Here is a 72,089-nt window from a genome sequence, read left to right on the forward strand (position 1 = left end):
AGAGTTTGAGGCCTTCTTAGTTGGGTATGGTAGTGGATAAAAGGAGTGTGCATCAATGGTGAAAATAAGACGGTCCTAGACAGAAAACTTGAATATAATGAAGAGATTGCACCTTTCATTTTCCACCTGTGTGAACTCACTGGTGTGTCTGTAGGTCGGATGATCGAGTGAATTTCGTCCTACAATCCGAGCAGGTGAATAGCCTCTCCCCAGTGTGAACTCGCTGGTGAACCTTCAGATTAGATGACCAAGTAAATTCGTTCCCACAGACTGAGGAGGGAAATGGCTTCTCCCCAGTGTGAATTGACTGGTGTGCCACTACATCGGATCACCGAGTGAATTCCTTCCCACAATCAGAGCAGGTGAACAGCTTCTACCCAATGTAAACTGCCTGGTGTGCCAGTAGGTTAGATGACCGAATGAATCCCTTCCCGCAGTCTGAGCAGGTGAACAGCCTCTCCCCAGTCTGAACTTGTTGGTGGCTCCGTAGGTTGGATGACCGAGTGAATCCCTTCCCACAGTCTGAACAGGTGATGGCCTCTTTCCTGTGTGAACTGCCTGGTGTGCTAGTAGTTTTGATGACCGAGTGAAACTCTTCCCACAACGATAGCAGGTGACCTGACTGCTATTCTCCATTGTGACCTGACTGGTTTTCTGTAGGTTGAATGACTGATTGAATCCCTTCCCACAGTCTGAGCAGCTAAAACTTGCGGTTGTGTCTTTAGTGGGGATGAGTGAGTGATTGAATTACTTCCAATAGTTCTGTATCAATTCTCCATCAATTCAAATGCCAGACCTAGAGAATCCCTCGAACAATCAGTCTTGTTGAAGAACTGATCTTCCATGAATACATGCTGGTGTCTTCTCAGCACCTTGCTTCCCCTGGAGTTCACTGAATTAAAACAGAAAACTTCATTTCAGAGTCAAAGCACGATTCCGGCTGGGATGAAATACATCTTAGTCTCCAAAAATCAACAACTGTTATATTGGTGTCACAAAAGAAACATCTGGTCACTCATTAAACATCTGGACAGAGCGTCACTGTGTTTGAGATTGCTGGACACAAATGATTTTTGCTGTTTCTTGCCTGTAAAAATATTTACAAAAGGAAAGATTGAATTTTGGGATGCACGGTCATGAACTTTGGTGGAAGAAATAAAAGTGTAGACTATTTTCTAACTGAAGAGTCTTTTCAAAACTGTCAAAGAGACATCTGAATCCTCGTGCAGGTTAATTTGCAGGTTGGGTCGGGGATGAGGGAGACCAATTAGCATTCATTCACTTTGAAAGGACGAGAACATACAGCAAGGACGCATTGCTGAGACTTTACAAAGATCTGGCAAGGCTTCACTTAGAGCATTGGGAGCAGTTTTGAGCCCCATATCTAAGAAGGGATGTGCTGACATTGAAGAGGGCTCAGCGAAGGTTCACGAAAATGATTCCTGGAATGAAAGTTTTGTCATATGAGGAGCGAGCATTTGATGCTCTGGACCTCTACTCACTGTAATTCAGAATAATGAGGGGGATCTCATTGAAAACCATTCAAATGTTGAATTGTCTCGATAGAATGGATATTTCCTGTGGTGAGTGAGTCAAAGACCAGAGGACAGAGCCTCAGAATCGAGTAATGTCCTTTTAGAATGGAGGAGGAATTTCTTTATAGAGTAGCAAATCTGTGAAATTTGTTGTCTCAGGCAACTGTGAAGGCCAAGTGATTGAGCATATTTTAAAGATTGTTAGCTTCTTGTTAGTCAAGTCATGAAGGGATATTGGAGCTATGAGGGAAAATGGATCAGCCTTGATGAAATAGAGGAACAAACTCAATGAGCCAAATGACCCAGTTCTGCTCCTTTAATCTTATGGTCTTATTTCAGATGAATTAGCTTTCATCTCTCTCCTGGGCTCTGACATCACACTGTTACAGTGAGGTTTGAACTAACCTGGGTGAAGGAGTCATCCTCTAACTGGGCACAGTGCCAGCATCTGGGCTGACCATCAACCTCTCTGACAGGCTTCCTCTCTATAAAAATGGGACATTTCTGCCCGTCTGCAGCCTGTGACTTGGCTCAGTTTGATTCTCTCCATTGGTGATATTCACTGTTCTCTCTGAGCTGCGTGTGTGTATGGCTGCACAGTATCTGAAATACTCCCATGCATCGCATTTGGTGCTGCATTGATAGAAATTTCTTTCACACAGTGTTAATTGAAAGTGCCGTGAAAGTTTTAGACTGTGTAAAAATTTCCTGCTCAGATCAACGGTCATGTCCCACAGTGTGTCGAAGTGCCTGTGATATTACACAGCCGGTCCTGGAGACTTTCCAATTACTCTGACCCACCCACCCCAGATGATTGACGGTGGTGATCCCATCGATGGCAGTGCCAATGAATATGAGGAGGAGGGCACTAGTTTTTTACAATGGAGTGTCACGTTTTGTGATGTGAACTCTACAGGTCTCTTGTTACTCAGGACAATGGTGTTTGTAATTATTATGTTCCCAGAGAGAATGGTATAAAATATGTTCTCACGGGTAGAAATGTCTGGAACAGGAGGAGGTTCAACATAGGCGGTGTTCTCAAGAACTAAAGCTGATGAAAGGATTTTATGTTTCTTTCATACATCACTAATTGAAATTTTTACTGACTGGAATGTAAAGCCCAGCACATCTGTAGTTGTGAACTTCCCATGATTCAAGAAATTTACAAAGACGGGTGTGTAAAAAGGGTCCGCAGGATCATGGGGTACCTGAGTCACTCCAATCACAATATATTCCAGCTGGTACCATCGGGGCAATGCTGCTGCAGCATAAAAGCCAGGACCAACAGGCTCCGGGACAGCTTCTTCCACCAGGAATCAGACTGCTTAACTCACGCTGATTTGAGAGTATTTCTATGATACATTGACTGTTCTGTTTATTATAAATTACTATGATTGCACATTTAGACAGAGGCATATCGTAAACATTTTTACTCCACATGTATGTGAAGGATGTAAGAAATAAAGTCAATTATGTACATCTTTCTGCGACAGATCACAGTTCTATAGTCTCTGCAATATTGTTTCGTATATTATTTTAGCACATTGGTACAGTATTATTGTGTATATTATTATTCTCTATTTTTAGTAAAGCCTACACACTGCTAAGTGTGATTTTAAATATTGATGCTGTAACGAAAGAACTTCCCACTCGGGATCAATAAAGTATTTATTATTATTATTCTCCAGCCCTATATCTCTTTCACCAATCAACCACAGCTCGCCTTTACTTCGCCCCCATCACCTCATCTCTCCCCACATTCTTACTCCCTCCCTTCCTCCAGCATTTTGTGGGTGTTGCTTTGGATTTTCGCATCTGCAGGTTTTCGCCTGTTTAAACCAATGCGCATGTGTAGTCGGCGCGACCAATCCCGAATATCGCGCATGCGCTGAGTAGACGAGATGCTCACAACATTCCGGATGAAGGTAAGAGTGGACTGCGGACGGGGTCTTAATTACCGGCGTCTGAAACGCAACCGGAGGACAATTACTGTGATTTCCAGCCACAATGGTACTGAACCCTACGACAGTCCTGGTCCTCGCCCTCTCGCTCAGCCCCACGATCCGTACCCGGGCCCCCAGGCAGCTTTCGACTCACGGGAGTTGCCTGGCATCGCCTGTTTGACCGCGCATGCGCATTGCTGTGTCTTTCGATGGCGGGCAGGGAGGGTTCTCATCGTGAGGGCTTCTGGGTAAAGAGGTAGACATGGGCGTTAGTACCGCCGTTGTCCCGTACAGTCGATGGAAGTGCGAGCGGATGTATCTCCCAAACACTGCCGAGCTCCACTATGTAAATCCGAGGATTACGAAATCGGAACAAAAATATAGTTCCCAGTTAATCTCAGTTGAAGAGTTTACCTTACAGTCAGGAAATAAAACTTTCCGTCAGATTTAGTTCTCTCTGGGTTAATAACGATATGAACCACCTTTGTTTGGATGACACGTGATTTGTGGCTTTCCCGTCACCAAAGTACCGCACACCAATGAGAATAACCACTGCCCTCCTCTTTATATTCATTGGCATTGCCATCGATGGGATCATCACTGTCAATCAGCTGATGGGAGGCAAGCCAAGTAATTAGTAAATCTCCAGGATCGTACATGCAGTAACAAGTGCTGTTTCTGGTGTTGTGGAGCATGACCAGAACTTGAAATAATACCAAAGGACAGAGACAAATTGAGCCAAGTCATAGGTTGATTGAAGTCAGAAGTGGCCCATTCTCATACACACAGGAATAGTCAGAGAATTTGATGGTCAGTCAGAATGTCTGATCCGTACCTAGTTAGAAGATGAGTGCACATAGAAACATAGTGTTGTGCTATCCATGTAACCTATTCTAGAAACTGCCTTGGATTTCCCAACCGCATTGTACTCTGCTTTTCTAAGCTCCATGTACATATCTAAGAGTCTCCCAAAAGACTCTATGGTATCTGCCTCTACCATCATCGCTGGCAGTGCATTCCATGCACCTACTTCTCTCTGTGTGAAAAACCTACCTCTCACATCCCCTTTGACCTTACTTCCAAGCACCTTAAAACTATGCCCCTCGTGTTTGCCAGTTCAGCCGTAGGAAAAATCCTCTGGCTATGCACATGATCAATGCCTTTCATCACCTTATACACATCTGTCAAGTCACCTCTCATCTTCCGTCGCTCCAAAGTTCACTCAACCTATTCTCATAAGGCATGTTCTCCAATCCATGCAACATCCTTGTAAATCTCCTCTGCACTCTTTCTATTGTATCCACATCCTTCCAAAATAAGGTTTTATGTAGCTGTAACATTACCTCACCACTCTTGAACTCAGTTCCATGGTTGATGAAGGTTTTCTTAACAACGTGTCAATCAGTGCTGAAGCTTTGAGTGTAAAATTGATCCCAAGATCTCGCTGATCCTCCACACTGCCAAGAGTCCTAACATAATATTGTATTCTGTCTTCACGTGATGCACCAAAATAAACCACAACACACTTATCTGGGTTGAACTCCATCTGCCAGTTCTGCATCCTATCAATGTCCCGCTGCAACCTCTGATAACTGCCCAGATTATTCACAACACCCTCAACTTTTGTGTCATCAGCAAACTTACTAACCCACCCTTCTACTTCCTCTTCAAGATCATTTATAAAAATCACAGAAAGAAGGAGTCTCGGAACACATCCCTGTGGAACCCCACCGGTCACCTTACAAACCATCTACACCCACCTTTTTGCTTCTGTCGGCAAGCCAGTTCTGGATCCAGAAAGCGAGGTCTACTTGGATTCTTGCCTCATTAATTTCTGAATGAGCCTCGCATGAGGAATCTTATCAAAAGTCTTATTGAAAGCAAAGTACACTACATCCAATGCTCTACCTTCATCAGTGTGTTTTGTTGCATCCTCAAAAAATTCAATCAGGTTTGTAAGGCACAATCTGCCCTAGACAGAGCCGTGTTGACTGTCCCACATCAGATTATGCTTCTCCAAATGCTGTTAAATACTGCCTCTCAGGAGTTTCTCCAAAAACTTGCCCTCCACTGAAGTAAGAACCACTGGTCTGTAATTTCCTGGCTTATCTCTACTCCCTTTCTTGAAAAGGGAAAAAGATCTTCTAATCCTCTGGTACTCTTCCTCTCCGGATTGATGTACCAAGATCATCGCCAGAGGCTCAACAATTTCCTCCCTCACTTCTCACAGTAGCCTGGGGGTATATCTCAAGTTGAAGTCAAGTCAAGTCACTTTTATTGTCATTTCGACCATAACTGCTGGTACAGTACATAGTAAAAATGCGACAATGTTTTTCAGGACCATGGTGTTACACGACACAGTACAAAAACTAGACTGAACTACATAAAAAAACCAACACAGAGAAAGCTACACTAGACTACAGACCTCCACAGGACTGCGTAAAGTGCACAAAAACAGTGCAGGCATTACAATAAATAATAAATAGGGCAAGGTATCAGTCCAGGCTCTGGGTATTGAGGAGACTGATAGCTTGGGGGAAGAAACTGTTACATAATCTGGTCGTGAGAGCCCGAATGCTTCAGAGCCTTTTCCCAGACGGCAGGAGGGAGAAGAGATTGTATGAGGGGTGCATGGGGTCCTTCATAATGCTGTTTCCTTTGCGGATGCAGCGTGTAGTGTAAATGTCCGTGATGGCAGAAAGAAAATCTTCTCAGCTGACCTCACTATCCGCTGCAGGGTCTTACGATCCAAGATGGTGCAATTTCCGACTTGCAGCTGCTCAGGATGCTCTCAATACAACCCTTGTAGAATTTGATGAGGATGGGGGTGGGAGATGGACTTTCCTCAGCTTTCGCAGAAAGTAGAGACGCTACTGGGCTTTCTTTGCTATGGAGCTGGTGTTGAGGAACCAGGTGAGATTCTCCGTCAAGTGAACACCAAGAAATTTGCTGCTCTTTACGATCTCTACCAAGGAGCCATTGATGTTCAGCAGGGAGTGGATACCCCCAGCTTGAGTTGAAATTGGTAAAATTGTGATGCCAGAGCTCACATTCAGAGGAGATCATATAGAAACATGTAAAATTATGAAAAGAATAGATAAGATATAGGTAGGTAAGTTGTTTCCACTGGTAGATGAGACTAGAACTAGAGGACATTGCCTCAAGATTCAGGGGAAATTGGGAAGGAGATGAGGAGGAACTGCTTTTCCCAAAGGGTGGTGAATTTGTGGATTTCTCTGCCCAATGAAGGAGTGGAGGCTACCTCAGTAAATATATTTAAGACAAGGTTGGATAGATTTTGGCATAGTAGGGGAATTAAGGGTTATGGGGAAAAGGCCATGATCAGCCATGATCTTATTAAATGGCAGAGCAGGCTCGATGGGCTGGATGGCCTACTCCTGCTTCTATTTCATATGTTCATAAGTGCTCGCCACAGATTAAAATCTCTCCTGAAATATTGTCCTTCACCCATTGATGTCCTTTGCAAATATTTTTACAGGTTTGAAATGGCAGAACACTTGTGTACGGGAATCTCAAACACAACAACACATCAGTTTTGCTGACTCTGTCTGGATATTTAAGGAGTGACCAGATATTTTCTTTACAACACCAACATATCTGTTGTTGATCCTTGGAGATGAAGAATTATCTCATCCTGGCTGGTAATGTATTCTGTCTCTGAAATGAAGTTTTCTGTGAAATTCTCTGTAACCGAGAGCTGAGAACACACCAGCATTTGTTCACTGGAGATCAGTTCTTCAACTGCATTGATTGTACAAGGGATTCAAACGTCTGACTTTCTGAATTGCCAGAGAATTGATTGTAGTGAGAGATCATTCTCCTTCTCTCTGTGGGAAGGGATTCACTCACAGCCTACCCGCAGACACATCAGTGAGTTCACCGTGGGGAGTGGCCATTCACCCAACTCAGTGTGAGGGAGGGGAACTACTCAGTCATCCAGTCTGAAGATACATCAGCAAGTTCAGACCATAGTGAGATGCTCCACCTGTTCTGCAAGTAGGAAGCCAGTCTGTTCTTGATGCTAAAGGTATATCAGAAAATTCACCAGTGAGAGGACATTGACCTGCTCCGACAGTGGGAAGGCATTCACACCACACCACAGTGACACCAACGAGTTCACACCGGGGAGAAGCCATTCACCTGCTCCGAATGTGGGAAAGGGTTCACACAGTCGTCTCAACTGAATGAACACCAGCGAGTTCACACTGAAAAGATGTCGTTCAGCTGCTCAGACTGTGGGAAGGGATTCTCTCACTCTTCCAACCTACAGAGACACCAGCGAGTTCACACTGGGGAGAGGCCATTCACCTGCTCAGACTGTGGGAAGCGATTCATTCAGTCAAATCAGCTGCTACAACATCAGTTAGTTCACACTCAGGAGAGGCCATTCACATGTTCTGAATGTGGGAAAGGATTCACCAAGTCAGGTAATCTGAAGGAACATCGGCGAGTTCACACTGGGGAGAAGCCATTCACTTGCTCTGAATGTGGGAAGGGATTTGCTCAGTCATCTAAACTGAAGTTACATCAGCGAGTTCACACTGGGGAGAGGCCATTCACCTGCTCAGACTGTGGGAAAGGCTTTACCCAGTCAGGTAATCTGAAGTTACACCAGCGAGTTCATACTGGGGAGAAGCCGTTCACTTGCTCTGAATGTGGGAAAGGATTCACCCAGTCATCTGAACTCAAGTCGCATCAGCGAGTTCACACTGGGGAGAGGCCATTCACATGCTCAGACTGTGGGAAAAGATTTACCCAGTCAGGTAATCTGAAGTTACACCAGCGAGTTCACACTGGGGAGAAGCCGTTCACTTGCTCTGAATGTGGGAAGGGATTTGCTCGGTCATCTGAACTGAAGTTACATCAGCGAGTTCATGCTGGGGAGAGGCCGTTCACCTGCTCTGAATGTGGGAAAGGATTTATCCAGTCAAGCCACCTGCTACAACATCAGTTAGTTCACACTGGGGAGAGACCATTCACCTGCTCAGACTGTGGGAAGGGATTCATTCACTCGTCCAGTCTACAGAGTCACCAGCGAATTCACACCGGGGAGAAGCTGTTCACTTGCTCTGAATGTGGCAAAGGATTCACTTGGTCATCTCGCCTGAAGGAGCATCAGTTAGTTCACACTGGGGAGAGGCCATTCACATGCTCTGAATGTGGGAAAGGATTCACCAAGTCAGGTAATTTGAAGGAACATCAGCGAGTTCACACTGGGGAGAAGCCGTTCACTTGCTCTGAATGTGGGAAGGGATTTGCTCGGTCATCTGAACTGAAGTTACATCAGCAAGTTCACACTGGGGAGAAGCTGTTCATTTGCTCTGAATGTGGGAAGGGATTTGCTCGGTCATCTGAACTGAAGTTACATCAGCGAGTCCACACTGGGGAGAATATCGTTCACCTGCTCAGACTGTGGGAAGGGATTCACTCAATCGTCCAACCTACAGAGACATCAGTGAGTTCACACTGGGGAGAAGCTGTTCCACTGCTCTGAACGTGGGGAGGGATTCACCCAGTAATCTCAATTGAAGTCACATCAGCAAGTTCACCCTGGGGAGAGGCCATTCACCTGCTCAGACTGTGGGAATGGATTCACTCACTTGTCCAACCTACAGAGTCATCAGCGAGTTCACACTGGGGAGAATCCATTCATCTGCTCAGAACGTGGGAAGGGATTCACCTAGTCAGTTCATCTGAAAGAACATCAGTTTGTTCACACTGTGGAGAGGCCATTCACCTGCTCAGACTCATTCGGCATTCTCATCTACTGACACACCAGTTAGATGACACTGGGGTGAGGCCATTCACCTGCTCTGAATGTAGTAAGGGATTCACTGGGTCATTTCATCTGCAAGTACATCAGCAACATCACTGGGGAGAGGCCATTCACATGCCCTGAATGTAGGAAGGGATTCGCCCATTCAGCTTAACTAAGGGAACATCAGCGACTTCACACTGGGAAGAGGCCATTCATCTGCTCTGAATGTGGTAAGGGATTTACTCGGTCATCTACACTGAAGGTGAATCAGTGACTTCATACTAGAGAGAGGTCGTTCATCTGCCCTGAATGTGGTTCTCTGTTCTAAATGGATGTACTTCAATCCTGAAGTCATGCCCTCTTCTCCAAGTCTCCCGTACCATGGGAAATAACTTTCCCATATCTAATCTATTCAGAGCTTTTAACATTCATAGTGTGTCCATGAGATCACCATTCCCCCTCCCACATTCTCCTGAAATCCAGGGAATACAGCACAGGAGCTGCCAGACGCTTTTCGTACAGAAACCCTTTCATTCCTGGAATCATTCTAGTGAATCTTCTCTGAATATTCTCCAAAGTCAGTACATCCTTTCTAAAATACAGAGCCCAAAACTGCACACAATACTCCAAGTGTGGTCTCACGGGTCACGTATACAGCCTGAACATCACATCCCTGCTCTAATATTCTATACCTCTAGAAATGAATGACACCATTGCATTCACCTTCTTCACCACTGACTCAATCTAGAAGATAACTTTTCGGGTATCCTGTATAAGGACTCCCAAGTTCCTTTGCATCTCTGCATTTTGAATTCTCTCCCGATGTAAATAAGCATCTGCCTGTTTATTTCTCCCACCAAAGTGCAGGACCATACACTTTCCAACATCGTATTTCATTGGCTACTTCTTTACCCATTCCCCTAAACTATCTAAATCTCTCTGCAGGCTCTCTGTTTCCTCAGCACTACCCACTCCTCCACCTATCTTTGTATCATCAGCAGATTTAGCCACAAATCTATTTATCATGTAGTTGAAATCACTGACATGCAGCGTAAAAAGCGCTGGTCCAAACATGACCACTGTGGAACTCCAGTGGTAACCGGCAGCCAGCCAGAATAGGATCCCACTAATCCCACTCTATTTTCTGTTGATCAGCCAATGCTCCACCCATGCTAGTAACTTCCCTCAGATTCCATGGGCTCTTATCATGCTAACAGCCTCATGTGCAGCACGTCGTCAAAGGCCACTGAAAATCCAAGTACAGCATATCTACTGCATATCCTTTGTCTACTCTGCTTGTAATTTCGTGAAAGAATTGCAGTTGGTTAATCAGGCAGGATTTTTCTTTCAGGAAGCCATGCTGGCATAATCTCGTCCCTATCAATCGATTCCAACAACTTCCCAACCACTGAAGTCAGGCTAACAGGCCTATAGTTTCCTATCTGCTGCCTCCCACCTTTCTTACATAGCAGTGTAACATTTGTAATTTTTCAGACATCCAGAACAACACCAGAATCTATCGATACTAGAAAGATCATTGTTAATGCCTCGGCAATCACTCCAGCTATTTCCTTCAGAACCCAAGGGTGCATTCCATCAGGTCCAGGAGATTTATCCACCCTCAGACTATTAAGCTTCCTGAGCACCTTCTCAGTCGTAATTTTCACTGCACGTACTTCACTTCCCTGACACTTTTGAATGTCCGGTATACTGCAGATGTCTTCCATTGTGAAGACTGATGCAAGATATGCATTCCGTTCCTCTGCCATCTCTGTGTCTCTTATTACAATACCTCCAGCATCATTTTCTATTGGTCCTATATCTGCCCTTAACTCTCGTTTACCCCTTATACACTTAAAAAAGTATCTTCTTTGATATTAGACACCAGCTTCCTTTCATAATTCATCTTTATCTTCCCAATGACCTTCTTAGTTTCCTTCAAGTTTTTAAAGCTTCCCAATCTATCTTCCCACTAGCTTTGGCTTCCTTCTTTTGCATTTACTTTGGCTCTGACTTCACTTGTCAGCCACGGTAGTGTCTGTCTTCCATTCAAAAATTCCTTCTTGTTTAGAATATATCTGTCTTGTACTTCCCACATTTTTCATAGGAAGTCAAGCTATTGCCGCTCTGCTGTCCTTCCTGCTATTGTCCCTTTCCAGTCAACTTATTCCTCTCTCATGCCATTGTAATTTCCTTTATTTCACTGAAATACCAAGTGTTGGAATTTAGTTTCTCCTTCAGAAATTTCAAAATGAACTCAAACATATTGTGATCACTGTTCCCCAAGGGTTCCTTAACCTTAAGCTCTCTTATCACCTCTGGATCATTGCACAACAGCCAATCCAGTACAGCTAATCCGCCAGTGGGCTCTGCAACAAGCTGTTCTAAAAAGCCATCCCTTAGACATTTTACAAACCCACTGTCTTGACATCCAGTACTGACCTGTTTTCCACAATCCACTTTCATTTTAAAATCCCCAACGATTAACATGACATTGCCCTTCCGACACGCAATTTCTGTCTCCTGTGGTAATTAGTAATCCACATCCTGACTGTCATTTCTTACCTCCAACCATAGAGACGCTACACTTTCCAATCCTATATCATTGCTTTCTGATGATTTAATACTATTTCTTACACACAGAAACACACCATCCCCTCTGCCTGCTAAACTATCTTTCTGATGCACTGTATATCCTTGGACATTCAGCTCCCAATGGCAGCCATCCTTTAGCCAAGTTTCAGAGATATCCACAACGTCATACTTGCCAATCTGCAGCTGAATTTCAAGATCATCCATTGTAATTTTTTTGCTGCGTGCATTCAGATATATCACTTTCAGTCCAGTACTGAACGAACTTCAGCGAGTAAACACTGGGGACAAACTGTACAACTGCTCAGACTGCGGGAAGGAATTCAGTCATCGCAACTGAATGAACATCACCGAGTTCACACTGAGTAGAAGCTGTTCATCTGTTCCGACTGGGAACGAATTCACACTTCCATCACCTACACACCAGACTGTTTTCAGAGGTGAGAGGACGTTGACCTGCTCAGACTGTGGGAAGGCATTCACTTATCCACGCTGCAGAGACAGTGGTGGGCTCACACTGTGGTGAGGGCGGTAACCTGCTCTGAATGTGGGATGGGTTTCCATCAGTCATTCATCGTTGTGTCGCCCTACCGAGCTTTGACCCATCACTAATCGGAGAGATCAGAAGCTTGAGAGAACGTAATTCACTCAGGTTTGCAAATCGAGTATTAACGGCGGTTCAGGGCAGGCTATTTTTGAACTTTCAGCAGTGGCCAATCAGCATTCAGGATTGATTATCAAGAAGATCTGAAAGTTGGGCAGGAGCAAGTGGAGCGGCCAGTGTCAGAGTGGACAGAGTCAGAGCGGAGACTTTAAGGCTTTTCCTCTTTGAGGTTTCAGTAAAGAGAGCCTTCACTCAGAGGAAGCAGAATTATGCTGGAGATGGAATTTTGCCACCTTCTTTGCATTTGCTCAGTTAGGACAGTGGAGATGCTGGGCAGGATAGTGGAAAGTTCCTCTTGCGGGATGTGGGAAGGCAGGGGACCCTCCTGTGTCCCTGATAATTACACCTGTGAGAAGGGCATCCAGCAGCAGTTCCGAATAATCCACGTTCAGGAGGTGCAGCTGAAATCTGATGAGCTCCAGATTATTCGGGAGGCTGAAGGGGTGATAGGTAGGGCATATAGAGAGGTAGTTGCACCCAAGGTGCACGGCACAGGAAACTGGATGACAGTGAGGAAGGGGAAATGGGGAAACAGCGAGAGCCGTGTAGCCCCGTCCATCCCCCTGAACACATATATCACTTTTGATACTGTTGGGGACGGTAGGATGACCTGGCAAAGGAAAGTCACAGCAGTAGGGTCTCTGGTGCTTAGTCTGGCTCTGAGACTGAGAAGGGAAGTGTGGAGAAGAGGCGAGCTGTGGTCATAGGTGATGACACTGATTGGATATTCTGTGTTTGAGAATGAGATTCCAGGATGTTATGTCATCTGGGACATCTCCGGTCGATCGCTCAGCATTCCTAAAGAGGGCGAACAGTAAATATCGTGGTCCATGTGGGGACCAATGAGATGGGCTGGTAGAGTAATGAGGTTCTGCAAATGCAGTGCAGGGAGTGGGGTGCTAATTTAAAGGGCAGCTCGTCCAGGCCTGTGATCTCAGGACTGCCACCTGTGCCACGTGTCTGGAATAGGAAGAATATACAGTTTAGCACATGACTAAAGAGTTGGTGCTAGAGGGAGGGCATAAGACTTTTGGATCATTTGAGACCACGAGGATTGCTGTGTGCCCAGGAGTGTGAGTGCATTGGGGAAGAGGGGACATCGTTGATGGAGGCTGAAGTGGGCTGACATGCCTCTCTCTCTCTCCCTCACATACACAAACACATGCAATGGAGTGTGAGGGAGGGGACTGAGAAGAGAAAAGGTGAATGAGGAAGATGGAGGTAGGGCTCCTTCATAAAGTCTCAGACTCACCCAACCCTCCCCCTCTAGAATTGATCACATTCCCTTCACCAGGTTGGGGGTGGGTATTGAGTTACATTGCCAACATTTTTATTAATTGTTTGATAGCATCTGGTTAACACACTTTGATAATGAACTTACGTTGAACTTGAACTTTGAAATGTATTGTTTGTAAAACATGTACTGATGAGAAATGGTCTCAGTGAAGGTCCGAGAGTGGAAAATGAACCGGTGTTCAGCTCCACTTCTCCGTGCCAGACAAGAACGGAGTCTGAGTCTGAGTCTGAGTCTGTCCCATCTGTCTGTGCTTGACACGTCTCACTCTAAAGTTTCCACTTTCTGTCCCTGTCCCAGTGTCTTTTCTTTCTCAACCCCATTCCCCTGCCTTTACCCCGTAACCTTTGACACCTTTACTAAACTAGCACCAATCAACCTCTGTTTTAAATAAACCTGATGACTTGGCCTCTGAGCCATGGCAATGAATTCTACAGGTCCCTCATCTCTCCAAATGCATGCTGTCTGGTGTTAGACATTGTGACCCGGAAGGTTAAAAATGGCAGCTATCTACTCTCTCTATATCTCATAATCTGATCAAGCTCTTTCAGGTCACCCTGATCCTCCTCCACTCGACAGAAAACAGTCCAAATTTGTCCGAACTCTCGTTACACAGTAGCTCATGCCTCTATTCCAGACAACATCCTGGTGAACCTCTTCGTTGCTGCCCTAAACACCAGCGGCGTAACGGGCTTTAAGTAAGTAAATGGTGCGTTGTTGATTAATGAGGGTGTCAAAAGTAATGGGTGGAAAGCAACAGTGTGGATTTTAGAGGGAAAATCGAATGGTGGAGAGTACTCAATGGACGGAATGAGTATTTCAGTTCCTATGACGAGCAGTATAGCGGTGAGATGCCGAAGCGATGTGAAGATAGCTGCAGGTGCAGGTAAGAGTGGGTGTCCAGGTAGGAGATAGTGTTAAGCACCTTTTCACTACGTCTTCCAACCAACAACAATTAACTCAGAGTGGATCAATCATAAGTGCTTATATTTTTACTTGCAGATGGGATGATTAGCAGTGCACAAGAGCTGGTATTAGCTTTATCCAAAAACTAAACACAGACAGTACAGTCACTCCGATCAACAAAAGTTCTAGGACAGGGTACATTCTGTTGTCTGCTGAATCAGTGTATTTGGCATTCTGTCAGTAACACAGCTGCGGGTCTGCATTCAAGAGCTCAGGTACCATCAGCATCATGTTGCACCAACATTATTAGCAAAGCACTCTGATAGAATACGGATTCCAGCTTGTTACAGACAAAAATGCCATTTTGGTACGAGAAGTGAAGTACATTTCCACAGTGGTGGAGAAGCATTCCTACACCCCTCGCCCACTGTGAAAACAGGCGAAAATCTGCAGATGCTGGAAATCCATGCAACACACAAAATATCTTTTCAACGATTTTTACTATAGATACCCAGTGCACGTACACATCCTTCTCCCACCAGGAAAGTCACAGAGCTCTGCACTTCCATCTGAACATCAAAACCAACGAGTTTCCCTCCACTACCACTCTCCTGCTCTTTGTTTCGCTTGTCTTCTTTGTTTGAGCTGAGCTCTACTGTCACTTCTTTCTGTCATCTTGCAGTGAACTGGTGTTGGTCAAGTGTGTGAATGATTTGATGGAGAACGTAGGTCAAACAGTTAGTGAATTTGTGGATGTCACCAAAACCGGTGTGTGGTGGAAGTGAGGGTTGTCTGAGGGAAGTGGAATGGAGACCAGCTGAGGAAGTCAGCATAGCATAGCAGGCAGAACTTTACTCTTACTCAAAAGCAGGTCTTCAGGAGGTCAAAATAAGACCATTATTCAGATGAAGATACAGCTTCCCTCGGGGCTCAGGATTCAAATAGACAAGACTGGTACACTACAGTTCAGCTCACCAGGTTGGAGGGAACCGAGACAGAATATAAGGTGTTGCTGCTCCATCCTGAGCGTGACGTCATCAATTAGGGGAACAATTCGTCGACCAGGTTCACACCATCCGCCACAAGCAGAACTTCACAGTGCCAGACATTTCAATACTGATTCCTATTCCCATTCTGACCTGTCGATCCACGGCCTCCTCCTGTGTGGTGATGAGACCCCCATCAGGGTGGAGGTGCAGCACCTTATATTCGGTCCGAGTACTCCAACCTGATGGCATGAATATTGATCTCACCTTCTGATAGACCATCCCCACCCCGACCCTGCCATCCTCTATTCCGCACTCTGACCTTTTACTTCTCACCTGCCTATTACTCCCCCCGGGTCCCCCCCTCCTCCTCTGTCTCTTCTCTGGTCCATTCTCCTCTCCTATCAAATTCTTTCTTCTCCAACCCTTGACCTTTCCCACCCATCTGTCACCTTCCAGCTTGCCTCTTTCCCCTCCCCATTTTTAAATTCTGGTTTCTTCTGATTACATCCAGCGCCCAGGGCATGCCCTTTTCTTACTGTTACTATCAGGTAGGAGGTACAGAAGCCTGAAGGCACATACTAGGCGATTCAGGAACAGCTTCTTCCCCTCTGCCATCCGATTCCTAAATGGACATTGTACCCTTGGACACTAACTCACTTTTGTAATATACTCTATTTCTGTTTTTTGCATGTTTTAAAAATCTCTTCAATATACTTATACCGTAATTGATTTACTTATTCATGACTATTATTTTTATTTCATTTATTATCATTTTCTATATTATATATTGCATTGAACTGCTGCTTCTAAATTTAAAAATGTTAACATCACATGCTGGTGATAATAAACTTCCTTCTTATTCTGATTCCTCCTTCCTTCTCAGCCCTGCAGAAGGGTCTTGGGCCAAGACGCCGACAGTTTATTCTTTCTTATGGATGCTGCCTGAGCTGCTGAGCTCGTCCAGCATTTTGTAATCAAAAGGTTAGGTTCTCCCAATCCATGCCAGGAGACCGAGTCCTTATAAGGAATTTGATGCTAACTGGAAAGCATAAGTTGGCTGACTGCAGGGCCTGTGTTGTGGAGAGTCAGATGTCAAACGTACCAGTTTTCCAGGTGAAACCAGAGGATGAGAAGTAGCCTGTTAAGATTCTCCATCAGAACCACCATCGGCCTCTGGGACAAGAGTTGCGGGTTGACCCAGAGCCCGACCTGGAACCTACACCTAGTAAGGGGATTCTGTGGCGACGCGGAGCGACTGAAGGAGAGATTATACTGGCCCCCATCCCTGAATGGGATACTATTTCGGTGGATGAGGAAATGAGGGTGTGGTATGTGCTGCCTTTTGCTAACTCCCCACTGCTTGAGGAAGGGATTCCCAACACTTCTCACGGTGAGTGGTGAGTTCAATTAAACCAGAGGGGAGGGGGAGTGGCTATATGTAGACAGACTGAATTTCAGCGGGACGTTGGAAAGGGATGAAGCGGGGCTCAGCAAAGTGGCAGAGGGGTCTGAGTTTCAGGAGGGCATGAGTGACAGACTGGGAGAGGCTTCGCCATGTAGACCCAAAGTATCACAAGGAGTTTCTGAACCTGAAGAAGTAGATGATGGAGCAAGGAGGTCTCAAAGAATCAGGAGACTATGAGATAGGCTGGCCTATGTAGCACTGGGGGAACAGAGTGTGGCACCTATTGCCTTGGTGAGCTGTGTCACCGCCATTTACACCATTGGTGGACTTTGTGGTTTCCATGAAGGGGTGGCAAATTATGAGGACATGATTAATTTTGGTGGGGGGGAGACAGTGTAACACCCTCAAAGGTTTCAGTGCTAACACAATGTTCTTTCTGTAGAAGGAGTGTTTGGGTTATTGTTAGACATAATGGGTGCATTGGAATGTGAGCTGTCCAATGAAGGGAGTATATTCCGCGCCATGTGCCTGACACCAGAGTGATCTAAGTCTTTGTTCAGTGGGAGACAAAGGGAGAGGATGCCGGAGTGGAGAGGTTGTAGTACTCGACCTGGAGCGGTGCCATGATCCGACGAAGGCCGGGGTGATCGAAGGGGAAACCATGAACTCCTACTTGTGCACATGAGACTGTGTCATTAAAATGGGCCCTTTTTCTTTGCTTTCTCTTTACTAACCCTTTAGTCAAATTAAGATTTATAAAGTTAAATAATTTAATTTTGTATGGTGTACTGTCCATTATTTTGTGGTACTGATTTGTAACAGGGTTAAAAATCAGGCAGCATCCACCCAAACAGAGGGTCTCGAGTCAGCTTACATCTCAATCTCATACGTTTGGCCGGGCCAGAGATGGTTTTCCCCAGACTTGCGCAGCCAACAGAGCCTGAGTGTTTCACCGTCATCTCCCTGTTGGAGCGAGCTCACTCCAACTGCATGCTGGTTGATGCTGGTGGCATTGTGGAAGCACATTTTTTTATTTCTCTAGTGCATTCAATACAATCCAGCCACGTCTCCTGAGCAAGAAGCTGCAAAGGATGGACGCAGACAAATCTACTATCTCCTGGATCACCGCCTTCCTGACAAACAGACCCCAGTTTGTACCACTGGGTGGTTCTCTGCCTGAGGTGGAGGTGAGTGGTACTGGAGCCCCACAAGGGACTGTCCTGTCTCTGTTTCTGATCACACTGTACACTTAACACTTTCAGTACGACTCTGAGTCTGGCCACTTACAGAAGTTCTCTGATGACTCTGTGGTAGTTGGGTGCATCAGAGATGGGCAGGAGTCAGAGTACAGAGGACTGGTGGACAGGATTGTGGCATAGTGAGGGAGGAATCACCTGCGCCTGAATATGGCCAAAACCAGGGAAAGAGTGATTGATTTCAGGAGGAAGAAGCCTGTGATGAGCCCTATATACATTCTGTGAGAAGAGGTTACTGTGGTGGAGGAGTATAAATACTTGGGGATTCACCTCGGCAATAGACATGTATGGAAAACGAACACCAAGACTGTTTTCAAGAAGGGGATGAATGGACTCTATTTAAGGAAGCCGAGATCCTTGAATGTGTGAGGCAGGTTGGTGCAGATCTTTGTTTTACCAATTTGTTGTTGCGAGTGCTGACTTCTTTGCTGTTTTCTGCTGAGGGAGTAGCATCGTTGCTGGAGGTGCAAAAAGACAAAATAAACTCATCAAAAAGGCTGAATCCATGCTTTGCCACAACCCAGACTCTTTCGAGTTAGTGGTGGAGTGAGGTCACTAAACAAACTGTCAATGATTATGAACAATCTGCCACATCCTCTCCATGACCTACTGAATAGGCAGCAGAGCACCCGACCCCTTTCGAACAGACTCACTCAGCTCCGCTCTCACCAGGATCATAACAGAAAATCTTTCTTACCAAATGCAACAGTTCATCTTTCTGTGACAGGTGAACACACGTCATAGTTCAATCGTCTCTGCTTTATTATCTCATATATTATTATTGCACATTGGTACAGTATTATTGTCTATATTATTATGCTCTATATTTTAGTAAAGTCCGCACACTGTTAAAGTGTGTTTTTAGATGTTGCTGCTGAAACGAATGAATTTCCCATTCGAGATCAATAGAATATTTATTGTTATTATGATTATTATTATCATCCAGCCCTTTATCTCTCTCACCAATCAACTTTCCATCTCTTTACTTCACTCCTCCTCCTCTCCTGGTTTACCCCATCACCTCACCTCCGCCATATTCTTACTCTATCCTTTCCTTTCCAGTCCTGAAGAAGGACCTTGGTCCGAAACGCCGACTGTTCACTCCTCTCCATGGTTGCTGCCTGCCCCCCTGAGTTCCTCCAGTATTTTCCGTATGTTGCTTTTGATTTTCGCATCTGCAGATTTTCTCCAGTTTGCTCACATGCGCATGCGCAGAGGTCTCAGGTCATCCCAAATATCACGCACGCGCTCAATAGACGAGAGGCTCACTAGTTTCGGCCACAGGTAGGAGGTGTCTCCAGGCGGGAATTGGTCAGCGGCGTCTGAAGCGCGATTGAAGGGTTGTTACTATGAGTTCCTGCCGCACTGGTCCTGCACCCCAGGACAGCTCCGGTCCGTTCTCTCTTTCTCAGCCCCACGATCCGTACCCGGGCCCGCGGGACTTTCGGCTGGTGAGCGCTGGAGTCTCCGCCATTTCTGCGGCGCATGCGTATCGCTGGGATCTTTCGGTGGCGGGCAGATATGTTTTTCGTTCGTTGGGCCTTCTGGGTAAAGAGGCAGCCATGTGTGACTACCAGCGTTGTCTCCGTACAGTCGGAGGAAATGGGAGCGGATGTATCTCCGAAACACTGCCGAGCTCCAGCTATGTAAATACAAAGATTAGTAACTCGGAACAAAAATATATTTCCCAGTTAATCTCGGATGAAGAGTTTACCTTCGAGTCAGTAAAAATGTAAATTAGTGCTGTATTGCAAAAAGAAATGCTTCCGCCATTTTTAGTTCTATCTGGGTAAACATCACAGAAGTGCCATACTCCAATGAGAATAACTACTTTCATGTCATTGGCATTGCCATCAATGGGTTCATCACTGTTAATCAGGTGGGGGAGGGGATCTGAGTGATTAGAAAATCTCCAGGATCAGACATGTAGTAAAAAATTCTCTTTGTCGTGTTGTGGAACATGACCAGAACTTGAAATAATACCAAAGGACAGGACAAATTGAGCCAAGTCACGGGTTGATTGAAGGCAGAAATAGCCCATTCTCATGCAGACAGGAATACAGCCAGAGAATTTGATGGTCACTCTGAGTGCCTGATCCTTGCCTTGTCAGACAATGAGGAGTTCATATAGAAACATACAAATCTACAGTACATTACACGCCCTTCGGTCCAGAATGTTGTGCCAACCGTGCAACCTAACTGAGAAACTGCCTGGAATTTCCCTACCACAGAGCCTCTACTTTTCCTAGCTCCATGTATCTATCTGAGAGTCTCTTAAAATACCCTCTTGTATCCACCTCTCCCACGCTTGCAGTGTATTCCACGCACCCACCACTCTCTGTGTGAAAAACTTAGCTCTGACATCCCCCTTGTACCGACTTCCAAGCACCTTAAAACTGTGCCCCCTCATGTGAGCCATTTCAGTCTTGGGGAAAAAAGCCTCTGCCCTTATAATCTTATTCACCTTTCTGAATTGCGAGACAATTGATCACAATGAGATATCATTCTCCATCTCTCACTGTGGGAAGGGATTCACTCACACCCTACCCGCAGACACATCAGTGAGTTCACCGTGGGGAGTGGCCATTCACCCACTCAGTGTGAGGGAGGGGAACCACTCAGTCATCCAGTCTGAAGATATATCAGCAAGTTCACACCATAGTGAGATGCTCCACCTGTTCTGACTGTGGGAAGCAATTCATCCTGTCATTGATGCTAAAGATACCCTGGTGAGAGCGTACATGGAACACTGTGCACAGGTCTGATCTCCCTCCCCGAGTCAGCCTTCGGGATGAAGGGAATGAAGAGAAGGTTTCCCAGATTGACTGATGGGGTGGGGATTGTTGTGTCCTCGGAGATATTGCACAGGCTGGGACTGTCTCAAAATTAGAGAAATAAGAGGTGGTCTGACTGAGGCAGACACAGTCTCACGGGATGGAGATGAGAAGAAATTTCCTCACCCAGAGTGCAGTGAATTTTCTCCACAAGGTTTCTAAATTCAGAAGGTAAATTTTGAGCTACAGTGGTGATGGAAACGCTGCGGAAAAGTGCCGCTGAGGTCAAAGATTGGGCATGTTTTGAATGAAGGACAGAAAAGGTGCGAGGGGCTGAATGGTCACACCCATTCATGTTTATTTTCTAAAGCACAATTACCTGTGCACTTTTTTCCTTTCGGCTTCAGCCTGTCGGATTGCACAGAGAAGCGGTGAGGGTTCCGGAGATCCATCGGCAGCCACTGCAGGGCATCTCCCATCTCCCAGCAACAGGGGACGGGTCTGGGAGGCAGCTTCAGACAACAGGCTCCAATCCACGGCGGGGAAAGGCTGGGTACCCTCCGATTTGCTGAAACGTCTCACGGAATCTCGGCCAGTCTCTTCACCTTTGCCATCTGAAGGAATTAAGACCCCAGCCTGTGTTGCAGACTTTACCCAAAGTTCTGCTCCCAGTCTCCAACTTCTCACCGGATCCAGTCGCTTCTGGTTCTAAAGTTCGGTCCATTCTGAGCGCACAGCGTCCTGCCCACTGGCATGCTCCGCCAATGAGAGCATGTTTGTTCCAGCGGTGGACTCTGATTGACTGTGATTGTGTCAGTGGACGGGCTGCAGCTGAGAGCCAGAGATGTCAATCTCAGTTTGTTCTCAGAATCAAAGGAAGTTCCCCGAAGCTCAAAGTACAAAGTAAATGTGATTATCAGAGTACAAATAAATCAGTGTGGCCAATTGGTAAAGGAGTTCAACTGGCGATCTGAAGGTTGTGAGTTTGAGCCCCAGCCGAGGCAGCATGTTGTGTCCTTGAGTAAGGCACTTAAACACATTGCTCCAGTCCAACCAGTTGAAAATGGGTACCGGCAAAACTGCTGGGGGTTGCGACAGACTGGTGTCCTATCTGGGAGGGTAGGGGGGAGTCGCAGAAACCGGCATAAGCACCGGCCTGATGAGCCTGGAGGCTCAGGACAGACTTTAACTTTAACAAATAAAACATTGCGTACAACACCAGGATTCATTTTCCTGTGCACATACTAAAAATAATTCTGTGGAGTAACTATAACAGCATCAGTGAAAGATCAACCAGAGTGCAGAAGACAACAAACTGTGCAAATGCAAATATAAATAAGTAGCAATAAATAACGAGAACATGAAATAACCGCAGCGGCTGCCGATGGATCTCTGGAGCTCTCACCCTGTGCAATCCGACAGGCTGAAGGCCAAGGGAGAACAAGACGCAAAGATAAACTCCTGTTTGAGAAAATAAGAAGCAGGCGCAGACTGATTCCGCCCTTCACTCAGAGCATGCCTGATCTTTTACCTGAGTGCTATTTTCCTGCAACATTCCCATCATCGCTGAGCCCCTAAATATGTCTTTTTCATTTAGAAATCTTGCGCAGAAAATTGCAATGATTCACTGCACTCAGGGTGAGGACATTTCCCTTCATCTCCGTCGTGCTGAGGAGACATCGGAGTTTGAGTGTGTAGTGCTTGGCTACACACTCCAGCCGGAGGAAACATCATTCCTGGCCCAGCCCTGCGAGATTGTGTCTGTCTCTCATTTATCTCATTCTGAGACAGGCCTAGTATGATCATTCATTGTGGGAGCATCTCAATGCATGGGCAAGTCAGCATAGTTTTCTGCGATTTTTTCAAGAGCCTGATGGTTGAGGTGTATTAACTGTTTCTGAACCTGGTGGTGCGAGTCCTGAGGCTCTTGTACCATCTACCCGATTTCAGCAGTGAGAAAAGAGCCTGGCCTGGGTGGTGAGCATCTCTGATGATGGATGCTGATTTGCTACTAGAGAGTTTCATGGAGATGTGCTCGATGTTTGGGAGGGCTCCACCCCGCGATGTACTGGACCGAATCCAATACCTTGTGATGTGGAATGTCCAGTCCTGTGCTTTTTCCTGCAGCCACAGGTCGGTCATCATCACTGCATCTGTCTCCTGACAGCACAATATCCTCCACATCCCCAGTTTCGTGGCATGAACTAATTTAATAATCATTTTAAATATTTACTGAACCACAGTGTTACACCCCAGCCTGACTCTCCTTATACCTCGAGAAAAGTAAAAGCGAGCTGCTGGAGTTACACAGCTCATCAGGCAGCATCTGTGGAGGGAAATGGACAAGCAACATTTTGGGTTGAGACAGTCCAGATGAAGGATCTCGACCCGGAAAGTCGATTTTACATTTCTCTCCACAGTTGCTACCTGACCCACTCTCTTCCTCCAGCATCATGTTTCTGACTCGGGATTCCAGCATCTGAATCTCTAGTGGCTCTCTTTTCAGAACTTGCCCCTTTCATTCCTGCCTCAGACTGAACCAGGCTCTTCTCTCTGGCCTCATTTCTGTTCTGCTTCTTCTTTAGCCCATCATGCCTACTAGGGCACAGTCCGCCAACAGCAGCTCATCAGAGTCCCCTGTCCAGGGCGAAGGTTGATCAGCCCTGTGGCTTCTCCTTTCACCACCTGACTTCAATCGTCTTCCAGGGGAAGGTTCTTCCAATCCCAGGTTTGAGGATTTTAGTGATTCAGTTGATGTTTCTGTCGGACTGCGTTGCTAACCTCCTCGTTTTGCAGCCGGGCTTGGGCAGTCTGTGGCCAAGTTTTCATTCTGTTCTGACCTGTTTAATCTGTTTCTGAATCCTCACTGATCTGGAAATTACGATAATTCCTTTTCACAGACAACAACATACAGTCGGCCCTCCTTATCCACGAGGGATTGGTTCCAGGACCCCTCGCGGATACCAAAATTCGCGGATGCTCAAGTCCCTTATTCAACCTGTCTCAATGTGGTGGTCCTTAGGACCCAGCGGAACCCAGACCTTATTTAACCTGTCTCAGTGTGGTGGACATTAGGACCCGGCAGCGGAGTTCTGAATACGCAGTGTTTCAGTTCATGAAAATAATCACGATTGAAAATAAAGTGGAAATAATAAAGCGATCGGAAAGAGGTGAAACGCCATCGGTCATTGGAAAACCATTAGGCTACAATTGGTCAACAATCGGAACAATTTTAAAGGATAACGTGAGAAAGGCTCTGCCTCGATGAAAACTACAATTATTACTAAGCAACGCAGTGGTAATTGTTGGGTTTTGGGGTTTGAGTTTTTGATCCTCCATATCAACTGGCCACGGATGGAGAGTGCACTCGAAAGCGGTCTGTCACTGGCTCACACTCGGGAACGGTTCCTGACCCCGGCGCTGAAACACATGTTCTTAAGTGTTTTATAGGCATAGAAAGATAAAATATATACTATATACTAAGACAAACGTTTGACTAACTGACACTTAATAATACCTGATGTACCTGTTCCAACTTACTTAGTAAGAGAACTTCCGAGTTTTTTCGATCCCGATCCACAATAACCCACACACATCCTCCCGTATACCTTAAGTCATCTATAGATAACTTATAATACCTAACACAATGTAAATGCTATGTAAAATAGTTGTTATACTGCATTGTTTAGGGAATAATGACAAGAAAAAAGTCTGTACATGCTCAAACAACAGGTGCTGGAAGAGCACTTCTGGGTTTTCACCATTCGCGGTTGGTTAAATTCACGGATAAGGAGGGCCGACTGTAGTTTTAATTGCCTGAGTCTGCAGCACATGTAGTGGACGATTGCGGTACTGCAGGGGATCACAGCTCCCTGAAAGTGAAAGCATTTTGAATCAGGAAGTGCCATGAGTTAACATGGCTTCGAAAAGAAAGGCCGGGAATTTGAGCAAGGAGGAAATTTGTTCCATCTGCCTAGATTTCTTCACCGATCCGGTTACACTGGAGTGTGGACACAACTTCTGGTGCTCTTGTATCGCAAGGTGTTGGGAAAGGGAGGAGAGAAACTCCTGCCCGGAATGTAGAGAGGTGTTTGCTGACCCCACCCTCAGGGTCAATCGGGCCTTAGGAAATCTGGCTGAAAAAGCTCGAAATATAAACCTGAATCCAAAAGGGAAGGAGAGTAAACTTCACTGCGAGGAACATGAGGAAGAACTGAAGCTGTTTTGTGAAACAGACAGGACACTGATCTGTGTGGTCTGCAGAGAGGCCGAGGAACACAGAGAGCACCGCTTCATGCCGATGAAAGAAGCTGTTAAAATCTACAAGGTAAAACAAGCTCTAATTCGATACACCATCCTCCACTGTTGTACATACCACCACAGGAGCCTCCACGATCAACAACTTTCACCATCTCCAATGGGATTCTACTACCAAACACATCTTTCCCTCCAACAGCCCACCCCTACATCTCTCCACTCTCCGAAGGGATCGCTGTCTACTTAACTCCCCTATCCACTCGCTCCTCCCCTCTGGTCTCCCTCCTGGCGCTTCTATCTGCAAGTGGTCCTCATTCAACCGAGTCCTACACCTCCTCCCTCACCCCAAAGTCTCAGTCCCTCCCCTTTACCCAATGGTCTGTTGTCCTTCTATATTACATTCTTTTATCTTCGGCTCTTTGCCTCTTCCACCTGTCCCCTCTCTTACTTCATCTCCCTCCCCCACGTTCCCCTTCACGTTTTCTCACCCAACACCTGTCAGCTGGTTCTCATCCCCAACCTTTTTATTCTGGTTTCTGTTCCATTCCTTCCCAGTCCTGATGAAGGATCTCATCCCGGACCACCGACTGTTTATTTCCTCTGCATAGATGCTGCCTGACTCACTGAGTTCCTGTAACATTTTGTGCGCATTAATTGATTCTGATTGTCTGGTTCTTTGGTTTCATCCTTTTTTCAATTTTCTTCGCACCCTGACTTTCAGGATCAGTTAAAATTTTCCTTGGACTCTCTCACAAAAAAAAAACAATCAGAATTCCAGAAAAAGGAGCAGCAACAGAAAGAGATGATTTCCAGAGTTCGGGTGAGTGGAATTTCTGATATTACTGTATAGTTTTGCTCCCTTTAATGAAGAATAGCAGAGTATCGCAGCTGCAGTCACTTGGCTTGGATCCTGATCTCTGATGCTGTCTGTGTGGAGTTTTCATGTTCTCCCTTTGACCAAAACAGTTTCAGACACATCCCTAGGACATGCTGGATGAATGGTTAATTAAAATCAATCCTTTGAAGGAGGGGAAGAGTATGATAATCAGCTAGGAATTAATGGGTCAATGAGGGAGAATCTGTTTCAGAGCAGCGTCAGAGAATGGGGTTGATGGGAGTGCTCACAGAACAAGCATGGACTCTAATCGACCAAACTAACATCGACTTTAATGGTCACAATAATGTCATAACGAAATACTATGCAACAATACAGTCAATTAATTTTCACCTTTCATTCGACAGGCACAGTCAGACAGTGTTCAGACCCACATCGCATCCCAGTTTGATGAACTGCGCCAGATTATCACTGAGAAAGAGCAGAGCTTACTCAGGGATCTTAGGGGAGAAGAGGAGAGGATTTTAAATCCAATGGAGATAAATCTTCGAGAGATTCAAAAGAATATAAAGACTATTCAGGAGGAAGTCTCAATGTTAAAGCAACAGATGGATCAAAAAGACAGTGTGATATTTCTCAAGGTGAGGGATTATATTTCAATTTGTTCCTGTCAAAGGGCACTGAATGAACAGTGATACCACTGTTTATTTGAAATAAACACAGCACAGCGGCCAATTCTACCAAATCATTTGCCACTGCTGGCGACCTCGCACAGATTGTTATATTTGTGTGATGCGCCCTGTGATCGCTTCAACAATCATATTCCAAAATGTCCACAATATGTATTCAGTCCTTTATTAGCAACATACAATCTGCAATCGATGAAAATTCATCATAATTAATTGGAACTTAAGCTGCAATGCAGCGTTCAGCAAAAGATATAACATCCATCTGTCCCCAGCTCAAACTTGTCCAGAACAAAGCACGAATGCGTAACCTATTCCCTTCGCTTTTACTACGCTCCCCCACTCACGTGACTAGTTACCATAACAAGCATGCAACACAGAATGCAATGCAGACAGAAAACAGATGTGTTGCTCCCACACACAGCATTTACAAATAGCAGTAAACTGTTTCTCACCAGAAAATTGATGCAACTATTCAGGGTTGTTGTTGTCCCAAAAATGGAATTCCACAACTTTTGTACATCCTAGGATAGAATGCAATCTTCTCTGAACTGATTTACTCTGCTGTTGATTGTGTCCTCAACTACCACATTAAATATCCTCTAAAACTCCCATTAACACCCAGTTCCAGTTACGAGCTGTGAGTGTGACTGGTGCGGTGGGTGTGAGGGTCTCTCTGTCAATCACTGACAGCAAAGAACGTGACCCACACATCAGACATATCCTCCATATCCGGATTCCATTAGGGAAACTTTCACCGTCTCTTTACTTTTTCAGATAAGTTTTACATGGGATTGTGTCCAATTCTCCATCATAAACAGGCCATTCAGTCCATCTTCTATCAATTTTCCTGCTGCACAATCTTCCTCCCACCTACTCACCACACCCAGAAACAGTGCCCTGAACTCCATGGTTCCTCATGTGTTTATCCAGATTCCCCATTACATTCAATCTCTGCTATTCCACTTCAAACCTCCTGTGGCAGTGAGTTCCATCCATATTTCTTCAAAAAAATTTCTTGTGGGATTTAAAAACTACCTGGAATTTTATCTTTGACCTAATGTCTCACGATAAATAGAAATACTTTCTCCACCCGCTCCCAATCAAATGCATTACTAATCTCAAATTGAATCATTTTATTGTCCTGACGTCCGATCCAGATTAAAAAAAACACAACCTGTCCTCTCTTTCCTGTAAGCTTCATTCTCTCAGTAATGGTCTAACTTTCAAAAACATCCTCTGTAATTTACCCCACAGTTCTGTATTGTCTGTGTGTGTCAGTGACTGCAGGAGCAGGAATTTTCAACACTTGTAAAGATTTGTGTTTTTATTTATTTCAGGAGGAAACTCATTAGAACAGGAGGTAGGACATGCTTTTTACCAAAACCCTGTATCGATTTGTAAAACAGTTCAAAATTGCAGGTTATAACCAGTAGTTTAATATTTACAGGATTAATGACGATGTCCAGGAATTGTCAGTGACAGATGAGGCTCTTCCCATTGAAAAATTCATTCAACCCTATTTTTTGAACACATAGCTGAGAGAAACACTTGATGCCATTAATTGAAGCAAAACTTACACAAAATCATTTCTCCTTGTTTATGAGATTACAATTGAGATATAATCTGAAGCAGAGATTGGTTGTAATAATGGACTGAAGCGTAACTGAAGTTTATTTCACATCAACTCCACCAACTAAGAGGCATAACTGTCACACGGTCTGCTGGAGATGTCAGATCCCCGAACACACGAGGAGAGGGCCATAGTAATACCCGGGACTGTTAGATAAACCACTGCGTCTTGATCCCAGGCACACAGAATAAGCACTCCAAGACCACAGTGGCTGGGAAAATAATTCTAATTTCATGATATTGTAGAGAATAAAACGGGTATCTGGGTGGTGACCGGAATTGCCAGAAAATACATGAGTCCTTTATGCACCGCTCACTCAGTCTGACCTGTCTGTGAATGCAGACTCGGATTGACCCAGGTCTGCTCCCTGCTGGACTCGCGAGTCTCACTGTTGTTATCAAACCACCACTTTGAAGCATTGTGAGAGACACACTAACTAGCATTGACCTCGGTCAAGATTTCATCTCAGAAGCACACACCATACTCGGCCTGGCAAAACACCCCCACACACATACACAAGAAGGACTGGCAGGTTGTAGTCAGAGCCTCAGCAATGTACGTTGTTTTTTCCATAAGTGACCTGGAAACCATGCTGTTCAAGCATAGGAATTTATTTATTTCAACAACTCACACACATCGCACATTGACAACACACACCAGACATGTAATGACACACTTTAATACACAAATACTTCAATGTGCACTCTCTCCTTCAGTGTGTACACAGACCCACTGATAATTGTGCGCGTGCGCACACACACCCCCCCCCCCCCCCCCCATCAGAGTGTGACACACGGTCAAATAGATAGGCACAAATTCCCATTTAGGATTGAAATCTGCCGTCCTTACCCAGTCTGTCTGTTCTGTGACACTGAGCTGCCCTCTGACGTGATGTCATATCAACAGTTCACAGACAGACTCCAGGGTGAGATTCCTCAGGAGGATGATCTCGGAAGGTTTTGACGGATGTTGAACCCACGGACCACTTTGTGCATCTGCAAGACTAAGATGTCTTCTTGAGCATGTCCATTAGTGTGTGCTTGTCCTATATCCATCTAACCATTTCCTATCTGTGTACCTGTCTAAATTTATTTTAAAATATTTAAATTATATCTGTTTCTACAGCATCTGCTGACAGCAAACTCCATCTGCCACCTCCCTCTCTGTGAGAATGTTGCCCTACAGATCCCCTCATCTTAAATCTATGCCCTCTTGTTCCATACTCCCATTTTCTAGGAAAAAGACACTTACCTTAACAAAGTCCCTTATGATTTTATATACCTCGATAAGGGGTCATTCTTCCAGATCCTACATTCCAGCAAAATAGTCTCAGCTCATCCACTCTGTCCTTTTAACCCAAGCCTTCTAGTCCTGGTAACATACTCCTGAAGCTTCCTGTCCGGTGTAATCACATCCTTCCCAGAACTGGGGCAGCAGAAATGCACATAATACCCGCCTGTAGTCTTTCATCGACATCAAACACCTTGGTTAAGTTCATCTAGACAGTGTTGAATAGGCTGACGAATACAGGACTGAAGGTGTTATATTTGAATGCACCAGTATTTGGAATATGGTAGATGATGTTGTAATACAGGTAGAGATTGGCAGGTACAACGTTGTTGGCATCACTGAGTTGTGGTGGAAAGGAGATCCTGGCTTGAAGCTCAGATACACCTGCGGAGGCTTTGTTGTTAATTTAAAAAATGAAATCAAATCCCGAGAGGGATGTGACATTGAATTGGAAGGTGCAGAATCTTTGTGGGTAGCGTTCAGAAACTGCAAGGGTATTAAGACCCTGACTGGAGTTATATACAGGCCTTCAAATAGTAGTCAGGATATGGGATACAAATTACAACAGGACATAGAAAAGGCATTTAAAAAGGGCAAGGTGTCAGTAGGAATGGGGGATTTCAACATGCAGACAGATTAGGAAAATCATGTTGGTGCTACATCCCAGGAAGGGGAATTTGTAGAATGGATCAGAGATAGCTTTTTAGAACAGCTTCTGGTTGAGCCCAATGGGAGAGAGGCAATTCTGGACTGGGATTTGTGTAATGAACCTGGTATGATTAGGGAGCTTAAGGTAAAAGAATCCTGAGGAAGCAGTGATCATAAAATAATAAAAATTACCCCACTGTTCGAGAGGGAGATAAAGTCAGATGTTTCAGAGGAGTAAAGTTAATTACAGAGGCATGAGGGAGGAGCAGACCAATGTAGATAGGAAAGGGACACGAGCCGGGATGATTGCAGAGCAACAAAGACTCGAGTTTCTGGGGGCAATTCAGAAGGCACAGGATAGATAGAACCCAAATATGAAGAAGTATTCTAAATGGAGGATGAGGTAACCATGTTTGACAAGAGAGGCAAAAAAGAGGGCATAAAATGTGGCAAGAATTAGCATGACGTTGAAGGATGGAGAGGGTTGTGATAACCAACAGAAAGCAACTAAAAAGCCATAAGGAGAGAAAAGATGAAAAATGAGGGAATGCTAGCCAACAATACACAAGAGGATTCAAAATTTTTTTCTCAACTATAGTAAGAGTAAATAAGAGGCCAGAGTGGATATTAGAACTCTGGAAAATAACGCTGACGAGGAGAAATGGAAGACAAAGTCATGGCAGAGATACTTATTAAGTATTTTGTGTCCATTCTCACTGTGTAAGATATGAGCTGTTTGCCAGAAATGTGAGATTGTTAGGGGACAAAAACAATTTTATAAACAGGGAGAAAATTCAAAAATCAGAGATGCAAAAAGACTTGCGGTATCCTTGTGCAGGATTTCCTGCAGGTTAACTTGAAGATTGAGACAGTGGTACGATCAGCAAACTCAATGTTAGCATTCATTTCGAGAGGATTAGAATACAAGAGCAAGGATGTAATGCTGAGGTTCTGTAAGGCATTGCTCAAACCACACTTGGAGTATTGTGAGCAGTTTTGGGTCCCTTATAGGAAGGCATGTGCTGGCATTGGAGAGGGTCCAGAGGAGGTTCACGAGAATAATTCAGAGAATGAAAGGGTTAACATATGAGGAGCGATTGATTGTTCTGGGCCTGTACTCACTGGAGTTTAGAAGAATGGCTGATTTACTATTCCTCTCAACACCATTCTCCGACCTCCTCCACGTAACCTTTGACACCCTGAGTCAACAAGAACCTATCAATTTCTGCTTGTAAGTATCAAACACAAGAAAATCTGCAGATTCTGGTAATACAAGCAACAGGTCCTGATGAAGTTCTCGCCTGATCTCTCTGAAACCTATCTGGAGAGAGTTGATGTCAATAGACAATAGACAGTAGGTGCAGGAGTAGGCCATTCGGCCCTTCTAGCCAGCACTGCCATTCACTGGGATCATGGCTGATCATACACAATCAGTACCCCGTTCCTGCCCTCTCCCCATATCCCTTGACCCCCGCGATCTATAAGAGCTCTATCTAACGCTCTCTTGAATGCATCCAGAGACTTGGCCTCCACTGCCTTCTGGGGCAGAGCATTCCACATATCCTCCACTCTCTGGGTGAAAAAGTTTTTCCTCATCTCTGTTCTAAATGGCCTACCCCTTATTCTTAAACTGTGGCCTCTAGTTCTGGACTCACCCATCAGCAGGAACATGCTTCCTGCCTCCAGCGTGTCCAATCCCTTAATAATCTTATATGTTTAAATCAGATCCCCTCTCATCCTTCTAAATTCCAGTGTATACAAGCCCAGTCGCTCCAATCTTTCAACATATAACAGTCCCGCCATTCCGGGAATTAACCTTGTGAACCTACGCTGCACTCCCTCAATAGCAAGAATGTCCTTCCTCAAATTTGGAGACCAAAACTGCACAGAATACTCCAGGTGGGGTCTCACCAGGGCCCTGTACAGCTGCAGAAGGACCTCTTTACTCCTATACTCAATTCCTGTTGTTATAAAAGCCAGCAAGCCATTAGCTTTCTTCACTGCCTGCTGTACCTGCATGTTTGCTTTCATTGAATGATGTACAAGAACACCTAGATCTCGTTGTACTTCCCCTTTTCCTAGCTTGACTCCATTTAGATAGTAATCTGCCTTCCTGTTCTTGCCACCAAAGTGGATAACCTCACATTTATCCACATTAAACTGCATCTGCCATACATTTGCCCACTCACCCAACCTGTCCAAGTCACCCTGCATTCTCATAACATCCTCCTGACATTTCACACTGCCACCCAGCTTTGTGTCATCAGCAAATTTGCTAATGTTACTTTTAATCCCTTCATCTAAATCATTAATGTATATTGCAAACAGCTGCGGTCCCAGCACCGAACCTTGCGGTACCCCACTGGTCACAGCCTGCCATTCCGAAAGGGACCCGTTAATCACTGCTCTTTGTTTCCTGTCAGCCAGCCAATTTTCAATCCATGTCAGTACTCTGCCCCCAATACCATGTGCCCTAATTTTGCCCACTAATCTCCTATGTGGGACTTTATCAAAAGATTTCTGGAAGTCCAGGTACACTACATCCACTGGCTCTCACTTGTCCATTTTCATAGTTATATCCTCAAAAAACTCCAGAAGATTAGTCAAGCATGAATTTCCCTTCATAAATCCATGCTGACTCAGACTGATCCTTCTACTGCTATCCAAATGTGTCGTAATTTCCTCTTTTATAATTGACTCCAGCATCTTACCCACCACTGACGTCAGGCTAACCAGTCTATAATTCCCTGTTTTCTCTCTCCCTCCTTTCTTGAAAAGTGGGACAACATTAGCCACCCTCCAATCAGCAGGAACTGTTCCTGAATCTATAGAACATTGGAACATGATTACCAATGCGTCCACGATTTCTAGAGCCACCTCTTTAAGTACCCTGGGATGCAGACCATCAGGTCCCGGGGACTTATCAGCCTTCAGACTCAACAGTCTATCCAACACCATTTCTTGCCTAATATAAATTTCCTTCAGTTCATCCTTTACCCTAGTTCCTTTGGCCACTATTACATCTGGGAGATTGTTTCTGTCTTCCCTAGTGAAGACAGATCCAAAGTACCTGTTCAACTCATCTGCCATTTCCTTGTTCCCCATAATAAATTCACCTGTTTCTGTCTTCAATGGCCCAATTTTGGTCTCAACTATTTTTTTTGCTATTCACATACCTAAAGAAGCTTTTACTATCCTCCTTTATATTCTTGGCTAGTTTACCTTCGTACCTCATTTTTTCTTGGCGTATTGCCTTTTTTGTTATCTTCTGTTGCTTCCCAGTCTTCCCAGTCTTCCGGTTTCCCGCTCATCTTTGCTATGTTATACTTCTTCACTTTTATTTTTATACTGCCCTTTACTTCCCTCGTCAGCCACGGCCGCCCCTTACTCCCCTTAGGATCTTTCTTCCTCTTTGGAATGAACTGATCCTGCACCTTCTGCATTATTCCCAGAAATAACTGCCATTTTTATTCCACTGTCTTCCCTGCTAGGGTATTGTTCCATTGAACTTTGGCCAGCTCCTCCCTCATAGCTCCATAGTTCCCTTTGTTCAACTGTAGTACTGACACATCCGATTTTCCCTTCTCCTTCTCAAATTGTAGATTAAAACATATCATATTATGGTCACTACCTCCTAATGGTTCCTTTACCTCGAGGTCCCTGATCAAATCCGGTTCATTGCACAACACTAAATCTAGAATTGCCTTCTCCCTGGTAGGCTCCAGTACAAGCTGTTCTAAGAATCCATCTCGGAGGCACTCCACAAACTCCCTTTCTTGGGGTCCAGTACCATTCTGATTCTCCCAGTCTACCTGCATGTTGAAATCCCCCATGACAACTGTATCATTACCTTTGCGACATGCCAATTTTAACTCTTCATTCAACTTACACCCTACATCCAGACTGCTGTTTGGGGGCCTGTAGATAACTCCCATTAGGGTCTTTCTACCCTTAGAATTTCTCAGTTCTATCCATACTGACTCTATATCCCCAGATTCTATGTCCCCCCTCGCAAGGGACTGAATATCATTCCTCACCAACACAGCCAACCCACCCCCTCTGCCAGTCAGTCTGTCCTTTCGATAAGATGTATACCTTGAATATTCATTTCCCAGGCCTTGTCCATTTGAAGCCATGTCTCACCCACAACATCGTACTTGCCAATTTCCAACTGAGCCTCAAGCTCATCTACTTTATTCCTTATACTTCGTGCATCCATATATAATACTTTTAATTCGGTACTCCCCTCTCCTTTCATATCAATTCCTATTTCACTTGGCCATACTGTATGATCTCTTCTTGAGCTTTCTACTCCATTGATTCTGTTGTCCTTTTTGACTTTTCTTATTTTCACTTTCCCTTTAACTCCATCCTTATATTTCCAGGGAGGATGTTTCTTATACTGGGTGGGTCCAGGACAGAATGCATAGCCTCAAACTAGAGCATGTCCATTTAGAACAGAAGTAAGGAGGAATTCCTTTAGCCATAGGATAGTGAATCTGCCACAGGCAGGTGTGGAGGCAACTAATTGAGTATATTTCATGCGGAGCAACACACACAAAATGCTGGATGAACTCAGCAGGCCAGGAAGCATCTATGGAAAATAGTAAACTGTCGACGGCTCGGGCTGAAACCCTTCATCAGGGCCTGTGTTTCTTCAGGATCCTTACAAATTCACCCCCTATCCCAAAGAACGACTGTGGGCGATGGGGTTGTGGGTAAGGGACAAACAGACCCCATCTCCATCTTTGCCTCCGCCACCTTCTCGTTACATCTACACACACAGTTCACCCACAGGCTTTCACCTCTCCCCCAACTGGTTCTGGTTCAATCTGCCGTTCACCTCTCCCCTGCTGGTTCCCATTATCACCTCCTTTACTGTCTTGAATCTTCAAACTCCCCCACCTCACACTTCACACTTACAAATGAATGTTAACATTGAATGAAGGGCCGGTTTCTGTGCTGTACTGTCCTATATTCTCTGTTCCTTGTTTAGAAGTATGGGAGCAGATCTCAGGGAAACACAAAATTCTTTCAGGGCTGAACAGGCAGGATGCAGGGAGGATGTTTCCCTGTCTCAGAAGTCAACTGACAAGGGTCATTGTCTCTTTGGAATTCTCTGCAAAACAGTGGCGGGTGGGGTAGTCTCAATCACTCAGTTCATTTAAAGTCACAGAGCCACTCGCTGTACAGCATATAAATGTGCCCTTCGACCCATCACCTCTGTACTGTCCCATTTACCCATCTACATTCATCCCATTGGCCGGTATTAGGTCAGTCTCCTTCTGTGCCTTGCTATTGAAGTGTCTGTTATACACAGAGGACTGGAGGCCTGTGACTTGCAGAGGTCGGTGCTGGGGCCGGGGTTGTTTATCATTCATATTAATGATTTGGATAATAATGTAGGTGACATAGTTAGGTTTGTGGATTCATGGTATGGTGAACAGCGAAGAGGGTTATCTAAGTTTACAACAGGCCTTTGATCAACTGTAGAGATGCGGACAGTGACAATGTTTTAAAATACATCTTGGTAGGTACGTGGATAAGAAATGCGGAAAGAAATAGTAGGTAAGTGGGTCTAGCTCATTAAAGCAAGTTGTTCGGCACGAACAAGTTGACCCGAAAAGCCTTTGTGACCTCCTGTTTAAATCTATCCAATATTCACTCACACCCTGTCAGCCGAATCCAACCCTTCCCCACACCTGTTTCTATCGGTTATCTCCCTTATTTCTTTTTTGTTTATTCTTGAGGGACGATGTCGACCTGATACGCAGACTGTCCATCTCTCTCCACACATGCTAGCTGGCCCACTGAGTTCCTCCAGTGTTCTGTGTGTGCTGAACGGGAAAACTCCACTGTCCTTCCCGGAGGAAAATCCCTGGGCAGATACTGGTTGTCCACCTGCTGTAGTTGGGTCACACACCCAAAACGTTTCCTGCCAGCAACCCACCTATGGCTGAGGCCCAACGGCCTCTCTCCCAGTTCCGTGGACTCATTCCATTCCCCGGTGTCTCTCTAATTCTCTGTTTCTTCCCCTAGTCTCTATCACCCTAGATGTGAAATCAGCGAATCTGTGGCTCGAGGTGTCTGAGGATCGGAAGAGTGTGAGATGAACCAGGTCCTGGAAGAATCTCCCTGACACCAGGAAGATGTTCACATACTGGCCTTGTGTGCTGGGATTGGAAGGATTCACATTGGGGAGACATTACTGGCAGTTGGAGGTGGTGGGACATTGGAGCTGGTTTCTTGGAGTCGCCGCGGAGTCTGTGGAGAGGAAGAGATGGGTCAGACTGAGTCCAGAGACTGGATTTTGGATCATCAGGCGAATTGATGACGAGATCAGTGTTCCCACCTCCCCTGTATCCTGTCTTCCTGCCCACCCCATCCCCGGGAGGGTGGGAGTTTATCTCAGTTACGAGTCTGGGACAGTTTCATTTTACAATGCAGAGACAAAATCCCATCATAGCTGATCGCGAATCCTACTCAACCCCATGAACCTGACTTCTCGCCATATCCTTTGATGCCCCATCCAATCAGGAAACTATCAACTTCCGCTTTAAATATATCCACGGACTTGGCGTCCATTGCAGTCTGTAGAAGAACATTCCTCAGATTCATTACTCTATGGCTCAAAAATTCTTCTTTACTTCTGTTCTTAAAGTTCGATGCTCAGTCTTGCGTCTGTGGCTTCTAGTTCTGATACTCCCACCATCATCTGCACATACACCCTATCTAGTCCTACCAACAGTCGCTAGGTTTCAATGAGATCTCCCACATTCTTCTAAACTTCTGTGAGTACCCCCACAGCTGCTAAATCCTCCTCATGTGTTATCTCTTTCATTGCAGAATTATCCTCCAGAACCACATCTGGACTCTCTCCAGTGTCTCTTTCTGAGTGTTCTGTTTCAAAACTGTAGGCAATACTTCAAGTGTGGCCTGACTAGTGTCTTATAAATCCTCAGCATTATCTGTTTGGCTCTATACTCTATTCCCTTTGAAATAGATGCCTACATGGCATTTGCCTTCTGAAAATCTAAGTTAATGACATTGACTGCCTCTCCTTTTGTTACTACTATCCTGCTTGTTACTACCTTGAAGAACTCTTGACAGATTTGTCAGCCGAGATTTCACTTTACAGAAACCAAGTTGATAGTGACTTATTTTATCATTAGTATCCAAGTACCTCAAAATTTCATCCTTAGTAATAGACTCCCAACATTTTCCCACCACTGAGGTTAGGCTGATTAGCCGAGAATTCTTTTTCCTTCCTGTATTCTTAAACAGTAGTGTGATATTCACAATTTTCCAGTCCTCCAGGACCTTTCCAGTATCAAGTGATTCTTGAAAGGTCATGACCAATGCCCCCGTCATCTCTTCAGCACCCTCTCTTATGACTCTGGGATGTAGTCCATCTGGCCCAGGTGACTTATCCACCTGAAGAGCTTCGAATTTACCTAGCATTTTTTTCCTTTATAATTTCAATGGCACTCACTCATACTCCCCGAGACTTTTAAGTTTGACCATATAATTTCAAGTGCAGGTCTATTATTCTGTCTGTAAAACATATAACTTCTGTTTCAGCAACTAAAAGCTCACATACTCATCTATTTGCCCACCGTTTGACCTTACTCATTGTAAATTGTGTCCTATGTACAACTGAATAGATTGAAATTGAAATTTCTACCTCTAACCCATAAAGCCATCTCACCTGTATATAGTGTTTTACACATGCCGGTACCTATCAGAAAAATATCATTAATCATAATATTTAATCCTAAATGACTACAAGTACTGCCTTGTGGCCTCACATTCTCTGTCTCATAGAAACACAAATATAATGTGCCTGCCCTTTCCCACACAGACCATCGAAATAAAAAAAGCTCTGATAAAATGTACAATTGCCTCCTTATTCCTAATTTCCATAACTAAATCAAAAATCCTTCCTTCCATAATACCAGATCCCTTTTCAATAACAAAATATACAGCTATTACAACATCTATATTTAACTGTGCTTTTCTAATATCATCTTCCAAACATAAAACTGAATCCGGTGTCTTTCTACCGTTCTGAAATCGACTCTGATGAAACGTTCTATCACTGCTCTTATCCAACGTATAATTCAAACGCTCAATTACCATACGTTCCATAACTTTACAACAATGAGACATTAACAATATAGGATCATATCTAAAAAGGATCAGACAGGCAGTTCTCAGGATTTAGGATAAGCACTTTCTTTTTTTTTGCCATTTGATTCCTAATTTATTTGGTTCAACACAACATGTACATATATTTTGGATATATACCTCAAGAATGGTTGAAAAGAGATAAATATTTAATGAGTATACTGTTGGTGGCTGGTAAAAGACTCTTACTAGGAAATGGTTATCACAGGAGAGCCCAACTTTAAATACATGGATGGAAATTACAATGGACATTTACAAAATGGAGAAGATAACAGGCTCTGTTAATCATAAGCTGGAACAATTTGATTCATACGGGGAAAAATGATTTAACTACATAATGCCTCATAGGCCTGATTTATTCTCACAAATCAATGAATCTGTTGTTAAAAAAAGGATCACTCCCTACTTGTACATAGTTCTTTACTTTTGCTTGTTTTTTCTTTCCACTCTTCTATAAGTGTATACCTCAGATAAATACTTTGTGGAGATTTGTGATTTATATGATATATATGTACTATGTCTGAAGTACATCTTATGGAAATGTTCGTTTGATGATGAACTTCAATAAAAAAATTAATTACAAAAAAGAACAGTATAGCACAGAAACAGGCCTGTTGCTCTACATGAGGAAAGGAAGATGGCCTAACTTCCAAACATGATTCAAAAATGTTAATATTTTCTCAGGAGAGTTATCAATCCTATGCCTAATCATACAATAACATATATCGTCCTTTAATGATGGGGGGGGGGGAGCGGAGAAAAGTCAAGATGGCGCTAAACTGCGACTCCTTTGCTTGTATATTTGGAAGCAGTATCTTTGATATCTCTATTTTTTTCTTTTTCAAGGTTGTTTTGAAGACCCTGACTTGGAGTTACACTGACTTCATTTCCTTGCGGGAATAGGACCCACTCTCAGGGCTTAGCCACTGGCCGCTTATAGATATTTTATGGATGCGGCCTGGAAGACTAACACGACTTCAGGGTGCCGGATTATGGTGGCTCTGGAGACAAGCTGATTCAAGGCCAGTGTCTCTGACTGAGGTGCCGCTGGAGAGCACGGAACACTGGGAGCTGTGTGTCCAGAGCCCTGAGTGTTTCCAATTCTCTTGGCACAGAGCTCGGAAAAAGCGACGCAGCAGATATTTAACATCATAAGTCAGTGAATTGTGTTATGTATCCCCTCTCGCTGTGAAACCTCATTTCCTAACATCTGTAGTCAGGAAAATGTTTGAAGCTCTCATTAAGGAAGAAACAGTGAAACACTTAGAAAGGAGTGGTTCCATTAGACAGACGCAGCATCGATTCAGAAAGGGCAGGTCCTGTTTACAAACTTACTGGAGTTCTTAGAGGACATAGTGAGTGCAGTGGATGGAGGGGAACGGTTAGATGTCGCATACTTGAATTTCCAGAAGGCGTTCAATAAGGTGCCGCACAAGAGACTTATAAATAAGATACAGATGCATGAAGTCGGAGGAAGTATATCGGCATGGATAGTGGATTGGTTAACCAATAGAAGGCAGAGAATTGCTATAAATGGATGTTTCTTCATTTGGCAGTCAGTGGTGAGTGGGGTGCTACAGGGGTCGGTGCTGGGCCTGCAGCTGTTTACCATGTACGTTGCTCATTTGGAAGAGGGGACTGAGTGTAGCATAGCAAAATTTGCTGATGACACTAAACTGAGTGGAAAAGCAAATTATACAGAGGATGTGGAGAGTCTGCAGAGAGATATAGATAGGTTAAGTGAGTGGGCCAAGGTCTGGCAGATGGAATACAGCATTGGTAAATGCAAGATCATCCACTTTGGAAAGAATAATAGAAGAGCAGATTATTATTTAAATGGTGAAAGATTGCAGCATGCTGTTGTGCAGAGGGACTTGGGAGTGCTGCTTTGTGAATCACAAAAAGTTAGCTTGCAGGTACAACAGGTTATTGAGAAGGAAAATGGAATGTTAGCCTTCATTCCTAAAGGGATTGAATTCAAGAGCAGGGGGGTCATGCTGCAACTATACAGGATACTGGTGAAGCTGCACCTGAAGTACTGGGTGCAGTTCTGGTCTCCATACTGGAGGAAGGATATACTGGCTTTGGAGGTAGTGCAGAGGAGTTTCACCAGGTTGGTTCCAGAGATGAAGGGGTTAACCTATGAGGAGAGATTGAGATCCCTGGAACTATACTTTCTGGAATTCAGAAGAATGAGAGGGGATCTTACAGAAACATACAAAATTTTGAAAGGGATAGATAAGGTAGAAGTAGGAAAGTTGTTTCCATTGATAGGTGAGACTAGAACTAGGGGACATTGCCTCAAGATTCAGGGGAGAAGATTTAGGACGGAGATGAACAGAAACTGTTTTTCTGAGAGAGTGGTGAATCTGCGGATTCTCTGTCCCCAGGGAAGCAGTTGAGGCTTTTTCACTAAATATATTTAAGATACAGTTAGATAGATTTTTACATAGTAAGGAAATTATGGGTTATGGGGAAAAGGCAGGTAGATGGAGCTGAGTTGACGGACTGATCAGCCATGATCTTATTGAATGGCGGGGCAGGCTCATTGGGCTGGATGGCGGACTCCTGCTCCTGTTTCTTATGTTTTTCTGTTCCCTTGACAGAGAAAGCCTGGTGCATTTGAATTATTGGGTGAACAACCAGTTCTTGGGGTACTTCAAGTCTTCATCTTTATTGCTGCTTTGATGCATGGTAGAGTGCTCGGCGGAAGGTGCCGACACTATTTTGTAGGTGGGGAGGGAGTGGGATGGTTGTATTGCTGCTGCTTGTGCGTGGGAGCGGGTTGCTGGGGGCAGCTGTGGAGTTCTAAAGTTTAACTGCCATTCAGTTTTTGGGCTACTGTTTTCGGTAATGTTTGCGAAGAAAAAGAATTTCAGGATGTATATTGTATACATTTCTCTGGCAATAAATGTACCTATTGAACCCATTGAACCTTTCCCAGGGTTGACTGATCTGCATTAGTAATAGCCTTCTTAAATTCACAGAAAGAAAATTCGACGACAGTGATACTGTCATTGCTACAGCTGACTTCCAACACATCAGGGTCTTCACTTAGAAACATATCCCCACATTTTTCAACTTCACTTAAATTGTCTTGATTATAAATCACAGCAAATGACCCAGCCAGTTACACAAACTGTTTCAGTAGCAATATTGGAATATAACGATCCCTGCAAATTTTCTTCATCATTCCCTAAATACTTCCAATTTTAAAACCCCTTCCAATATTATCACATATGACCTGCAGTAAACCTTTTTCACAATTTTCACCACGGCCTGTACCCTTTATTCTTAATAAGGTCAGTTGGAGCCTGATACTTCTTACTTTCCTAAACACCTAATGTTCGCCGAAGGGCCTGAATTGTGCTGTAGGTTTTCTGTGTTTCTAATTGCCTCTGCACAGTCCTCAGTCCACCATGGTACAGCCTTTCTTCTATTAATGTCTGTTTTAACAGGAATCACTACCAAGGCAGTTTATTGAATAATGTGACATAACCTTTAATTACAAACATGCACATCATTCACAAAATTCAGACATAACAGACGTTCATCAAGTAAAACCTCAAACCACATTAATACCTGTTGAATCAAATATCAAAAATTATAAAACACTAACTCCTTTACCAACTAACTTATCAGGCCTTGTAACATCAAAATCCTGCACAGAAAAATGCAACTGTGTGAACAACCAGGTATCATGAATATATTTAACATCGGGAGGATTTGGCAAATCAGAAATAACTTTTTTAACGTTTTCACCATTAGAAACCAGGCTTCTCGCATTCCACTACAGTATTTTAATCGCATTAGATACCTTCACAAGTCGACTGGGATACAAACACCACACCCATCAGAGCCTTATTTACAACTTCCCATATGGCACCAATAGTACAGATAACGTTCTGCAGTTTTTACAATAATTTGTATTTCCTCAATACCACTAGATGTCTGAGCAGTGAAATTCACCACATTCCTCAAAAACATCACCAACTTCTTTTTATCCACCGGGAAAGTATTCTTATTAACTGAACATTCGCATCGATGTAAATCCACTAACTTCACAGTCTGTTAACCCTTTATCAAGTTTACCAGTCAGGCACTGGTTTAAATTTTTGCAGCTGCCTCTATTTTCATGAAGCAACGTGGACACTGTTTTTTCACATTGCCAGCTCTCTCCATGATTGGCATTCATATTAACCAATCATCGTGCAAGTTCTGATTTGACCTACGCGGTACTCACCAAGTGATAGTATGGGACAGAGGAGGGTCTGAGCAACGATAGGCCGGGTGGAAATCTGCCGCATGCTCAGCCTCTCCTATTCTGCTCCATCGCCACGGCGGCGTTCAGCGGGTTACTGCTATCGGTGGTTGTGCCGGCCTCGGCGTCCATCAGGACAGGTGCGGTTCTTCTTTGATGCCTCGGTGATTCCGTTTCGGAGGACGGAGGCGAGACATTTGAACTACAACTCCCAGATGGACCCGCAGTTCCGCATGTTGGGCACCTGCCGCCGATTGAGCGCGGTGCCAGACAGCGGTTGCAGTTGCGATGTAAAGCGGGTGTTTGTGAATTACGTACAGCAGTTTACATTATGAACAATTTGTGTCATTTGTCATCCTTTGCATTATCGTTAAATTTAATCGTGATAGTGGGTTCTGTAGTGACGGAGGACAGAATCAGTGTCCCATCACCCTGAATTTTCTGATCAGGGCACAATGACCGTCCAGTCTCCTTCTCACTCGACTCTTCCAGTGCTGCCAACAAAAGTCCTGAATCCTTACTGAGTCTCTCTCGGTTAAGCACGTCCTTCCTGGGGCGGTTGAGCAGAGATGCACACAATACTCCAGCTCTGGTCTCACCAACACAGAACAGTACAGCAGGGGAACCGGCTCTTCTGCTCACTGTGTTGTTCTGAACCAAATGAACTGGTCATTTCATGCCTTACTAAAGTAATCCCCGCTGCCTACACAATGTCCACATCCCTCCATTTTCCGCATGTTTATGAGCTATCTAATATCCTCTACCGCATTCGCCTGCCCCACCACCCCCGGCATTTATTCGAGACACCCACCAATATGAGTACGAGAAAAAAAAACAACTTGCAACGCACATCTCCTTTAAATATTTTGAGTCAGATTTAAGTGTATAAGTGTTTAAGTGTTTTTCTTTAATCCAGCAAAAGCGTAGGAAAACTATACGCAATTGCACTAAAGTACAACATACATAAACAGTGCAAAAAAGGACTAATGAGGTAAGTGTTCCCCCTTTCACCTCAAATTCTTGCCCTCTGTTATTGAACATTTCATCCAGGTGAACAATAAAGGACCCGGCTCTCCATTCTCTCTGTGGCCCTTATATTCCCACGACCTGTGTGACACCCCCACATGCACATTAGATTGTCCCTGGGAAAGAATCAATTCAAACAGTTCACAAAACAGTTGCCTGCATTTTTAAAAATAAGTAAGTAAAAAGTTCAAATTTCGAGGTACATTTATTATTTAAGTATCTATAAATGAAACAACCTTGAGATTCCTAACAAAACCAAATCCACCGACAGCCCCAAATCTGTGTGCACACATATTCGCAGAGAGACCTCTAAATCTGCAAACGTTACCAAGCCCGCATGTTCCCATTAATCGGTGTGCACCTCTAACCAGCTGAAACGCCCACATGCAGATTAGATTATCGCAGAGCACGAATAATTTCAAACATAAAAAATATACCTGCCTGCACCTTAAAAAGGGGGCAAGATCAAAGTTCAAAGTGCATTATTAAAGTGTCTACAGCTGAAACAAATTTGAGATTCGTCGCATCCCCTGATCCACCCACATCCCCAAATCAGTGTGCACCTCCTTTCTTACTGAAAGAAGGGACAGGATACATAAGTATTAGGATTTCGATGGTAATATGACAAAGTGGATTTGCAGGTAACTCCCCGATTCAGAGTGTGAGTGGACAACGAAGTAGATTATCAAAACGTGGTATGAGTGAAGCAGCTTGAAAAATGGGCTGAATGTTTTGCAGATATTACTTAAAGCAGACAAGTGGGAGGAGTCGCACTTTGCCAGGCCAAACAGGGGAGGACGTACACAGTGAATGGTAAGGAATTGTGTTCTGTGGAGAACAGAGCGATCGGAGAATACAGTTCCATAATTCCTAGGTAGGGTCATAAAGAGAGCTTTGGCACATTGGCCTTCTGAAATTGAAGGACAATGAGCACACGAATTGAAATGCTATGTTGAAGTTGTAAAGGATGTTAGTGAGGACAAACTTGAACAACCAAGGTAGGACTTGATCAGAATGGAAGGGAATTGAGGTGTGCGGGCACCTGTGAATACAGCTCCATAATTTCCAGGCAGGATCATACAGAGAACTTCTGGCACATTAGTCTTCATAATTCAAAGTACTGAGTACAGTAATTGTGATGTTATGTTGTAGTTGTACAGTTAGTGAGGCCCAACTTAGAGCATTGTGCGTAGTTCTGGTCACCTATCTACAGGAAAGTTATCAATAAGCTTGAAAGGTTACAGAGAAATTTTATAATGAAGTTCCCAGGAGCTGAGGATCTGAGAGGGAAAGATTGAATAGTTCGGGTCTCACTCAAACTGAGAATCATCTCCCCAAAGTTGGGTGAGAGAAGAACAAAAGGAAATAGTTTAAGGATGAAAGTGGAACAGTTTAAGGGGAACATGGGAGGGACCTTCATCATTCAGAGGGCAGTATGAGTGTGCAATGAATTGCCAGAGGAAGTGGTGAAATCAGGTTAAATTGCAACATTTAGGAGGCAATTGGATAGGTACATGGGTGGGAGGGGTATGAAAAGCAAGTCGATGAGACTTGGCCAGAAAACATGTTGGCACAGACTGGAAAAGCCAGAGAGTGTGTTTACGTATGTGGTGTTCGATAACTGCTCATCCTAGGCCGAAGAACCATCTGCAGTGATTTCCTTTACCCTGACGCGCGACTTACCAGTTTATATTTTCCAGGATTATCCACCCTATTCTTAAATAATATAATTTTATTTTTCACTGCTTTTCTGGGATCTTCCCTGTGGCTGGAGAGGACAAAATTATTTTGATCAAGTTCCAAGGAATCTCATCTGCTGCTATTGGCAATGATCTGCAGAATATCCTGAAAGCTCTGGAAAACTATCCATCTTATTTCTCTTTTAAGAGACCAGATACTACCTCCTTCATGGTCCTGTACTAAAACAAATCTAAAAGACATTGTGGATAGGTAACGGATAGGAAAGGTTGAGTCAACGACTCTTACAGCAGGGAAAAGATCCTTCACTCCATGTGCCCACATGACTGAAATGTTCTTTCAAGCTAATTTCTGTCCCAAAAGAGATGGGACAAACATAGAAAGATAGGACTATTTTGGTGAGCACCAAGCCAGCAGGGAAGGGGTGGGCCAAAGCGGCTGTGTCAATGCTGAAGGGGAAGAGTTTCATCAGAAACATCGACTCTGTCCCTTGCAATAAATACCTTAACTGCTAAGTTTCTTGAAACGTTTCATTCAGTTCTGATTAGCATTCTATACAAAGGATGTTTTGTGATGGAAGACTGCAGAGGAGATTCACCAGGATGGATAGTGGGGTCTTGTGTCATGCGGTGAGAGTGGTCTGTGTTGACAGGTTCCACTGTCACAATGAAATTGTAGGTTAATGTAAAGGCTGTCTGATGACAGGTGTTGTTCAATAATAGAAATAGTAATTCAGACAACACACGCTTTGCATAGGAACTGCAACTCCCTTTGGGCAGCGCACAATATGGTCCCCGATTTGTAATGAACTACAACTCCTGTTGGGCACCGCGTTCAATCAGCAGCAGTCACTGAACAGTCAAGGCCGCAGAGTTGAAGTCCATTTCTCGACGCCTCGCTCGCTTCCCCTTTCAACACTCTTCCTCAGCCACCACAAATATCCGCCAGAATGGATTCACCGAAGTAGTGTCTTTATTATTGAAGAGTTTAGATATTCCTCCACCATGACGATGGTGCATAAGAAGGGTAGCTGAACATGGGGCAGATTTACACCCAGCCAATTGTGGTTCAAAGCCATCTCTGTCTCATGCTGTCACTGACTAAGGTGCCTGTCGGTCAAATGAGAACTTGCACGGTGATTATTTTATATGGAGGTCAGTCAGCGTGGCAGAAGGTTAAGGGGACTGTTGATAAAATGTCACCAGTTAAAGAGCAGACTGTGAAGTAAGTAGATATATGACGGCATCTCAGTAGGATGCAAGAAGACTGATTTCTTATGGCCAAGACTTCAAGAAGCGTATTACTAATCTGTCAAATCCTCCCAATGTTATATGTATTCAGGAATCCCAGCTGTTACCACGATATATAATGTTCATAATAATTCTGAAAATACCATAGGTTTAAATGTAGTTTTGGGCATATTGGCTGGAGTGTGAGTTTGAGTGTGAATGGATGATGAAACTTTGGGGAATGACCATTACTGTATCCCATTTTTTGGGGGGTTGGATTAATATTGGAAACAGGAGGCCACCTTGAGGAGGTGGAATTTTTCGTACAGCCAGTTGGGAGAAGTTTAAGGTTTTACCTGAGGAAATTGAAGGATTTATCTGAGGAACATCTGTCAGGGATGAATGTTGAGGATGATGTGGATTTTTGTAATGAAAATTTATGTCACATAATCCATCAAACATCTTTTCAAGTGATTTGTATTAAAAAGGCACTAATAAGAGAAATGGTGGCCTGCAGAGTGTGCAGAGGCAACTAGGGAGAAAAATAACGTGTTTTGGAAAGTTTGGAAAGTGAAGATTTTAGGAATAGTAATATTTTGGTGATGATTGAAGAGGGCAAAATGTTTGTTACTGAAATAGGGAAGGTTTAGTTGCTGACTGAGTCATATGCTGGGATTCATAATCAAGATAGTTTAAGTTAAGAGGTTAAACAATGTAAGGATGAGATTCTAAGTGAATACCCTGATGGGTTGGAAGTTAGCTGTAGCAATGATAGTATTGATAGAGCAGAGGGATAGATAAATATGGGTATAGGCTAAGAACAATGATTAGCTAATGATCAATACTGTCGCTGGACAAGTCAGAAAGAAACCCTACCCAGCAAGAGGTGATGTACTAGACATTGTTTCTGAAAATGCTAGAACGTCTCAAGGTATAACTACCGGTAAATATGGGAAGGATAGCGTGGGGGACAGAACGTTTGAGAGAAAGGGGAAGGTGAAAATATAAGGAACTGATGTTGTATCCAGTCTAGATTTGGCAGAAAATAATTATAACTAACGAATGATGATTTTACATCTAATTGTATCTTAGCATATGATTGAAACTATTCTAAAACTGTCTTAACTCGTGTAATTGTAAGATTTCCTGTATACATGATGATCAATGTTATAAATTGCGTAGAATTGTGTTTGGCTGTGGGCAGTGTCCAGACTGTCTCTTTGGGAGATCAGTCTGTAACTTCCCCCATAGCATGCTATGAATAAAACGTAAAGTTTGATAAAGTATTGCTGCTTTTATTGTGTTCGTGGTATTTGTGCTCTTGCATTGGGTCGATCCGCCGTGACACCCAGCTATGTGCCTGGCTTTCCCATGTTATTGATGGAGTGGGCAGCATGACCTATGTCTCAAGTTGGGTCACAAAACCCCTAAATGCTTCTGGGGAGGACTCTCCAGGGTGATCTGGTCTGGGGTGGTTCAGTCAGTGCAGTGTCCTGTTGTTATTATTTTCATAAACAATGGCTTTACTAATGTAAGCTGGAGTTGCTAGCAGTGTAAACACAGATTCGTATCAGTTAACAGAAGACCACTCGTCACTGCAGTCTTTGTCTTCTGAGAAGCTAAACACTCTGACAAAGTGGAAACCATTCCTCTGAAAGTGAGTGAATCATTCAGACAGCTGATCGCAGAGAGGAATTATATTTGTTGGTCATCAAATTTCACCCAGAATCATTTGGATGGAGTTGATGCAAATTTCGAGAGTGTCACAATGAAAGGACTGGACAGCCAAATCTCTCTGCGTTGTCCCTCCGACCCCTGGTGACGCCACAGGGACCTACTGCAAATTGCAGTACAATGTCAACCCCAGCTGATACGGGTGTTTCTCCTATTCAGGTGGCAGTGAGGAAGGGGTTGATCTCCAGTTTGTGTAAATCGGGGGCTGGTTGCAGTGGGAAAGGACCGGGACCGGGCCGGACAGCTGGAGGCTCCGGGCTCTCCAGTCTAGCATCCCTGGTTTTAGTTGTACACCTGAGTCAGGATTGTGGGATCAGTTTGTTGTGGTTCCCCAAGCTGGGAAGGTGGATGTGGGTGAAGGGGACCTGTCTATGTGTCGGTGTGGGGTGAATGGACAGAAGGGTGTGGGGCCACTGGCGAGTCGGAGGGTGGTTGAGGTACCGTGGGTTATCGGATGCAACATGACCTGGGTGGATGGGCATGGGGTAAATTAAGTTGTCAACAAGAGAGGATCTGGTCCATTGGATCAGACAGCTCAGCTCATGTGTCCTTTCAAGAGGACACAATTCTCTCTTCACCTTAATTACTGGCTAATCTTCCTGTTAACATTGAGTTTGTTACAGAGCCCCAGAGTCTGCAAACAGATGATTGGTAGAAAGCTGAGGGTTACGGTAAGAGGCTGTTTCTTGGACTTGAGTCCCATGCTTAGTGACGTTCCCTGGGGTTACACCCATTGCTGCTTGCAGGGTATGGGTAGGGAGTTTGCAGTAAGTTCAAACAATTACTTATTTTGAAAGATAGTAAGTATAAACATTCCCCTCTCTTTCCCTCTCCCCACTCAGAACTGTCCAAAAGCTACTTCAGAAGATGCAAGATCTTGAACTGTGTAAACACTGTGAGGAAATCGGAGTGGTTTTAAAGGGCTTGGCTGCTGGAAGCACATTACCATACCTGGAGTGATTGCAACTGGGTCTGACAGAGGCATAACTGGTTCTTCTGGGCACATTCAGTCTCACTCCAACTATATCCTACCTTCCCTTTGTCATGACCTCAGCCCCCTCCTTCCAGAGAATCGCAAGATCGCTATTAATTCGGGTCTTGGACCCAGGAAATGAGAGACAATGCAACGGATTTGACCATTGTTCTTAGAGGCACCTGCGTGAATTGCAACTCTATAGTACGTGCCAGCTATCAGGGACATGAACACCCTCGGGCAATGTGGGGTGGGGATTGTATCCCCCTACCTTGATTGACATTTACAAATCTGCCAGCCATGATAAAACGGAGACTGCAGGAGGCAGTACTCCAGCGACGCACCAGACGGAGACACCATCGCACATCGCTCCCGTAAGGACGGGAAGCTGTTCGGGAGCCACGTGTGTTCTGGTTCCCCTAGCTAGGGAATTGAGTGGCTGATAACCCCGAAAAGGATTTCGGACTGACAACGAGGAACTCCCGTTCTCGATCTCACGCTTTGAGTCCAGAAGGCTGGCAAGTTTATTTTCTCTATCCAACCCGTGAACACGCAGCGGTCCCTCAAGCAGCAAAAAGCATCCATGAACTGGCGAGACTTTTATATTTCAATTGGACAAATAGTTCAACCCTTAGACAACGATAGAGCTCATTTTTGATTGATTATTACTACACCTATGCCTTAGATTGAGTTTTGACGATGTATATGATCTGAATGTTTTGTATTAACCATACGTTTGTGCCCCTTTATAAATAAAACGTTTGAAAATAGTAGCACCAGGCTCAGCGGACCCATCTATCTTTGCTGATAAGTCACCCGGTTACTGGGGAACATAACACCTTGTACAGGTGTGTAATGTCTAAAGGACCAGTATTTGAGTAAATGAGACTCACCAAACTTTCTCCTGACTGAATCACTGGATCTCTGAGTCAGAAGAGTTCTCTCCAGTTGATGCTCTCAATCCTTGGGCTGGTTCACTTGTTGCTGTTCCCTCATCTTCAGTCGTGGTTTGCTTCCTGTTGGGGTTTTTCTTCCAATAAATCTCTCACTGCAGGTCTAACTTTAACATGAAAGATAATGAAGCACAGTAACAATAAAAAGGAGAACCAAACATTTCTGCTTAATGTTACTAAGAACAAAACTGACTGAAATTTAAACATTGAAGGCAAATATAATGATCTCAGTGAACAATCTTTTATTGTCCCTCACACGTCACAAAACAATATTGGATAAGAAGGGGCCATCATTCAGTCACGGTAAGACATAAGACATGGGAACAGAATTAGGTGATTTGATCCATCGAGTCTGCCCCCCCCATTCAACCATGGCTGATTTTTATTGCAACACCATATTCCTGCCTTCCTCCTGTAACCCTGAAGCTACTTAGCAATCATGAATATATTAATCTCTGTCATTAACATACCCAAATGGCAGCCTCAACCAAACCCTGCGGCAACAAATTCCACATATCAGACATTTTTGGCCAAAAATTCTTTCTCATCTCAGTTTTAAAGGGAAGCATCTTTATTCTGAGACTGTGCTGTCAGATCACAGACTCTCCATCTAATGGAAACATCCTCTCCATGTCCACTGTATCCAGGCTTTTCAGCATTCAGTAGGTTTACTTAACCATACATCACTCCACCACCCCACCGTCCCTCTGAACTCCATTGAGCACAGGTCCAGAACCATCAAATACTCCTCATACGTAAAGCCGATCATTCCTGAGATTATTCTTGTGAACCTTGTTAGCAACAACAGTACTGAACACATTTCCAGGAATGACAGACAAATTGGAACCAGAATAACTTACAGGGAAAAGTTGTGCTTTCTTTACTGTTCTACTAGCACAAAACAAGGCATTTCCATTTCCAGGTTAAAACAGGCCCATTTCAGGAAATTTAAACCATTCCAAGGTGAAGTAATAAACTGGAATTACCAGAAATGCTCAGCAGCTAAGGAACAGCTGTGGGGAAAGGAACAAACTTTACAATTCAGGTTAATAACATTTCATCATAATGACTTCAAACATTTTCAGTTTTTAGTGCAGATCTCCAGCAACTTGAGATTCTGCCTGATTTCCACCAAGTGACAGACAGGTGACAGCGGGGGTGGGGGGGGGTGGATTTCCAAACATAGTTTGAACGCCAAACTCACGGTCTATTTCTACTGTTGTAAACACAGAACAGCCCATTTACTCATATCCTCTCCCTATGAGGATGGAATGAGAACTCATCCTCTCCTCAGATTGGCAGACATTTCTTCTAAAGGAACTCCAGAAACAAATATCTGATCCCAGACCAGAAATACTCACTCAACACCTCATAACTCCAAGTAGCTCGATCCCCGGGTCCATTTTACCTGGATCTAATCCCAGGACCCAACCTCACAGAGTCACACAGCTGAATCTGCACTCACCGACCCTGAGAGTCTCACACATCGTCCCCGCATCTCACACTGGGTAGTGCAATCCAGGATTTCCCCACAACCAATGTTCAGCTGTATGAAATTTCTGCTTCATTGCAAAAGGACGAACATCCAGCCCCATCTATTGAAGCACTAACCAAAGTCAAATACAAAACACCGACAGTTCCATATGCCTGGAATATAGATCACAGGATTATAGCCCACGTACCAACTCTCCCAGTACTCTTTGCTGCCAGTAAAATGCTGTAGTGTATCAGCCAGTTACAGTTCAAAAACTAGCACTTCCACACCAATGCACAACAGAACTGGTACCTGATTACCCTCTGGCATAACAAAAACTGATTCTGGAAATAACTCAGCAAGGCCAAATTGCAAAAGAAAACTTCACAATGAAGGCAAAGTTTAGGAGAACTATTGCTGATATATAAATTCAGGTGGTGGGATACAGGGTGGACCGATGTTGACCCAAATGGTTGATGTACATCACTGAAGCAGTGGGGAGGGGGAAGATGGGGGCAGGAGACTGGACGGAGGTTGAACAAGATGGGCAGGGATGAGCAGATGGAACCAAGTAGGAGAAGGGATCAAGGACAATCACTGATAATCCTCCAGCAATACACAGATACTAAATGAATAGTACATACTACTGCATAAAAGATTCTAAAATGACAAAGTTAGAAACAAGCTTTGCCATATATACCTTGACCCTCACCAAATTTTTATCAACACACCAGAGAAAGTTTCCCATCTAGATACTTCACGCTTTGCATTGTAGCTACTCTGCCTGTGACTGTGAGGAACGGCAGAGTCCTTTGGATATAGATCAGCACATCACAGAAACCATTCTCTCCCCTAGACTTCCCACCCCAGGCAGAGACTCCAGCCACCCACCACTCTGTGGAAAGAAAGAAAGAAAGGTGTCACTGATCAGAGGGCATAGATTTAAACAGAAGGTGAAGAGCTTTAGAGGGATCTGAGGAAGAGATTTTGTTTAAGTTGTTTCATTCAGTGGGTAGTTGAAATCTGTAAAATACTGCCTGAGGTGGTGCTGGAGGCTGGTCCCTTCACAACATTTATAAAGTGGACAAGCATGGAAACTTCCGAGATACAGTCAGCTATGAACCAAATGCTGATAAATGGGACCAGTGTAGACAGTGAGTGGATGGTCAGAACAGGTATGGCCGACCAAAGGCCTGATTCCGTGCTGTGTGATCCACTACTCTGGACATGCTAAATTAATGATGGTGGCAATGCAAGGCATTGATTACAAAACTCCACACGCCTCTGCAAACTGAAATAAACCCTTTGTTGCCACTGTGAATATCTGTTTGTGTCAAGGTAACATACAGATTGGTCACTTCTGCTAAGCAACTGGCAATTGATGAATTTCCTGTGTCTTCTTCCATTAATGTTGCTTCCTTACAGCAAAACCCTTAACCCTCTCACTGTGTCAGAATCAGTGATTAAGTCTGGCCCCAAACATTGTGCTTTCATCCCTGCACATTGTAATTTGAACCATCTCACTGAGGGTCTGATGGAAACACAATCCCTGCCCTTTGCACATGTAATCACATCTCCTCTGTTTCTGACATTTCAAATACCCTCAGAATCGTTTTCTGATTCAGTCTGAAGGTTATAGTACATTCAGCTCGTCGTGAGACCCGACAAACCATGACTTCCCACAGCTAGTTCTACCTTTTGGTGTGTCCTCTTTCCTCCACCTCCAGGGAAGCTGCATCTCCACACAAACTCCTCACTTGAGAGGATTGCTCATCACTCTGACACAGGGAGCCACATCACTGATGTTCTCCTGTTACCGTGTCTGACCTGCTCACCTCCGGGTATCCTCCCTCAACAAGCTTCTAGTAACTGGAATATGGTGTAAAATCCCGCTCCCCATACTAACACAGGTTATACAGACCAATTAACAAACTGCTGGAGGAACTCAATGGGTCGGGCAGTGTCTGTGGAGGGAAATGGACCATCAACATTTCGGGCCGAGACCCTCCCTCTGGACTGAGAGTGGACAGGAAATAGTCAGAGAAAAGAGGTGAAGGGTGGGGATGGGGCAAGGGCTGGGGAGTGAGAGGTGGATCCAGGGGAGGGGGGAGGTGGGAAGGTGGAAATAGGGGGTGGGGGGTGAGGGGTGAGTGGTTGGGGCAACACGGGGCTGCAGATGATGGAAATTAATTCCATGGAGGATTAACAGAGAGGTTAGAGAGTATTTGTAATAGAGAGAGCAATGAAGATTCACCAGACTGATCCCTGGAGTGATGGAACCATCATATGAAGAAAGATCAAATGCGATAACCCTTTCATTTAGATAATAGACGACTGAGGGGTGAACACATTGAAATGCACAACATCATTACTGGTTGAACCAGGGATCCCAGTCTCTGAAAATGTGGGTGGACTGTCCAGGATTGAGATGAGGGGAAACGTTTCCACTCCAAGGATGGTGAATGTCTGTAAATCCCCACCACAGAGGGCGGTGAAGACTCAGTGATCGTCCTCACATGTAACAGAGGCCAGCAGATGTGTTAAAACTGAAGGGATCGAGGAAATGGGGATTGGGCAGAAAAATGTGGCTGAGATGGGAGAGCAGCCGCCATTATGGTGATGGTTAGAGGGGCTGAATGGCCACAGATAGAAAAGAGAAGAGAGATCTAATAGACTTGTGAGGTAATCTCAATACACAGAGGTAGTGAGTACCTGGAATGAACTGTTCAGTGTTTGCACCGCTGGTTATCTACCTCGGGTTCAGTATCCTCACCATGTTTGGAAATTCCCACTCACTGTCGTCTGTCTGTGAGCAGCTGGAAATTAAAGAAACACTCAAGATGCTGGAGACCTGAAATCAGATCAGAAATTGTTTGAAGCCATTCCGACACAGGGTGTTGGAGCCTAAACACTAACTTTGTTCCTCTTCACAGATATTCTTTAGCTATTGAGGGTTTCTTGTATTTGCAGTTTTTTAGAACATTTCGTTGGAATGATTTAAGTCTCCTGGGAAATGGACTTGTATAGGATGCACAATGTAATTCATTCACTTGCAGCACAGAAACTGGGCTTTTGGCCCATCTCGTCTGCGCCATTTTCTGCCTGGACCCATCCACGTGCACCCAGACTCTAGATGTCAATACCTTTCTCATCCATGTACCCACACAAACTTATCTTCAATGCTGCAATTGAACCTGCATCCACATTCGCATCACCTTCTAAGTGAAGTAAAAATAACAACGAACAGGATTGTCTGAACAGATTGGTTCAGAACAGTCCTGGGTACCGACTTCCAGAGAGAATGCGCTCACTCTACCACCACCCTCTGCCTTCTCTGGTCAAGTCATTTCAGTATCCACAAAGCCAAGTTTCCCTGGATCTATGCTTCCTGCCAACCTGACCTGGCCTAATTTGGGGAATGTTACGGAAATTCTTGTTGGCGCTTCTGCATGAATTTCAATACTCCCGAGTACCTTAAGTGCAGTGAACAGTGAAAAGATAAGAGCTGAATATATGAAAAAGTGAAAATGACCGAAAAAATGAAGTTCCATTGGCGTGTCTGTGTGTGTGCATGTGTGTGTGAGTGTGTATGTGTGTGTGTATGTGTATTTCCACAGGTTTATCACCCTCTGACTAAAGTGATTTCTCTGCATCTCAGTTCTAAATGGACTTCCCTCAATTCTGAAGTCCATAAACCCTGTCCTAGAATCCTGTACCATGGGAAATAACTTTGCCATATCTAATCTGTTCAGGCATTTTAAATTTCGGAATGTTTCTATGAGATCGCCCATCATTCTCCTGAGCTCCAGGGAATACAGCCCAAGAGCTGCCAGACGTTCCTCATATGGTAAACATTTCATTCCTGAAATCATTCCTGTGAATCTTCTCTGAACCCTCTCCAATATCAGTATTTTATTTCTAAAATAAGGAGCCCAAAACTGCACACAATAGTCTGTGTGGTCTCACGAGTACCTTATAAAGCCTCACCATTGCATCCCTGCTCTTATATTCTAAACCTCTAGAAATGAATGCCAACATTGCATTCGTCTTCTTCACCACCGACTCAACCTGGAAGTTAACCTTTAGAGTATCCTGCACAAGGACTCCCAAGTCCATTTGCATCTCTGCATTTTGAATTCTCTCTCCATTTAAATAATAGTCCATCCATTTATTTCTTCCACCAAAGTGCAAGACCACACACTGCACTTCATTGCACTCCAACATTGTATTTCATTTGCCACTTCTTTGCCCATTACCCTAAACTATCTCTCTGCAGGCTCTCTATTTCCTCAACACTACCTGCTCATCCACCTATCTTTGTATCAACGGCAAATTTAGCCACAAATCCATTAATATCCTAGTCCAAATCATTGACATACATCATAAGAAGCAGCAGTCCCAACACCGACCCCTGTGGAACTTCACTGGTAACCGGCAGCCAGCCAGAATAGGATCCCTTTATTCCCACTCTCTGTTTTCTGCAGGCTAGCAATGCTCCACCCACACTAGTAACTTCCCTGTAATTCCATGGCCTCTTATCCTGCTAAGCAAATTCATGTGCAGCACCTTGTCAAAGGATTTCTGAAAATTCAAGTACACTATATCTACTGTCTCTCCTTTGTCTACCCAGCTTGTAATTTCCTCGAAAAATTGCAGTAGGTTTCTCAGGCAGGATTTTCCTTTCAGGAATCCATGCTGGCTTTGGCATATCTTGTCATGTGTCTCAGGTACTCCGTAATTTCATCCCTAACAATTGATTCCAACAACTTCCCAACCACTGATGTCAGGCTAACAGGACTATAGTTTCCTTTCTTCTGCCTCCCACCCTTCTTAAATTGTGGATAACACTTTCAATTTACCACTCATCCGGTACAATGTCAGAATCTGTCCATTCTTGAAAGATCATCGTTAATGCCTCCGCAATCTCTCCAGTTTCTTCCTTCAGAACCTGAGGGTGCATTCCATCAAGTCCAGGAGATTTATCCACATTCAGACCATTAAGCTTCCTGAACACTTTCTTAGTCATAATTTTCACTGCACAAACTTCAGTTTCCTGACACTCTTGACTGTCCGATATACTGCAGATGTCTTCCACTGTAAAAACTGATGCAAACTACTCATTCAGTTCCACTGCCATTCTGCATCTCTCATTACAATATCTCCATTTTGTACTGGTCCTCTATCTACCCTCGACTCTCTTTTACCCATTATATACTTAAAAAAGCTTTTAGTATCTTCTCTGATATTAGTACCCTGCTTCCTCTCATACTTCATCTTTTCCTTCCAAATTACCTTCCTAGATTTCTTCTGCAAGTTTTTAAAAGCTCTCCAATCCTCTATCTTCCCACTAGTTCTGGCATCCTTGTACGCTCTCTCCTTTGCTTTTACTTTGACTCTGACTTCAATTATCAGCCACGGTGGTGCCCTTCTTCCCTTTGAAAGTTTCTTCTTCTTGGGAAAAAAATCTGTCTTTCACTTCCCTCATTTTTCATAGAAACTCCAGCCATTGGTTCACTGTTGTCCTTCCTGAAAATGTCCCTTTCCAGTCAACTTCGGCCAGTTCCCCTCCTATGTCATTGTAATTTCCATTATTCCATTGAAATACCGACACATAGAATTTTATTTTTCCCTCTCAAATTTCAATGTGAACTCGATCATATTGTGATCACTGGTCCCTACAAGCTTAAGCTCCTTGATCACCTCTGGATCATTGCACAATACCCAACCAGCACAGGTGATCTCCTTTGTGGCCTCAACAATGAGTTGTTCTAAAAAGCCATCTTTTAGACATTCTACAAATTCTCTCTCTCGAGGTCTAGTACTGACCTGATTTTCCAAATCCACTTTCTTGTTAAAATCCCCAACAATTATCATGACATTACCTTTCTGACGTGCTTTTTCCATCTCTTGCTAAATTTGCTATCCACATCCCGGCTGCTGTTTGTAGGCCGTAATACAACTGTCAGGGTCCTTTTACCCTTGTCATTTCTTAATTCAACCCATAGAGAGTCTACACCTTCCAATCCTATGTCATCTCTTTCCAATTATTTAATATTATTTCTTGTACACAGGCCCCACCACTTCCTTTGCCTACAAACCTATCTTTCCGATACACCATATATCCTTGGACGTTCAGCTCTCAATGGCAGCCATCATTTAGCCAAGTTTCAGAGATGGCCACAATGGCACACTTGCCAATCTGTAGCTGAATTTCAAGATCATCTATTTTATTCCTTATGCTCCATGCATTCAAATACAACACTCTCAGTCCAGCATTTGTAGCTTTCTGTTTTAATTTCACCTTGACTCTATTGCCCTGTAACTCATGCTACTGGCTTTGATTAAGCTTTATCTCTTGCCTGTTCTTTCTCTAATTTCTGTTGCATGCTACCTTTGATTTATTTCTGTTTCCCCCTTCCTCAGCTCAATCACTCAGTTCCCACCCCCCTGCCAAATTCGTTCCAGCCCTCACTAACAGCTTTATTAAAAGTGCCCACTAGGATATTGGACCCCTTTGGGTTCATGTGTGACCGTCCTTTTTGCACCAGTCGCACCTCCTCCGGAAGAGACCCCAATGATCCAGGAATCTGAAGCCCTGCCCCCTACACAAGTCTCTCAGCCACACTTTAATACGCCTGATCATGCTATTCTTTCATCGCTAGCATGGCAGCAATCCTGAGATTACTACCCCAGAGGTCCACAGGGGTCTGTGTTGGCAATGTTTCTTTTTACTTTCTATGTCAATGCATCAGATGACAGTATTGATGGCCCTGTGGCCAAATTACAAATGAAGTCGAATATTGAAAGGACTGGATAGAGAGGTCGTGGAGGCCTACAGTATCTGGTTATCAGAATGCCATAAATACAACTTAAATATACAAACGATAGGCTTGCACCGCAGCTTGAGATTCTAAATTGGAGAATTGTGCTTTTTTCACAAATTCCTCATAGCCCACAGTGACTGTGTGCTGATCCCAGCAATGGAACCCGCCAATGCAGCCCCACAGTGCACTATGTATTGATTGCAAAGCTACAAAATTGCATGTCAATAGCCTCCCCTCCCCCAAATCCACTCTTTCTGCATCACCAGCAGACTGGGACATCTCACATCTCCTACCTCTGACAGGCCATTAAACTGTGAACAACTGTGGTCAGGGACTGATCTCTGGGGTATTTGAAACGCTACCTCTTCCAGTCTGAAAATGACCACAGTTTCCAGCCACACACTACCAATTTACTATTTACTGATCTCCAACGAGAAAGCCTAATAACCTACTCCTGAGGTTCAATACCATTTCTGACTCTTGAGTTTACCACCATCAGATGCCAGGAGGGACATAATCATCAAAAAGTCTCTAGTCGCAGCCGTGTAAATACAACGTGATCTTAGTGGGTGTGTGGCGCATGCTCAAAATGCGAAGGAGACAGACAAACTGAGCCAAGTCACAGACTGATGAAGAGGAGGAATGATCCATTCTGATACAGAGAGGGAAGCTGAGAATTTAATATTGTGCCTGATGCCGGAACTGTAGCCGGTTAGAAGATGAAGTCTTGTTCCTCCAAATTGTTTTGAGCTGTGACAGTGTTTTTATCAGAAGGCACCATGGAGACTAAAATTGTCTGAGTTAAAATGTTGTCCTTCACCCACTGATGTGCTTTGTAAACTTTTAACAGGGTGGAAACGTAAAAGGATTTGTGTATGGGAATCACAAACACAAGAACATGTTAGTTCCACTGTATCTGTCAGTTCATCAGTGCTTGAATGCAACTGATCCTTGAATGTGAAGGCGGAGATGTTGGAGAGGACAGCGCACCACTCGCTACAAGGAGAGCCCAAACACATGTCCATGTCGATTACCTGATTGGATACATTGCCATGACATTGAGATGTGATTGTCATTCACTGGCTCTCGTTTTGGAAGGGATTCAGTCGGCCATCGCAGACACACCAACAGCTTCACACTGGGAAGCAGCCGTTCACCTGCTCCGTGAGTGTGAAGAGACTCATTCAGTTAACCCACCTTGTGATGCTCTGATGGGTTCACAGTAAGTGGAGGCCACATTTCTGTCCAGAGTGAGCAAAGAGTTTTACTCAATCGTCCCAGCTGCGGCAACTCCAGCAACTTCCATGAGGGAAGAAGTTCAAATCAGCTCTGCGTTAAATGTTTAACCATCACGATGACTGAAGGCAGCTGCAGGTTCATGAGGGACTGTTACTGTCAGAATCTGCAGTTCTTGCGGCTGCTCAACGCACCCAGCACTGAACCCTGGTCACTGAGCATTGGAGTAGTCTGTTCTGCTGATGTTAGCCTAAAACTAGACTGGTGTTTAATATTGTGGAGCTGTGAAAGATAAATTAGTTCTGTATCAAATCCCATGTCTCAGGTACTTACTGTCTCTACCACACTCACAATATACACTAGAGAGGCCATTCAGCCCATCTGGTCCCTGCCCATGTTTCTGTTCCGTAACACTATATTAAAATCTGTCCTTGCCATTCCCCTCCCACTCTCCCTGTGATGACAGGTTGCAAATAGTCACTACTCCATGGGAGAAGAGATTTCCCTTGAATTTTATAGAATCATAGAAATCTACAGCACATTACAGACCTTTTGGCCCGCAATATTGTGCTGACCATGTAACTTACTCTAGAAACTACCTAGAATTACCCTACTGCAGAGCCCTCTATTTTCCTAAGCTCCATGTACCTATCTAAGATTCTCTTAAAAAACCCATTTGTATCTGACTCTACCACCAACGCTGGCAGTGCATTCCACACACACATCACTCTTTATTTAAAAAAAACTTAGCTCTGACATCTCCTCTGTACCTACTTCCAAGCAGTTTGAACCTTTCCCTAGTGTTAGCCATTTCATACCCGGGAAAAAGCCTGTGGCCATCCATGCGATCAATGTCTCTCATCATCTTATACACCTGCATGAAATCTCTACATGATATTCTCCAGGCTGAATAAGATGATGAGCTCACTGTGGCTTTGAAGTTCTTCAGGGCTCTGGACATAGTTTGTTAAACTCCTTCTTCCCTGCTCTTTTCAATGTTTTGGGTCATTTTCACCAATTTCAAAGGACTGTGCTTCAGACAGCTGGGTTGTTACAATGCACCTCTAAAGTCTGACAGCAAACTAGCAAGTGAATCTTCGATGGAGCCAATTCAGAAACCAACGAGTTGCCAGCCTGAGTCAGGGCTTTGGGGCTCCAGAAAGAGATGGGGTCTAGAGTTTATGAGGAGGAGGAGGAAGAGGAATCAGACTAGCAGGATGTGGCTACAAATGAAAGATCAGAAACATTTGGAAACTGGTTGAATGAAAAAAGGTGGTTAGTTTCTGTGAAATACTAGAGGAAATCAACAGCTCAGGCAGCAAGTGTGAAGAGGAATAAACAGACAATGTTTAGACTGAGCCCCTTCAGCATACCTAGGCTGTGTACTCCTCTGCTTAGTTGCTGCCTGAACCGCGGAGTTAGTCCTGCATTTTGTGTGTGTGCGTCTCTGTATTCCAGCAACTACAGAATCTCTTGTGTTTCATATCTGCATTTGTAAGAGGATTGTACTTTGGCATTAGATACATGGAATACCTGTTGATATTGAGTATATTGTTTATGGGAGCTGCTTTCTTAGTTAAAACAGCTGCTGAAACTAAAACAGCTGCTTTCTACACAGAAAAAACTGAGGTGTGGACATGGAACCGGAGCTTGAAGAAACTTTTAATGGCATGCTGATTACCCAGAAAGCCGTGCATAAAAATTTCGCTGCCTCTGAAGCACCAATCAAATGCACAGGCGTCAAGGTGACTCACGCATGCGCGCAATACACAAAAGGCCTAGGGGATCTCCTGGCGAATTTATTTGAACACCGACTGAGGGACAAATGCTGTGAGGTAGGACATTGTGGCCCATATTCCCTGGGCAGTTCTGCTCTTCCCTCTCTCTCAGCCCCACGATCCACACACAGGCCCCCGGGAGCTTCCGGCTGATGAGGGAATGGGAACCGATGGATCTCAGACAGAGCTGAGCTGCAGCTATCTAAATGCAAGGATTGGGAACTCAAAGAAAGGGAACAAAATCTTTTACATCACCATTTGAGAAAATCACTTTTGTTCTACCTGCAATCACCAACACGAGGAAATCTGCAGATACTGGAAATCCTAGTGGTAAGGCTTGCTAGTGCTCGTGTGTGGCAGGGGAGGGTGTGTGGCTAAACTAAAGTTGCAGGGGGGATTGGAGTCAGAATGCCAGAATGGATAGTGAAGTCAGTGGATTGAATTGACTTATATCTCTTTTAATCTTTTTATTAGTATTAAAAATATTATGAACAAAATACAATTAAAATATTAATAATGGATTACAAACATATAAACTCCCATTACACATGAAGGAATACATAAACAATGAATACAGTGTAAGTAAGCTTTCCCAAACATAAACCATATAGTGTATATATGAACAAGGTAAGTCTAGATATTCCATAATATATAATATTAAAAAAAGAGAAAAAATATATAAATCTATATATGAAAGTTAACTAATCTACTAATCTAATATCTAAGAAAAAAAAACAAAAAAGGAAGAAAAAACTAAAAAAAACTAAAAAAAAAGAGAAGAAAAAAAAGGGCTGTTCATAATATCTCACAAGCATACATAAACATCAATGTCATCAACTCCGATCCTCTCAACATACATACGATTAAAGCTGAAAAAACCAATAAGCCTGGCACAGGGCCATTACATCATATGAAAATATTGAATAAATGGTCTCCATATCTTTTCAAATTTAATAGAAGTATCAAATACAGCACTTCTAATTTTTTCTAAATTTAGACATAACATAGTTTGAGAAAGCCAATGAAATACCGTGGGAGGATTAATTTCCTTCCAATTCAACAAAATAGATCTTCTAGCCATCAAAGTGAGAAAAGCAATCATTCGACAGGCGGAAGGAGATAAGTGAAGTGAGCCCATCATCGGTAAACCAAAAATTGCGGTAATAGGATGGGGTTGTAAATCAATGTTCAGTACCGCCGAAATAATATCAAAAATATCTTTCCAATATTTTTCCAAAATCAGACATGACCAAAACATATGAGTTAAAGATGTAATTTCTGATTGACATCTATCACAAATAGGGTTTATATGAGAATAAAAATGAGCTAATTTATCCTTGGACATATGAGCCCTATGCACAACCTTAAATTGTATTAATGAATGTTTGGCACATATAGATGATGTATTAACTAATTGAAGAATTCTATCCCAATTCTCAATAGGAATAATAAGATTAAGCTCTCTTTCCCAATCATTTTTGGTCTTATCAAAGGGCACTGAACATATCTTCATAATTATATTATAAAGTTTTGATATAAGCCCTTTTTGAAAAGGGTTTAATTCAAACAAACTCTCCAAAATATCTGAAGACACAAAATTTGGGAATGAAGGAAGTACTGTACTTAAAAAATGCCTAACCTGTAAGTATCTAAAAAAAATGAAATCTAGGCAAATTATATTTATTTGCTAATTGCTCAAAAGACATAAAACAGTTGTCCAAAAATAAGTCATAAAATCTTAATAATCCCTTAGTTTTCCAAGCCAAAAAAGCTTGATCTATAATTGAGGGGTGGAAAAAACAATTAGATACAATAGGACTATTTAACACGAATTGAGTCAACCCGAAAAATTTCCGAAATTGAAACCATATACGTAAGGTATATTTAACTATTGGGTTGTCGATTCGATTCGGCAATTTAGAAAGAGCAAAAGGGAGAGATATCCCTAAAATAGAACCCAGAGCATAAGCAGATACCGATTTAGTTTCCAAACTCACCCAATGAGGGCCAAAAGGACCATCCCATTCTTTCAACCAACATATCAAATATCTAATATTAACTGCCCAATAGTAAAATCTGAAATTGGGTAATGCCAACCCACCATCCTTCCTTGTCTTCTGTAAGTATATTTTACCTAACCTGGGATTTTTATTCTGCCATATATATGAGGAAATTTTTGAATCAACGTTAGTAAAAAAGGATTTCGGAATAAAAATTGGTACCGCTTGAAAAATATATAAAAATTTAGGTAAAATAACCATCTTAATAGCATTAATCCTACCTATCAGAGACAAAGATAATGGTGACCACTTAGTAAACAAGCCTTTAATCTGATCAATTAAGGGTAGAAAATTAAACCTAAATAATTCTTTATGGTTTTTTGTAATTTTAATCCCTAAGTAAGTAAAAGAGTCTTTAACTAATTTAAACGGTAAAATACCATAGTTTGGGACCTGTCTATTCAAAGGAAACAATTCACTCTTATTAAGATTTAACTTATACCCAGAAAACTCACTAAATTGAGCCAACAATGATAAGACTGCTGGAATAGATTTCTCAGGGTTAGAGATGAATAATAATAAATCATCTGCGTATAAAGATACCTTATGAATATCTGTTCCACGATTAATACCCAAAATATCCTGTGATTCTCTGATGGCAATTGCCAAAGGTTCTAAAGCGATGTTAAATAGTAATGGACTAAGAGGACAACCTTGTCTAGTGCCCCGAAATAAACGAAAAAATGGAGATCTTTGATTATTAGTAAACACCGAGGCTACTGGAGTTTGATATATCAGTTTAATCCAAGAAATAAAGGTCGGACTGAAATTAAACTTCTCCAGCACATAAAATAAGTAAGGCCATTCAACTCTATCAAATGCTTTCTCCGCATCTAATGAAATAACACATTCTGAAGTATTGTGTGAAGGAGTATAAACAATATTCAATAATCTCCTAACATTGAAAAAAGAATAGCGATTTTTAATAAAACTGGTTTGGTCTTCCGAAATAATTTGGGGTAGTACCTTCTCCAGCCTGGAAGCCAGTAACTTGGAAAAAATCTTAGAATCCACATTCAATAAAGATATTGGTCTATAAGATGCACAATCAGTAGGGTCTTTATCTTTCTTCAGTATTAAGGAAATGGAAGCTCTATAAAAAGATTGAGGCAAATTCCCCAATCTAATTGCTGCTTCAAAAACCTTGCATAGCCAAGGAGACAGAGTAGCAGAAAAACATTTAAAAAATTCTACTGTGTACCCATCTGGACCTGGTGCTTTCCCAGAATTCATTGAGGAAATGACCCCTTTAATTTCCGCATCCGTAAACGGAGTATCTATTACTGAAAGATCATCAGATGATAGTTTTGGAAAATTCAATTTCCCAAGAAAATCACACATGGTATTATGATCCTGAGGGAATTCAGATTGATACAGGGAGGTATAAAAGTCTTGAAAAGACTTATTTATCTCATCATGGTTAACTGTCAAATCCCCATTCTGCTGACGAACCATAGTGATTTGACGTTTAACTGAAACATTCTTCAGCTGACTAGCTAACAGTTTTCCCGATTTATCACTATGTATATAAAAATCAGATCTGGTTTTCATTAATTGATTTTCAATCAGAGATGTAAGTAATAAACTATGTTCCATTTGAAGTTCAACCCTTTGTTTGTAAAGCTCCTTGCTAGGAGTAGTCGAATATTTCTTGTCAATCTCTTTAATTTTATCAACCAATAAAAGAGTTTCCTTCTTAATGCGTTTTCTCAGACCAGCAGAATAAGAGATAATCTGTCCACGTATATACGCTTTAAAAGTGTCCCAAAGTATTCCGCAAGAGATATCCTCCGTGGAATTAGTTGAAAAGAAGAAATCGATCTGTTCCTTCATAAATTTAATAAAGTCCGGCTCTTGCAATAAGGTAGAGTCAAATCGCCATTGTCTAGCACTTAAAGCTGTATCCGTAAAATTAATAGAAAGTTTTAATGGAGCATGGTCGGAAATAGCTATAATATCATAATTACAACCAATTACCGATGGAATAAAACAAGAGTCAATAAAAAAATAATCAATTCTCGAATAGGAGTGATAAACATGTGAGAAAAAAGAAAACTCTTTGTCATTAGGATGACGAAATCTCCAAATATCAAAAACTCCATTATCAGTCAAAAAGGAGTTAATACAAGTGGCCGACTTATTGGGTAGAGTCTGAATAGGTGTAGATTTGTCCATCAAAGGAATTAGACAACAATTAAAGTCACCACCCATTATTAACTTATATTCATTTAAATTAGGTAAAGAAGTAAATAAGGACTTAAAGAAATCAGGACAATCCACATTTGGGGCATAAACATTAACCATAGCAACCTTTTTATTACCGAGTAAACCCGTAAGAATTGACTTATATCATTCACATACATGAGGAGTAGAAATTTTTTAATTGCTTCTCCATCTAAACATGCAATGTGTAATTTATAATAATTTATAATAAATAGCTTGTTCATGGGACAGTCATTATAACAGAAATACAATTGTATCAGAATGAATTAATCAGTCTGTTGGCCAGGTGCAATGAGCTGTCCTGGAGCCTGTTGGTCCTGGCTTTTATGCTGCAGTATGGTTTCCCAGATGGTAGCAGCTGGAACAGTTTGAGGTTGGGGTGACTTGGACCCCCAATGATCCTTCGGGACATTTTACGCAGTTGTCTTTGTAGATGTCCTGAACAGTGGGAAGTTCACATCTACAGATGCGCTGGGCTGGCCGAACCACACTCTGCAGAGTCCTGCGATTAAGGGAGGTGCAGTTCCCATACCAGGCAATGATACAGCCAGTCAGGATGCTCTCAATTGTGCTCCTGTAGAAAGTTCTTAGGATTTGGGACCCATACCAAACTTCTTCAACCATCTGAGGTGAAAGAGGCGCACGGCCACATACCACGCAGCCTGTATGTGCAGACCTCATGAGATCCTCAGTGATGTTTATGCCGAGGATCTTAAAGCTGTTCACTCTCTCAGCCCCAGATCCCAGTTAATAGAGGTTAGCCTATCTCCATTCCTCCTGTAGTACACAATCAGTTTCCTTGTTTTTGTGACATTGAGGAGAGGTTTCTTTCTTAGCACCCAGACTGTTGTTGTTCAGATAGAGTCAGCAATCAAATGGTTGAGCATGGTGCGATGAATGTGCTGAGCTGTGTATCTCACAATGCAAGAAATATCATGGGAAAGCCAGATGATCTCAGGACAGGGAATTATGATATTGTAGCCATTACTAGGACTTGGTTGTACCCAACAGTCTGAGGGATTTAGAGGAACAACTTTGTAGAGATCACAGACTATGCCAAGAAAAAAAGGTTGATATAGTATGCGATTCTAACTTTTCATATATTGAGTGGGACTCCCATACTGTAAAAGGACTAGATGTGGTAGAGTTTGTCAAATGCACCCTTAATCAGGACGTAGAGTTCCTGATGTAGAAGCGTGCAATAAGCTATTAGGAAATGATCCAGAATTAGTGACAGAAATTAGTGTATGGGAACACTGTGTATCTAGTGATCATAATGACATAAGATTCCAAGTAAATATAGAAAAAGAGAGGGCTGGACCATGGGTTGAGATTCTAAATTGGAGAAAGGTCAATATTGATGGTATCAGAAAGGATCTGACAAGTGTGGATTGGGACAGGATGTTTTCTGGCAAAGGAGTACTTGTAAGTGGGAGGCCTTCAGAAGTGAAATTTTGAGGTTGTAGAGCTTGTATGTGCATACCAAAATAAAAGTTGAAAGGTAACTGGTGCTGGTACCTTGGTTTTCAATAGATATCAAGGCCCTGGATATTTTGCTCTTCTAAATGCCTCAGACTGTTGGCTGCTACAAAGACTCATTAATTACTATAATATCATAATTCCATGTCCTGAGCTCATTTGAGACAGGAAGAACATCAGAGAATTTGATGGTCTTTCCAGATACCAGCACTGTGCCCAGATAGAAGATGATTTCTCTCTCTAACTTGGGTTGAACTTCGCTGTAGCAGTGTGATGCCAGATCACACCTTGACAACTCAAGTGATCTCATCAGTAATGTTGTCCTACACCCATTGATGGATTTTGTAAATCTTTTTACAGGTTAAAAATGACAAAGAATTTGTCTATGGGAGTCTCGAACACAACACACCAGTTTTTGCTGTCTCTGAAGTGGAGCCAGGGATTCACTTGATCATCCTTCCTACTCAGACTGTGAGGAGGGATTCATTTGATCATCTGACCAACTGGCAGGCCCGTCATTTTACACAGTGGGGAACCCATTCATCTGTTCAGACAGTGCAAATGGATTCACTTGGACATCTCAACTGAAGGTACATCAGCAAGTGCACAATGGACAAGGCCATTCATACTGTTCTGTGAGTGAGAAGGGATTCAGTTGGTCTTCCCACCTGTGAACACTCCAGTCAGTTCACACTGGGCAGAGGTGGTCATCTGCTGAATTTGTGGGGAAGGATTCACTCGGTCATCTGACCTAATGGCTCACCAGCGAGTTCACACCAGGGAGCGGCTGTTCACTTGCTCAGACTTTGGGAAGAGTTTCTGCCAGCCAAATCAACCAAATGTTCATCTTTGAGTTCACATTGGGGAAAGGCCATTCACCTGCTCTGAATGTGGGAAGCGATTCACTCAGGCATCTAACCTTATGTAACTCTCGCTTCAGCTAGCAGCTTAATATAGGGGTTTTAGCCCCCACCCCCGCCCCCGGCCTGGCCAAACTTAAGAAATCTCATTTGGGTGGATGCTGAGCTATGTGTCCCCTGTTACAAATCAGTAACTTGAATTAACAAAGAGTACACAATATGCGATTAAACGATTGAGCTTTATAATTCTTACTTTGACAATATGGTTAGTGAAGTAAACAAAAATAAAGAAAAATGGCCCACGCTTTCCATTTGCATCTTCTCATCTCTCCCTAGCAAAAGACCACAAAAATCTCTCTTCCAGACTCACAAGAAAGAACATTTCTCTCATTGGATAGTCCCGCACTTCAAATCCCTGTTATCTCTTGTTGTAACCAAAACATTGCTGCTACAGAGAAGCCATTACCTCAGCAGCAAAACATTGTAGAGAGGCCATTACATTCACAGTGAAACCTTACAGCATATTACACTTGTGACACACTACGAGGTTCACACTAGGGAGAAAGTTTCAATAAGCTGCATGCTGGATATTTGTCCATCACCGTTGCTGAATGCAATTTTGAGAGTGACTGTCGGTGCTGAACTCTGCAATTATTGCTGCTGCTCACCACACCCAGTTCTGCACCCTGGTCACTGGGCATGGGAGGAGTTTCTTATGCTGCACATTCACCTTTAATGGGACTGGAGTTTAATATTCTGGATCTGAGACAAATAAATCAGTTCTATTTTAAACTCTGTCTCTGGTACTTAGTAAATTTATAACACACCCAGTGTACAGTAGAGTCAACTCAGGCTGGCTGGACCCTGCCAGTGATTCTGTTCTTGGACAGTCCTTTTAAATCCTCCCCTGTTGTTCCCCTCTCGCTCTCCCTGTGGTGATGGGTTCCAAACAGTCTCCACTCTGTGAGTGAAGAGGTGTCCCTTGAATTCTCTGCAGACTGAAGGAGTCGAGCTGACTGCAGTTTTGTCTGACATGTTCTTTGCCCCTCTAATCTCTGGGCTGAGGAAGAATGACATTAGTAGTTAATCTCCTTATTGACGGCTCATTTCCACATTATGGGTAATTTTCCCTGCTTCCACAGGGATGTTAGAAAACACACTGTCCTCTAAAGACGGAAAGCAGAATGGGAAACCATCAGTTAGATGTTCAGGGTCAGAAACCAGAGGCGGGTCTGCACAGGGCAGAGTTTGGGGCTCTGGACGGTGGTTGTGGTAAGAACGTATGATGAGGAGAAGGGAATCAGCAGCGGGTTGTGGCAACGAGTGATAGAGTAGCAACATTTGGAAGCTGGTTGACAGAGAAATTCTTTTGTTTGTCACAAACAATACCTGTGGTGAGGTGCTCCACTGGTCAAGGAACATATGAGTGTTGGGAATGGTTATATCTATAGAGGGATTTGTTCCTGTTTACTTATCCTGTAATACAGTCGGCCCTCCTTATCTGCGAATTTAACCAACCGCGAATCGGGAAAGCCTGGAAGTGCTCTTTTAGCACTTGTTGTTCGACCATGTACAGATTTCTTTTTCTTGTCATTATTCCATAAACGATGTAGTATAACAACTATTTAACATAGCTTTTACATTGTATTAGGTATTATAAGTAATCTAGAGATGATTTGAAGTATATGGGAGGATGTGCGTGGTTATCGTGGAATGGGATCGAAAAAAAATCGGAAGTTCTCTTAGTAAGTCGGAACAGGTACATCCGGTTTTATTTAGCGTCAGTTAGTCAAACGTCTGTCTTAGTATATAGTATATATTTTACCTTTCTATGCATATAAAACACTTAAGAACGTATGTTTCAGCGCCGGGCTTGGGAACGGAAGTTCTCAAGTTCGATCCACTGACAGACCGCTATCGAGTGCGCTCCCCATTCGTGCCGAGTTGACGTGGAGGATCAAAAACTCAAAACCCCCAAACCCAATAATTAAACCACTGAGTTGCTTACTAATAATTGTAGCTTTCATCGGGGCAGGGTCTTTCTCCCTTTACCCTTTGAAATTGTTCTGATCGTTGACCGACATGTCCTAACGCTTTTACAATGACCGATGGTGTTTCACCTTTTTCCGATCGCTTTATTATTTCCACTTTATTTTCATCAATCGTGATCGTGATTATTTTCATGAACAGAACCACTGCGGATTCTGAGCTCCGACGCCGGGTCTTAATGTCCACCGCACTGACAGGTTAAATAAGGTCTGGGGCTCCGCTGGGTCCTAAGACCCAACGCATTGAGACAGGTTGAAAATGGGACTTGAGCATCCGTGTTTTTTGGTTTCCGCGAGGGGTCCTGGAACCAATCCTTCGCGGATAAGGAGGGCCGACTGTATTATATCTGGATGGTTATTATGGATTGTCCTATCCGAAATAATGTATTGATTATCTATAATTTGTTGATTTTGACTCTGAAACTGGATCAGGCTTGAATTTATGGTGTCTTTATGAAGTAATGGAGGGCATTAATCAGTTTGTATTTTAAAGCAAGATTTTGGTGAATGATATTTACGAATTTGTTATACCTTTGTAAGTAATCAGATTGAGTTAAACTGCTGCAGGATCCTGGAATGTGTTGGATTGTGTCTGGTTTCTCTCATCATTTTCTGTATTTATTGTCTTATTTGTTTGTATTGTATGTATTTTTGATTTTTTTTCTTCCTTTTTGTTAACCACCTTGTCCTGTATTTCTGCAAGGAACCCCTCTGTTTCTGGGAAGAGGTCTCCAACTCTCAGTCAGGTGCTCGATGCTTCCTTGTCACTATCTTGTCTGCTCAGATCATTGGGATGTCTCCCATGGAGGGTCATACTCATTCCACTGGTTAATGTTTTCTTCCATAGTGATGATTCATTTTTCTGAGTTGGTCTGTCATTTAAGTTTTCTGGTCTGTATTTCTTATCAAATTGCATATACACACATGGAGTGCTGAATCCTGTTCATTTTTGGTGAAAATATTACTTAGACGGTTTATCTGACTGTCGTGTGATTTTTTCAGGTGTGTTATTTCTCTTCTGCATTCTGTCCAAGATCATGTTAATCTAAGTGGGCTTGAGTGTAAATTGTCTTTTCTAAAGTTTTCTAAAGTTCTCAATTGTCTTTGCAAATTTTATTGATTGAAATGGGACGAAGATATTTTCATTAAAAAAAGTCAATGTCGGTATTGATGAAAGTATTTATTGCCATTGTTGTATTCGTCAACTATTGAGCTCTGATTGGCAGGGGTTTTTAAGCCTTGAACTAAATTTTGTCAACGATTTTCCCTATTTCGAACTACTTTTTATTTTCTTTGCTTGTTGATATTCCAGATACGTGGGTATCAAGAGTCACAATGAAGGGTCTTGGCCCGAAATGTTGATTCCCATCCGTAGATGCTGCTTGACATGCTGAGCTCCACCAACACTTTGTGTGTAGTTCTCTAGATTTCTAGAATCTGCAGGTCCTCTAGTTTGCCAGATACTTATATGTTTCTTGAAAGAACAAACCAAGAACAAGCTGGTAGTGGGGTTGTGTGGCTCTGTTGGTAAAATATAAAATAAAATCATTAGAAAGAGGT

The 72,089-nt window shown here is 43.3% G+C and overlaps 2 protein-coding genes across 8 annotated transcripts; both read left to right on the top strand.

The window, feature by feature from the left end:
* The first annotated feature begins 3,426 nt into the window (after positions 1 to 3,426).
* LOC140714160 (uncharacterized) lies at positions 3,427 to 16,567 on the top strand. Its single transcript, XM_073025015.1, has 2 exons — positions 3,427 to 3,460; positions 6,978 to 16,567. Exon 2 carries the CDS (start codon positions 7,713 to 7,715, stop codon positions 8,991 to 8,993), a length of 1,281 nt encoding a protein of 426 aa, XP_072881116.1. The 5' UTR covers positions 3,427 to 3,460; positions 6,978 to 7,712; the 3' UTR covers positions 8,994 to 16,567.
* A 3,036-nt stretch (positions 16,568 to 19,603) lies between these two features.
* On the top strand, positions 19,604 to 41,611 carry LOC140714164 (zinc-binding protein A33-like). 7 transcript variants are annotated; one of them, XM_073025048.1, is made up of 6 exons: positions 19,618 to 19,647; positions 24,038 to 25,464; positions 26,116 to 26,214; positions 26,637 to 26,870; positions 28,256 to 28,278; positions 36,526 to 41,611. In XM_073025048.1, the coding sequence occupies exons 2-5, from the start codon at positions 25,054 to 25,056 to the stop codon at positions 28,268 to 28,270; spliced, it is 759 nt and encodes a 252-aa protein (XP_072881149.1). In that variant the 5' UTR covers positions 19,618 to 19,647; positions 24,038 to 25,053; the 3' UTR covers positions 28,271 to 28,278; positions 36,526 to 41,611. The 7 variants fall into 7 exon arrangements, 5 of the variants coding, with proteins under 5 accessions (XP_072881149.1, XP_072881155.1, XP_072881141.1 ...); XM_073025054.1 differs by having other exon boundaries at positions 39,520 to 41,611; XM_073025040.1 differs by lacking the exon at positions 28,256 to 28,278.
* Positions 41,612 to 72,089: the final 30,478 nt, after the last annotated feature.

Source organism: Hemitrygon akajei, chromosome 2, assembly GCF_048418815.1.
Source record: "Hemitrygon akajei chromosome 2, sHemAka1.3, whole genome shotgun sequence".
Classification (NCBI taxonomy): domain Eukaryota; kingdom Metazoa; phylum Chordata; class Chondrichthyes; order Myliobatiformes; family Dasyatidae; genus Hemitrygon; species Hemitrygon akajei.

Excerpts from the sequence above, each read along its gene's own strand:
- LOC140714164 (XM_073025031.1), top strand. The coding sequence starts at position 25,054 with ATGGCTTCGAAAAGAAAGGCCGGGAATTTGAGCAAGGAGGAAATTTGT. Across the intron at positions 26,215-26,636 it reads AGATGATTTCCAGAGTTCGG|GCACAGTCAGACAGTGTTCA; the intron begins GTGAGTGGAATT and ends TTCATTCGACAG. Across the intron at positions 26,871-39,519 it reads ACAGTGTGATATTTCTCAAG|GTTGTTTTGAAGACCCTGAC; the intron begins GTGAGGGATTAT and ends TTCTTTTTCAAG.
- LOC140714160 (XM_073025015.1), top strand. The coding sequence starts at position 7,713 with ATGTCGTTCAGCTGCTCAGACTGTGGGAAGGGATTCTCTCACTCTTCC.